Source organism: Protobothrops mucrosquamatus, unplaced genomic scaffold (assembly GCF_001527695.2).
Source record: "Protobothrops mucrosquamatus isolate PMUCROS unplaced genomic scaffold, P.Mucros_1.0 scaffold_155, whole genome shotgun sequence".
Lineage (NCBI taxonomy): Eukaryota > Metazoa > Chordata > Lepidosauria > Squamata > Viperidae > Protobothrops > Protobothrops mucrosquamatus.
Genome location: NW_015386231.1, coordinates 422269 through 485924, shown reverse-complemented (window position 1 = coordinate 485924; position 63656 = coordinate 422269). Strand labels below are relative to the sequence as shown.

General features: G+C 41.5%; 2 protein-coding genes across 2 annotated transcripts; both read right to left on the bottom strand.

Moving 5' to 3' along the window:
- Positions 1-4959: 4959 nt before the first annotated feature.
- On the bottom strand, positions 4960-18867 carry LOC107291644 (25-hydroxyvitamin D-1 alpha hydroxylase, mitochondrial). Its single transcript, XM_015820668.1, has 9 exons — positions 18664-18867; positions 14573-14763; positions 11819-12015; positions 10629-10829; positions 9434-9597; positions 8044-8210; positions 6645-6726; positions 5734-5931; positions 4960-5073 (listed from the first exon to the last, which is right to left on the bottom strand). Exons 1-9 carry the CDS (start codon positions 18865-18867, stop codon positions 4960-4962), a joined length of 1518 nt encoding a protein of 505 aa, XP_015676154.1.
- A 14109-nt stretch (positions 18868-32976) lies between these two features.
- METTL1 (methyltransferase like 1) lies at positions 32977-46464 on the bottom strand. The gene is made up of 6 exons (XM_015820657.1): positions 46349-46464; positions 43511-43674; positions 39390-39574; positions 38242-38355; positions 36193-36294; positions 32977-33439 (listed from the first exon to the last, which is right to left on the bottom strand). Exons 1-6 carry the CDS (start codon positions 46435-46437, stop codon positions 33299-33301), a joined length of 795 nt encoding a protein of 264 aa, XP_015676143.1. The 5' UTR covers positions 46438-46464; the 3' UTR covers positions 32977-33298.
- Positions 46465-63656: the final 17192 nt, after the last annotated feature.

Genomic DNA, 63656 nt, shown 5'->3' with positions numbered 1-63656 from the left:
AAAGAGAGAGGGGAGAGGAAAGGGAAAGGAAAGAGAGAGAGAGAGAAAGAGGAAAGAGAGGGAGAGGAAAGAGGCATACAATAATTCATTTGCATTTAATTGTAATGGTTCAAAGAATGTTTGGAAAAATGTTCGGCCCTCCAGCACGTTCACTTCATCCAATCTGGCCCTCTTTGAAAAAAGTTTGGACACCCCTGTCTTACAGCATCCTCATCTCAGTTTTCAGCTGTTTCAGTGGTGCCTGTGCTTGGTCAGCCTTTGCTAATATCTGGCTTTGTCCCTCCTTTGGCTGACATTCCAGAGACAGAGCTGGAACAGGTTCTTCAGTGTCAGAATCAGACTTGGAATTTGAATCCTGAGCCTGGGCCACGACACAGCCCATCCCAGTAGTCCACACAGGAAGCAATTCCATGAATACAAACATTATCTTTACAGTAAAGTTACTGTATGACAAAAGAATTGTACAAGTCTGAAAGCACTTCTCACATCCCTTGCTTTTACTTTCCAGAAATCTAGAAAGGGTGAATTAAAATTATTTTATGAATGTCTCTGGGCCCTAATTATTATCCTTGTTAATTTTTTTTATCCTTTTATATATTCCAGTCAACTCATGGTGGCAAGCATGCCTAATAGTCTTGCCTTCTCTTTTCCCCAGTGGTTGGGCTGGGAGAGCTGGACTGGCCCAAAGCTACCCAACCAGGTTCCATGTCTAAGTGGGACTTTTATTTACTGTCCCCTGGTTTCTAGCCCAGCACCTGAACCTCTACACCAAAATGGCTCCATGACACCAAATTGATCCCATAGCTCCATTCTTAAAATCACATACAGTAGATATTCTTGCATAGTAATGGTTCTATCCCAGTATTTTTTTCCATAAGAGAATAGAAAAGGGTAGATCATGGGTTCTGAAGAGAGAAATTGATGCTTGCTATCTAATGGGTCCAGCTTCTACAAGGTTAGTGACTTTGTGAGAGTGTCCAAAACATGCTTTCAAAATGCCAGCTGAACTCACGAGTTCTTAGATTTGCCCAATTCTTAACTGAAGGTTTATTTATATGTCACTTTTCTTTCATTCTGAACTGGTTTGGTTTACCCAGACTTAGAAGCCTTGTCTTAAGAAGTCAGTCAATCTATTGAAGTTGGTCCTTACAAACAGAATTGCACTGTATATACAACTTTAATTTGTTCTCTTCATCAAATCTATACAGGAAAACAGGCAAATTATTTAAAAAACATATGGCAAATTCAATTCTATTTAAATATTATAAAATTATATATTTCATATTAACCAGAATGGCCATTTTTCATAATCGTGAGCCTTTTTAAATCGGGCTTTTCTCCTGCCTTGATTTATGTGCCAAACATTTATGTGACGTATTTTATCTCTGACTTCATTGTAAAGAATCTATATGCAGAATTGCTATTAATGCTTTTCTTTCAGTTGGAAAGTCCTACAATCCCTCCTCTGTGTTTTTGTCAGGAATGGTAGGATATTCTGTTCCTAATAGGCTGCTGGAATGGGGCCCAACTGAAGGAATCCTTCTGAGATGAAGTTTGCAATTCTATTCTTTATAGCTTTTAAAAGGCTTCATATCCAAAATCCTATGAAAAGATCTGGGAAGAAACTACCTCTGTGCTGGGTAGAAGATGAGAAGATGAGCACAAGTGCGTGTTGCTGTACATTAGCTTCCAAAAAGCAGCAGCTTATCTTTCCTAACCTTCTATATTCCCAGTGTTCAGAAGCGATGAATCGTTGCTCAAATTACCTTTCCGGGGTTCAAAAATATGGGCTGCAAAACTGTGAGCAAAGAAAAGTTCTTTGCATCTTTTTTGTTGTCGAAACTACAACGGCATGAAAGGGTATAGAACTCCATGTAAAAATGCTGCTGGCTTCTTCCCATCTCCTTGGGGCCTTTAGCATTAGAGCAGCTTCAAACGTAGGCATGGCCTTGGCAACTGTGGTTCCCAGTGAGAAGGCCACTCTTCAAGAAAGGAGACTTGAAGAAGGAGGCAGATGTCTCTCTCTTTCTCCCTCTGTCTGTCCCCAGGGATGAAAAAGAGGTAACACCACACAGATAGCTTGTGACAGTTGATTAAGGTTTACTGCAGAGATACATTTGGCTGTTGTCCCATGGATGTTCAGCTGATAGATGGAAAGGAATTGCTAGCAGGCAGGGGAGAGAGAGAGAGAGAGAGAGAGAGAGAGAGAGAGAGAGAGAGAGAGAGAGAGAGAGAGAGAGAGAGAGAGANGCCTGAACCACCTGGCTTTCTAGGTGATTTCCATCTGAAGACAGTAACTCGGGTGGTCTAATCCTCCCTTGGATACTCTCCATCAACCCTTCAGGTGGAATTATTTTTCTATAAGAAAGATCTCTCTAGCAAACAAGCTGCTCTGTAGAGTTAATGATCATGCTGGTTGCCATACGTCTGAAGGTTCTCTGAAGACACCCTTCCCAATAAACTACTCCCTCCATTAATGAGTCTAGAAGGGACAGCCTCAGAATGGTGGTGGGCCAGTTTCCCGCAAACAGCACTAAAGGCTGGACTGAGTGGCCATGTAGAATGCTCCACTGTATTATGTTGTTGTTGTTAGTTGCGAAGTCGTGTCTGACCCATCGCGATCCCATGGACAACGTTCCTCCAGGCCTTCCTGTCCTACCATCTTCTGGAGTCCGTTTAAGCTCACGCCTACTGCTTCAGTGACTCCATCCAGCCACTTCATTCTCTGTCGTCCCCTTCTTCTATTGCCCTCAATCTTTCCCAGCATTAGGCTCTTCTCCAGTGAGTCCTTCCTTCTCATTAGATGGCCAAAATATTTGAGTTTCAACTTCAGGATCTGGCCTTCTAAAGAGCAGTCAGGGTTGATCTCCTCTAGGACTGACCGGTTTGATCGCCTTGCAGTCCAGGGGACTCGCAGGAGTCTTCTCCAGCACCACCACTATATTATAGAGGAACTAATTTAAAACAGCTAAGACTTAGATGTGCCTTATAGTCCAGGAAAGTATCACCAATTTATGGGCACTGGGACTTAGCACCAATTGTTTTATCTAAGTCTTCCAAGCGCCCGTGCTAAACACACCGATGTACATCAGTAGGGAATAAGGAAGATACCCTTGATGTTAACTAGGCAAAGGGCACTGAACCAGGCTTTTAAGTCCAGACCCATGAGGTAATTTTCAGAAGCAGCTCAGGCAGATACCTCCTAATTCACTGGAGTATAAGGAGGAGGAAGAGGTGGAGCACAATCAGACTTGCTAGATTCTGTTATTATAGTCAATAAAAGTAGTTTTAGCCTTCCAATGGAGTTGATTGTCTGGTCTTCTTAGTAAGACTGAAATCATATGAGTATTAAAAAAAAATCCTGTATTTTTTTTTTGGGGACAATGTCAGAGAACTTGCCCAAATATAGCTCTACCACAGATTTACAAATAGGTTTTGTATTATGATTGGCTACTGCACAGTGCTCTCTGGAAGGGACAGAATGAATGATAAACAGCTATAGTTGAAAATAGACCAGGAAAGTTTTTAGATTGAGTTATATCATTTAAACCAGGGGTGTCCAGCCTTGGCAACTTTAAGACCTGTGGACTTCAACTCCCATGCTGGCTGGGGAATTCTGGGAGTTGAAGTTTTAAAGTTGCCAATGTTGGACACCCTAATTTAAATGTTTTTAAAAGGGATGCTTATCGTTTCAAGCTTTATCTGATTTATAATCGGTTTATATAGCTTAGCTTCTCTCCAGAATAGTGGGTGTTACAATTTGAGGAGTGATGAGTGTTTTCTTTCGATGATCCTGAGTGTATATCATGTTATATCACCTTTGGGGAATCAGAATTACATAATTCCATTAATTGCAACTTTAAATATGTAGCGGGAGTAGATAACCACAGATTTGTCCCTCAACCCAATTTTAGATTTATTGTGACCTTAAAGCACAGGCAGAGTCAGTATCATATTTTTTGTTTAAAAAAAGTTCATTATTTAATTCAAAGATAAAAAATAAATATAGCACCAAATGGACGTGATCCATTGTGATTACAGAAACTGCTTCAGTACAACCGTTTCAAAATACAGAAAAACCTTACTTCATTTTTAAAGATAAAGTTTTTTTTTCTTTCTGACAGCTTCTGCTACCAACATTTCTCTATTCATAAATTACAAGCTAGAAAAATATAAATATGTTGAGAAATGCATTAAATATTAAAAATTAGCATGGCAATAATAACAATAATAATAAGGCACCGAGATATGTAATTGTTCCCAAAGTTCTAAATATGATACATCCACTGTGTTTTCACAGCAATAGAGGAGTTCTGATTACGGCGTGGTGGCCTAGTGGTGAAGATGTTCGCCTCCCACCCAGAAGGTTGAGAGTTCAATCCTAAGTAGCAGCAGATGTTTCTCTCCTAGGGCGTAAAAAAAAAAACCTGCGAACTCCATATGGCATCAGGAAGGGCATCCAGCCAGTAAATGCTCAGCTCCATCAACTCTGCCCCGAATTAAGGGATTACAGGGTTGTAAAAAGGGAATTTTAGAGGAGTTCTGATTACAGCTACAAATCAGAAGAAAGTCTTTTCATTCAAAACCCTGAGTTAAGGAAACCACACTCTATTGCCTTTTAGCAATTTGTGTTATCGTTGTGGCTAAGATTTGAAATAGGGTTTGGTTGGTTTCTGTGGTCTTTTTCATAGCCTAGATGGAGACTGGGAAACATTCTTGGCGTTGGAGTCATTTTGAAGTGTCCATGTTCCAGAACTGCAGAGGGGATTTCTCTGGAGCTAACCTTGCTCAGCAACATGGGTCTTCACCCTCTTTTGTTGTCCTTTCAAACTAATATCAAGAATTCAAACAGGTAGCTCCACTCGGGGCTACCGAATTCTATACAGTAAGGTTCTATAAGCACCAGTTGTGCATTAACAGGAAACCCAAGTCAATAGTTTTTCCTTGTTTTGTCTGGTTTCAACGACTGAGAAACTGCAAATTGATGTCCTTCTCTGGCACAAGCAAGGTCCGTGTCATGGGGCTTACAATTTGCCCCTCCTCTTCAGGTTTCACTTTGAAATGCATCAGGATCTGTTTTTTTTAAAGGGAAAGAAAGAAACCTTTTAGCATTCTTTGAGACCAGGCTAACTTTAACTCAGTGAGACAATTTTTAATTTTAACGTTGTCATCTCAATTTACAGTACGAAGTCTAACTATTGGAGGTGGGAGGATAAGTGCATTCAAACAGGGCAGCTATAACCTGACCGATCCAAAATCCTCATGCAACTATTCCATCTTTTCCTCTTAGTGATATTTTTGCAGGAAAAAAAGGGGAATAATTGATGGGAAATATGGGAGATTTAAAAATGGAAGACAGCTACCCAGAATTCCTTTAATAGTAACAGTTCCTTTAATAGTAAGATGAGTGGCATATAAATTTAATAAATAGGAAGGAAGGAAGGAAGGAAGGAAGGGAGGGAGGGAGGGAGGGAGGGAGGGAGGGCGGAAAGAATGAAAGAAAGAAAGAAAGAAAGAGAGAAAGAAAGAAAGAAAGAAAGAAAGAAAGAAAGAAAGAAAGAAAGTAAGATGACAATGTTTTGCCATTGTGTCCTTCCCCCCACCTCCCCAAAATTCCAAGTTTTCAAGCATGCCAGTTGTAGAGCAAGAGCCTATCTGGAAAATATCATCATCATCATTATCATCATCACCATCATTATCATCATCATCATCATCACCATCTGTAGACCATACCCTAGCTAGCGCCAGATAAACTTCAAGTTCCGCAATGCGTCGGCCAATGCAACTGCGTTTGCCAAAGCCAAAGGGAATGGAGGCATAGGGGTGGTGTGAAGCGTTCTTCTGCAGCCATCGCTCAGGCTGGAAGGAGTTGGGATCGGAGAAGTACTTCTCATCTCGAGAGGTAGCAAAATGGCAAAGGGTTATCAGGGTCTAAAGAAAAGAGGAAGAGGAAAAAAAGGAGCCTCATGAGAAAAGCAATTCAGAGACCCATGTTTAGAGTGTCTACATGATTCATTGCTCTACATCCACTTCCTTGTCCTTCTTGAAGTGTTTTCTTAGTTCCCATTTCTTGACGCAAACCTTCAATGGTCCCTTGTCTTCATTTTGCCCTTAAGACAGTATTTCCATTAAGGAATCCTTTCCTTGAGTTCCAATGTAATAAGAATTCCTGTATGCTTATCCCAAAATATTTATACATTTCCAGAGACTTGGGGACTCAGAGTAACAGGTTTGTTTTGGATCTCCCTGGTGTCCTACAGGGAATAGTTGTATCTACTTTACTCTTTCTTCCCATTTATTGTATGTTATTAATTTTTTCCTCTTGGAAAGGACTTCACCACTTCCATGCTCCTTACAACTTTGTTGATGTTAAAACTCAGCTGCACATTAGACATGTAAGGAGAGCGCCAGTAGCACATCATGGGCAGCTGGTAACTACCATCCTAGATGAACCACATGTGGCTGAGATCACATTTTGTCTAGAGTATCAGCCTTGTTTTGAGTAGGCTCGTAGCTTAACTCAGCAGTTGCTTCTAATTGTTGTATCCAAATGAGATACGAATGGTTTGTGGCAAAATACTGCAGACTAATGGTTACTGTGCTTTCTTTCCATTTCCATTTGCATCATCTCTGCCCTTGCTCACCTTCTTCGGGATGATATAGTCTCCCACTTGGATGTCCCTGTCTGAAATGACTCGTGCATTACCAGGAATCACCGGGTACAATCTGTAAAGAGCAAACAAAGGCACAAGTTATTTTAAAGAAATCACAGATATCACTCTCTGCTCAGCTGCCGAGGACTATCGATACTCAGTGCAAAGCATATTGATAAAAAATAAAGTTCTCTAGCTAGGAAGCTAAATTTGCATCCAGCCTCCGTATGGATGCTCCACTGCAAAAATCTAAACAGGAAAGCTGAGCGCCTTCTAAGAGCCCTGGTGGCGCAGTGGTTAGAATGCAGCATTGCAGGCTAATTCTGCCGACTGCCAGGAGTTTGATCCTGACCGCCTTAAGGTTGACTCAGCCTTCCATCCTTCTGAGGTCAGTAAAATGAGGACCCAGATTATTGGGGGCAATAGGCTAACTCTGTAAACCGCTTAGAGAGTGCTGTAAAGCACCAAGGGGTGGTATATAAGTCTAAGTGCTATTGCTACTGAGCCATGCAAAAGAAAAGCAAAGAGTTTTAGTAGATTTTAAAATCCATGTTGGTATAAGTCAGGGGTAGGCAACCTTGGCTCTTTTATGACTCGTGGACTTCAACTCCCAGAATTTCTGAGCCAGCCATGCATGGCTGGCTCAGGAATTCTGGGAGTTGAAGTCCACGAGTCATAAAAGAGCCAAGGTTGCCTACCCCTGGTATAGGTAATCCTCTACTTAAGACTGTCATTGAGTATGGAATTATAGTTGTAATTGCAGTCATTAAGTGGGTTACCATGTGATTGGGCCCAATTTTGTGACATTTGTTGTGGCGGTTGATAACCCATTTTACCTAATGGGAATTTTTTTGACTGGAAGTAAATACCAGAAACCGGCAAAAAAAAACCAACCGAAAATTTGTGGTCATGTGATCTCAGGATTCTGCAAAAAGCCATAAAGGTGAGCCTTTTGACAAGTGTCCAAAAGGTGATATCCTGACCATGAGGGATATGTGTATTACGGCCATTATAACTTCAAAATTGGGTCATAAGTAGTTTGTGGTGAGTCTATCGTAACTTTGAAGCAAACAGTGTAAGCCAAGCAACTACCTGTACTCAAATGGATTTTTACATGGACAAATAAGTTACGGATGTTAAAACTTAGCATCTCTGAATGCCAAAGGCTGGCAAGAATAGAAGGCTGATCTTAAGAGAAGGTCTTAAAAATAACAGGTGCCCTTGAACTGCTACCATTCAGCTTCTGCCCTGAAAAACACCCTAGCTGGCTTCTGGGCAAGGAGAAACCTGTCCATCTTTTCAGCTTTCCCTAGCAAGATCAACACAGGATGTTTCTGTGTTTCTACCTGCCGCATACCAGCTTCCCATCTGCTCCTGAAATAAGACTCACCTCAGGACCTCCTTCACCACCGCCTTCAGCAGAGGCATCTGAGCGACCTCAGCAGCTGTGGGAATGAGTCCGTCCTGCATCACGGTGGTGATTTCTTCATGGACAGCAGCTTGTATCTGAGGGTGACGGGACAACTCATACAAACTCCAGGACAAAGTGCTTGAGATCTGCAGGGATACAGAGAGAAATGGATTCAGAACTAGTCTAAGGGTATAGAGAATAAGCCCTCTGTGAGGCTGGAGGCATTGTTGCAAAGTAGTCCGTACTGTTTTTTGTGCTAGCTGTCTAGAGCAGGGGTAGGCAACCTTGGCTCTTTTATAACTCGTGGACTTCAACTCCCAGAAGCTATGCTGACTCAGGAATTCTGGGAGTTGAAGTCCACGAGTCATAAAAGAGCCAAGGTTGCCTACCCCTGCTCAAGAGTATTCTTCTTTCGTACAGCTAAAGAACACAAACTAAGAATCATGGATGGAATCCATGTCCCTCCATCAGATTATGCCAGGTAAAGAGCGGAGCAGCTAATACTACTAGCTGCATTAAACAAAGCTGCAAGGGGGCCATATGACCAGGAAAAATGTCCTCAGACAACGCTGGCTCCCTCAGCTAAGAAACAGATGAGCACCATCCCCTAGAGTCAAACACAACCGGACAGGGGAAACCTTTACCTTTAAACAGAGCTGCACAGTGCAGAAACTATTTACAGGCTCCTGCACATTTTCTAAAAGCTAAGATGCATTCACTTTACATATTTTAAAGCAGCCTTCCTCAAATATCTCACGTATGTGCTAGACATGGGGTAGGCAACCTTAGCTCTTTTATGACTCGTGGACTTCAACTCCCAGAATTCCTGAGCCAGCCATGCTGAGGGGAAAAGGAGAGGTTTCCAAGCTGAGCCATGCTGGCTCAGGAATTCTGGGAGTTGAAGTCCACGAGTCGTAAAAGAGCCAAGGTTGTCTACCCCTGGGCTAGACTATATCCCTCACTAACTGGAAATGATGGGAAATTCAATCTAACACAATTGGAAAGTTCCTGATTGGGGAAAGCTGTCCTCACTCTAAGCCATGGACACAGGAAATAAATTTCAGGTTCAGGCACAATCCCATCACACCTACATCCTTGTCCTCCCCTACAGAACAGCTACTCAAGGGAAGGAATATGGTCCTCCTGACTATTCAAGATAAGGTTATCGGGGCCTGCAGAACAGTTAAGTCCACCATAAGAAGACGAGATTATCCCTCTGATCTGTTACCCACAATATCTATTAATGCTTTCCCCGTCGCACAAACTAGTTTCAGCTGAAGTTGGATTGGATGTGGCTTCCACAGCTAGAGAGAAATAATGCTTGCAAGTATAGAAAATATTCAATTTTAGAGCATCCCCAAATACTTACTGTGTCCACACCAGCCAGCAGGAGCTCGGTCACATTTCCATAAATGGATTTCATGGAGAGTTTTTCTTGTGCCAAGTAATAAGTGAGGTATTTTCCTTCGACTTTCTCCCCCTGGTTGATTCTTTCTGAAACTTCAGCCATCCGCTTATCGATGTGTCCTTTGGCTAGAAAAGAAATGGGCAAAAGATCATTCCTTGTCTCTCTGTTGGAGCCATCCAACAACATATTCAACAACCTTCACAACATATCAGTCAAGTCTGAATGTTTCTTGTTTCTTGTTTTAATATGATCTTAGGCAAACAGGAGAATATCATCTTGTACATAGACCATCCCTGGCTCTCGCTAACATGTTAGCAATAGGTATCTATTTGTTTTAAGTATTTACACACTACCCTTCAATCAAATACTCAAAGTACTGCTATTTCAATTCTGCATTCAGGGAAATTCCTGAATAATCTGAATAATCTACAAGGAGAAAATGACAATTGTAACAGAAAATGAAATGAGAAATAGCACATTTCTGGTCCTTATAAAATCATGCTTTATAATAAATAATACTAACAACAACATTGATAATCACATAAGACTATCTATCTATCTATCTATCTATCTATCTATCTATCTATCTATCTATCTATCTATCTAATCATCATCTATCTTCTATCTGTCATCTATCTATCATTTATCTATATCTATCTATCTATCTATCTATCTATCTATCATCATCATCTATCTTCTATCTGTCATCTATCTATCTATCTATCTATCTATCTATCTATCTATCTATCTATCTATCTATCTATCTATCTATCTATATCATCTTATCCATCATCTATCTTCTAGCTGTCATCTATCTATCATCTATCTATCTATCTCTGTCTATCTATCTATATCATCTTATCTATCTATCATCATCTATCTTCTATCTGTCATTTATCTATCATCTCTCTCTCTCTCTCTCTATCTATCTATCTATTTATCTATCTATATCATCTTATCTATCATCATCTATCTTCTATCTGCCATCTATCTATCATCCATCAATCATCTATCTACCTATCTAATCTCTCATCTATATCTGTCTATCATCTATCTCTATTTATAACATTTATATAGCCACCCATCTTTCAGCTCCCAATCAAAGATTAGTTAAATATTATTTAAAGTAAAAAAGTTTAGTGGCAGCAACACTCACCAAACTCAAACATATAGTCCCAAGATTCACAGAACTTCTGCCATGGCTTAGGAAAGATTTGGTGCAAAAATTTGGGCATGGCCATCGTGAGCAGAGTCATGACAAACATGGTGTTGATGGAGCTAATGAACTTCTCTGTTTCTTCTGGAACTTTGGGTTCCAGGCAGCCAATGCGGGATTCAAAGAGGACCGAAGAAATGCCTAGAAAAACCCAAGCCAGGAAGGGAATTAAAAGAATGGACACTTCAATCATTACAGCAGAAACTTTCTACACCAAACTTCATCCCTTAGTAGCTGAGTTTTTTTTTTTTTTTTAAACAAGCACTGGCAACACACTTTCTTCTCTACAACCATCAGGGTTTTAAAATTGTAATTAAAGAATTAAATTTAAATATTGAAGTTAGAGGTTTTCACTTTGCAGAATTCAACAAAAGTTGCCATTATTTTAATGCCTAAAGCCCTCTGATTAACAAGAAACTTGGAACATGAACATTTATTGAGGACTCATTAAGTGATGGTAAAATTTTGCTAAAGAGAGTAGTAATGAAAGACGTATGGGGAGAAAAGTATAAATTAACTACTCTTACGTGTTTGTATCATCAACCCTATAAAAATAGTATGTAGGTAGTCCTCGACTTCTGGCCACATTTGGGACCAGAATTTCTGTTGTTAAGCAGGGTGGTTGTTAAGTAAGTCCTTCCTAATTTTATGACCATTTTTGCCACAGTTGTCAGTGCAGTTATTAAGTGAATCATACGGTCGTTAAGCAAACCTGACTTCCCCCATTGACTTTGCTTGTGAGAAGCTGGATGGCAAGATTGAAATTTTTATTTTATTTTATTTATTCATTAAAGCGATTTGTCATAGCAAAATGACTCTGGCAATCATGTGACCCAGGACACTGCAACCGTTGTAAATACGCACCGGTTGCCAAGCACCAAAATTTTGATTTGTGGGATGCTGCTGTGACGGTCGTAAGTGTGAGGACTAGTTGCAAGTCACTTTTTTCAGTGCTATGACTAAGTCGAGGACTAATTGTAGTTTATCTCAGATAAATTCAGCCCGGCTCCATTGTACTACATTATAACATCATGCTATGTTTCTCTACTTGTAAATGAAGTCGCCAGTGTAACTTTGATACAGATGAAGTTTGGTGAGGCGATTACAAAACAGGCACAGCGATAAGGTACCTTCTAATCCAAACTTGTAGAATTCGTCGGCCACATTCTTGACAACGTGTCGCTCGTGGAGATTTCTCTGGTGCTGCAGCCGGCAGATTAGATCACTGACCACGTCATTCAGGGTGCCCGTGTAAGATTCCACCTCCTTGGGCTTCAGCATGTGTTTTCCTAGGATGCTGCGAATTTGCTGCCACTCCTCACCTTCCCTGCAGGGTAGAAAACAGCCTCCGTTAGCATGCTGGGCAGGAGGAAAGCTCTACAGGAAAGCTCTGGGAAGAGAAAACTTAGAAACCAGCAAGGACATTCTCCCATTTCCAAAGAGAGATATACAGTAAGTATCAGCTTGGCAGAGCTACACCTCCACCCTTGGAAAAGAGATTCCCCCCCCCCCCATTCAATTATGTCTGATTCTCAGATATTGATTGCATAAGTCGCTCCTGGCAAGGTTTTTCAATAGTGGTTTACCATTGCATCATTCATTGGGCGGAGAGAAAGTGACTGGACCAAGATCACTCAGCTGGCTGTGTGCCTCAGGCAAGATTAGAACTCAGCTTCCTGGTTTCTAGCCTGAGGCCTCAATCATTACACCACACTGGGATAGATAGTCCACTAATAATCTGTAAACAAACAGCCCAGAGCCCTTCCAAAAGGGCTGAGGGCTTATCTCTTTGTTACATTTCCTTTTCTTGTTACTCATATCCTGCACTGGTCCAGGCTGTGGAAGCCACCAGCCAGCAGATGGGACAACCCCTACGGAGGGAGCCTGAATCATCCTCACGGCTTAGTGAGGTCCTCAGAGCGATTTCTCACTTCCCAGCTTGCAGAAGACTCAGCAAGATTCTGCTGTTCTCACGTAATGCAAACATGAGGGTCTCTCCTTCCCTCCGGTCCTCTACAGGCCAGCTCTAGGGAGCAGTCCTCCAAAGGAAGAAACACAAAATGAAGCAGACTAGCCATGAGGCTAATCCTTATGATTCAAAGTTATCTCCATTCACGCACTCATACAGGTAGTCCTTGACTTACGGCCACAATTGAACCCAAGATTTCTGTCGTTGAGACATTTGCTAAGTGAATTTTGCCTCATCTTACAATCTTTCTTGCCCCAATTGGGGGTTAAGTTAGTGTCACAGTTGTTAAGTGAATCTGGCTTGACTTCGCTTGTCAGAAAGTTGCAAAAGGGGAACACATGACACCCCCCCGGGACACTGCAACCGTCATAAATATGAGGCAGTTGCCAAATGTCTGAATTTTGATCACATGACCTCAGGGAAGGCTACAACAGTCGTAAGTGTGAAAAACGGTCACAAGTCACTTTTTTCCAAGGGCGTTGTAACTTTGAATGGTCACTAAATGAACTGTTGTAAGTTGAGGACTACCTGTAGTATGACAGAATCCTTGACCTGATGCTTTAAGGATTTTAGCCTACCCTTTCCAGAGCCAGAAGGCTGAGATGCCAGAAGAAAGAGAATAATTTCAGCTCAGCATTTAAAGTAGACAAGCTCTGACTAAAATTCGGTGGCCGGCAGCTTCAGCCAGTCTGGCCGATGGTCAGAAATGTTGTGTGCCGTAGCTTTGGAGGGTCCATCGGTTAGAGTGGCATAGAGTGATACATAAAAACCAATAAATAAGGTGTGTCCCTCCCATTACGCAATCCAACTGTGAAATCCTTCATGTAGGACTATCTGAGATCTTTGCTCCAGAGTTTCCATTACTGCCCAATTCTGCTGATTTTGTGTGAGAAATAGAGAGGGCAGGAAACATCTTATCCCGTGACATGAAAACATATCTTAAGACACTGGAGGCTGTAGTCAATTGTGTAATTCACCACTACCACCTACACATATGTTTTGTGAGTATGTGTAGGTAGTAGTGGTAAATTACACAATTGTCTACAGTCTCTGCTGCCTTAAGATGTGTTTTTGTGTCATGGGAACAGACAATACTGTTGATATCCATATTGCTCAGGAACAGGATTATTTTTTTTCAGGATAATATGTTGCCTTCTGTGAGAGACGAGATAGCAGCCCTCCCCACCCCCCCACCCAAAACCCAAGTGAACTGGCAGTCAGATCTTACTTGAGCACTGATTGAAAGACAACACACATTATTGGAATTGAGGGCAGAAGACTAGTTGACCTGGTTCAGGGCAACTACACACAACTCTATCCCCCACCCACCTCACTTGCTTTGGCTGCCTGAAGTAACTGGTTCACTTGACCTACTGGTGGGGCTGTCCTGTCCTATCTTGGTCTTTCTAAGCTCCTGCAGCCTTCTTAACCTGCCAACTTTGGAGAGCCAACAGCTTTCCCGGTTTTTTGCTTCCTAGAGAGACATGAAATTCTTCCCCTTTCAGCCAAGATTTATAGGTTGCGTGGATAAAGGTTGTATTATATTGGGCTTTGTATTATATTGGGCTTTGATTCTTATTTTCAAGTTTGATTGTTTATTTTCTAGTTCTGATAGTTAGCTGTCTCGAGAGCAGAAACTCCTTCTATAAACCAAAGGATGAATGGCAATGGGCTTTTAAAATGGCTGCCTAAATGGCCATCAGAGCCCCATCTTCATATGCATAAAACCTTCTTGAAAGTCTCCGGGAAGTCACTAGAGGGAGCTACTCCACAGCTAATCAATGCATGAAATTATTTGCTGGGTGGGAAATAATGAAAATGGAATAACCTCTGCAAGGACAGCCTTCAGGGGAACTCTCCTGCAACATGGACTCCTGCCAGCCTGCCTGGACAACAAAAAGCAGCAAATACTTACGCTGTAAGCAGCCCGTATGCATGGCCTCGGCACACTCGATAATCCTTCCAGGAGGAGAGGTCGGAGCGAATGGGATGCTTGCCTTCCTGTCTCAGCACCTGTTCAATCAGACTGGGATCTGCCACATGGACTGTGAGGATGGGCCCAAAACTCGCCTTCCAAACCGGGCCGTATTTAGCCTTGCCTTCAATCTAGGAGGAGAGCAGGAGAGAAGCTTGTGAGGAGGGAACCCATAATGATCCAATGGCTTTCCCACTCAGGGAAGAAGACCCAGTCAGGAAACATAATAACACTCCCCCCTCCCATCTCTTTTGTTTGATTAATCCTAAATTCTGCATAATTTCTGAAGGGATTACTAAATAAGGAAATATCTAGAAAGGCTGTTAATCTCAAATCCAATCCATTCCAGGCAGAAATATACTGAACCCCTGGGAGATACACTTCATGTGTCAAGTTTCTCAACAGTTACATTTCCTTCCTGAGGGAAAATTGATTGTGGAATTTTTCTCCCTTACTGGTAATCTCCATGTCAAAAAAGATAAGCATCTGATGTCCAAAATGAATACCCAAATACAGGTAGTCCTCGACTTAGAACAGTTCGTTTAGTGACCGTTCCAAGTTACAAAGGTACTGAAAAAAGTGACCATTATGACCATTTTTCACACTTATGACCGTTGCAACATCCCTGTGTTCACATGCCTTATATTTGGATGCTTGACAACTGACTCACATTTACGACGGTTGCAGTGCCCCAGAGTCATATGATCTCCTTTTGCAAGCTTCTGAGAAGCAAAGTCAATGGGGGAAGCCAGATTTCATTTAACCACCGGGTTACTAATTTAAGGACTGCAGTGATTCACTTTACAAATGTGGCGAGAGAAGTCGTGAAATGGGGCAAAACTCACTTCACAAATTACTCACTTAGCAACATAATTTTTAGGCTCAGTTGTGGTTGTAAGCTGAGGACTACTTGTACATCGGTACATCACAGTACCTCTATAACGTGAGGATCTTCACATATGTGAAAAGGGATTAACTTGGATTTAATATCTAAAGAAGCACTAAAACAAATTGCCAGTGCAAAGACAGTAGCTTATTGGACAAGATGGGCCAATTTTAGTCCTGAAGATTATGTGACAAAACTAAGTCGATGGGCTTTTTCTGCTGCAATAACTGGGACTGAAAAATAGGTTTAGTCTTCTTTGGATCGATTCCCTGTGATATAGACTCTTAAAAGTGGGACACAAAAGGATTTTTGGCTCTCTGAAAATGTGTAGGATTGTGCTTTTCATTTATTTGGTTAGAGCCTTCTGTAGATTCTTGAGTAGCTTTCATTATTTAGTCTGATTTTCTGTTAAGTTGCTACTCCTTATGGTTGTATGTCCCTTGTGATAAAGTAGAAAAGTGAAAGAAATCTAAGTACAACCAAAACTGAGTTCTTAAGTTAAGCATCAGCATTCTTCAATGGTTCATTTGCTTTTCCCTGTTTGGAAAATACAATAGTATATCAACAATAATCGAATTGCAAAAAAGGATCACAACAATGAATATATACAATTGTCCTTAAAGGGTACACATGGAAAGAGAGGATATATATTTAGTCTCACATCATGAATACTTCCTACACTATCCAAAGACAGCAGTGGTGCATAAAACAAACAGCCTCACCCATCTTAAAAGCTATGTGGGGGTCTTTTTACCTTTGTGAAAATCATTGACATTAGATTACCAGTACAGCATTCAACAAACTTAACACTGGTATGATAGTCCAAAACAGTCTTCTCTTCACCCCTCAGATTATTTTCAGAGATAATCAGGACAATGATATTACAGATGCCAGCAAGGGCATTTTATAAGACAGGTGCTGAATATTTTTTCTCTGCCTATCTAATGATGTACTGCTAAACCTGCAAACCTATTTTGACAATATAGTGTAGTAGTTTGCACTACTATGTTTCAGTAATGTAACTCAGTATCAGAGTATCAGAGACCTTTGGCAGGAAGAATTGGACTGCAATAGGAAATTACTCTACACAATAGGACCATTGCAAATTTAAATAGGGGCAATAAAAACAGTCACCAAGAAAACAACGTTCAGAAAGCACCAAGAACACTTCAATAAAAAAAAAGAAGTTTTGTGTCCATTGTGCTAAAGTTACAGGAAACATGAGGATTGATGAATGGCAAAGAGATTTTGGAAGTAAAATAAAACAGTCTCTATTTTAGAGCATGCAGAAGGAGGTAATTTCCACAAATATAATAAAACACCCGTCTTATTGAGACAACTACTGAACACACTCATTGAACATGTATGTTAAAACAAGAACGGGCTAGGGTGCTCTCATCTCTGCTCACCTCACAGAACTATCAGTGATTTTAAAATTATACAGTGTGTTCCATGTGCACGTAAGTACAGTTTAATGCTATAGATGGCCACAAGGTCAAGATGGCTTTGCTCAGCTCAGTGGCTTAGGTTTTTCAACAAAAGCTACTGTCTATGTAACCGAGCACAGTAGACCCGCAAGCTAGGAAAGAACGTGCTGAACTAATATTTACTGAAATAGCCTTTTGCTTGGAGACAAAAAGTGCCCACTGTAAGGGTTCCATACATGCAAGTGACGATCCTGACCCCAGAACTTCTGCGCCTTGTAGAATACCTATTCCAGTTTTATAAATATGGCATCATAAACCAGGGGTTCTGCTATGACATGGTTCAGGAATGTCTTATTGTTCGTCTTGCCTAGCTCTTGCTGAATTGTCATTAAGTGCCCGTGATTCCTCTCCCGCTGAAGCAACAGAGATTTTTAAGCAAAGCTTTAGAGAATTGCTCAGTATTGCTTATGAAAGTCCTAGGGGGTATATTTCATGCCACATCCTTAACTTGGAGATTCATTTTCAGACTGCTTTAAGGATGCCAGGGGCCAATTGCTTCACCACATTCATACAAGGAGATAAGTTATTCGGATAATTGGAATTCTGGGCAGAAGCTTAAAAAAGAAATAATCAAGGCATCATCCATGAAGTTAAAAAAAAAACAACCCCAAGAATTAAGGATTCAAAGGACAATTTGAGAAATCATGGATCAAGAGCCATACATTCAGAAGAAGTTTGCTTATCCAGTGGTGCCATTTCTTCTGTTCTGGGGCACCCCTTTTCAACGTGTCCCTTTTTGACACAGTAAGAGACCCACAGTAAGGACACCCCTGAATAAACAACTGGAGAGAAGGGAGCAGAATTTGTCACGCTGTATGTGACATGTGTTCCCGAAAGGTGCTCTGTGCCTGCTGTCCACTGTCCCCTTCCAAAAAAGGAAGGAACCGTAACTGAGAAAAAGAGCTCTTAGGTGATGTTTGGATGGTGCAACTACCTTGCTTCATTCACAGATATTTTACAGGAGAGTCAGACTTGGTTATTTCCCATCTGTAAACCTTTCTTTTAAAAAACCCCACACAAAACATTTCCTTACGCACATAGACATATCACAGCTTGCAAAGGAAAGCCTAGAATGCTGCACATCTTTCGATTGGTAATCCCAGAAAGCTTTTGATTATAAGTTATCTTGGATCAATAAAAAAGTGGGGAAGTGTCCCTAGGATCGTTTTTTTTAGACTATGCAGTTCATTGGTTTTACATAAGCCCACACAAGAAAAAGGGTTTCCTTTTTTGATGGGGAGAAGCATTAAGGAAAAGATTCATTATAGTTTCAAGCCTTAAAGGAGAGAGAAGAGTGGAGAGGGAGAGGGAGAGATTATCATAGTGGGTGATGAGGGTGTAGGGATGATATTCTTCTGTCTGTCTGTCAGTCTCTATCTCTCTCATCTCTCTCTCTCTCTCTCTCTCTCTCTCTCTCTCTCTCTCTATCTATCTATCTATCTATCTATCTATCTATCATCTATCTATCTATCATCTATCTATCTATCTATCTATCTATCTATCTATCTATCTATCTATCTATCTATCTATCATCTTTCTTTCTTTCTTTCTTTCTTTCTTTCTTTCTTTCTTTCTTTCTTTCTTTCTTTCTTTCTTTCTTTCTTTCTTTCTTTCTTTCTTTCTTTCTTTCTTTCTTTCTTTCTCAAGGCGGCTCTTACCTGGAGTTCGTGGAGTCGGGACAGACCTCTTTTGCAGAAAAGGTCGGTGAAGAAGCCGAGAGCGCTGGGTCCCGGCATCTCCTCCAGAGTCTTGTGGGTTTTAATAACTTTCGATCGCGCCCCGAGGAGAGATTCCACCCACAGCTCAGGAAAGAGCTTCGCGAGCAAAGATGCCTTCGTGGCCAGCTTGAGTGTCTGAGACATCTTTGCGCGGGGAAGCCTGAAGCCGCGGAGAGCGTCGGAGAGCTGTGTTGCTGCGGCATCTTGGATCACCTGTATTTATCTCAGCGGAGCTCAGAGCCCGGCTAAGAGTAGGCTGTCAAGCAGGGCCCGCCTCCCCCGTCACCCGTCCAATCAGAGGCGGGCGCTAAAGGGCTTTCACCGTCCCGTGCGCTTTTGTAAGCCGCCAAGTATCCCGTCGAGACTTCGGTCGTTTCTCTTCTCTTCTCTTCTCTTCTCTTCTCTTCTCTTCTCTTCTATCCTATCCTATCCTATCCTATCCTATCCTATCCTATCCTCCTCTTCTCTTCTCTTCTCTCCTTCTCTTCTCTTCTCTTCTATCCTATCCTATCCTATCCTCCTCTTCTCTTCTCTCCTCCTCTTCTTTTCTCTTCTCTTCTCTTCTCCTATCCTATCCTCCTCTCCTCTTCTTCTCTTCGCTCTCTTCTCCTATCCTATCCTATCTTCTCCTATCCTATCCTCCTTTTCTCTCTTCTTCTTCACTTCTCTTCTCCTATGCTCCCCTCCCCTCCCCTCCTCTCTTCTTTTCTCTTCTCTTCTCTTATCCTATCCCACTATCCTCTTCTTGTCTTCTCTTTCTTCTCTTCTCTTATCCATCCTACTCTCCTCCTTTTCTCTCTTCTCCTCTCCTCTCCTCTCCTTCTGTTCTTTTCTCTTCTCTTATCCTAACCTATCCTATCCTATCCTATCCTATTCTCCTCTTTTCTCCTCTCCTTCTCTTCTCTTCTCCTCCCCTCCCCTCCCCTCTTCTCTTCTCCTCTTCTTCTATCCTCCTCTCCTATCCACTTCTCCTCTTCCCCTCTCCTCTCCTCCTCTCCTCCCCATTTCTCTTCCCTTTTCCTTTCTCTCCCCCTCCCCCTCTCCTTCCCTCTTTGCTCCAAAATCTTTAAATCTTATGAAAATTTAAAGGCTTAAGTGCTTAGTAAAGAAAAACAGTGATCAGTGATAGTAATGAGTTATATTTATTATATAATCATAATCAAATCTTTTTTTAAAAAAAATCTCCCTGGTATTTACATCCTATGACTGAAGTTGATCACATCATAGCATTGGAATGAATGGAGTTGTGTATGTCTGGGGAAAGTGTCCAGAGGAGGGCAACAAAATCATATTTTTTTTAAAAAAAGCGGTTCATATGAGGAAAAACTAAACTGCTGAGTACATTTAGGAAGAAAAAAGAACTGTGCTAAGTGTTGCACATAAATTAGGGATGGAATTAGGAAGGCAGTTGTGAGTCTGTGATAGATCACTGGGTGACTCAGAAATTGGCAAAGATTTCAAATTGCATTGTTTTAAATACTAATGACAACAACATTACTCCCTCCCACAGTATAGTGCTGAAATTCAGAAAGCTTGAGTTAATTAATTGTAGGGTTATGTAAAAGAATGATGAACAAGTTGCAAAATGAAGCGTGCTCTGAGTCCAGAATTATTTCGTTTTTTAAAATCTGGAATGAACACTAGCTTTCCCTGAAAGTATTTATCTGAAAAATGGAAACACCATCTCATGACTTTTCCACATGACCAGGTCAAAGTGCTGCCCTCCAGTCCTTGATGTGGAAGTTGCCTTACACCCATTGCCAACTTCTATTCTGCCACAATAAGGCTGGTAAAGAAGGCCAAGTTAAGGAAAGGGACCAGTGAATTCCTCAGCTTCCTTTTTCTCCCACCAAGCACTATCTTTGTCTGTCTGTCTACCTGTGTGTGTGTGTGTGTGTGTGTGTGTGTGTGTGCGGTGTGCACATGCACACCTATGAGTCAAGGTTGACTTCTGGCAATTGCCTAGATAAGTCACTCCAGTTTTCTTGGCAAGGTTTTTCTGGAAAAGGTTTGCCCTTGCCTTCTCCCTGGGGCTAAGAGAGAGTGACCGGCCCAAGGTCACCCAGATGGCTTTGTACCTAAAAGCAGGACAAGAATTCAGCATGTCCTGCTTTCTACTCCAGTGCCTTCAACCACTACCCCAAACTGGTTCTCAAGCATCATACATTCAGGGCCAAATTAAGGCCAACTGACGCCTAAGCAAAGCCCAACAATGCCCTTCCATTGCTTATTTGACAAGACATTAAGACAAGGGTCTTCGAATTTGGCCCTTTTATGACTGGTGGACTTCAGCTCCCAGAATTCCTCAGCCAGAGTGCCTGGCTGAGGAATTCTGGGAGTTGAAGTCCACCTGTCATAAAAGGGCCAAGTTTGAAGACCCCTGCATTAAGACATTAAGTAAGTGCTGAAGGTGAAATAAGATGTGAAAAATTCAGATGTCTTCCAGGCCATTCCCCCAGGCCGGACCCCACATCTCTATTAAATGCAAACTTAAATATATATATATATATATATTTAGCGCTTTAAAAAAAATCAGTAAAAGAACAAGCTTAAGGATCCCTTATGCGAGTCAAGCAAATGCTAGCCAGACCAGGACAGCCCTGTGCCGCGGCCAGTTCGGACTCGGATGAGAAATCCGACGATGTGTAAAACGGTTCTGTTCCGAGGAACTGCTGCCTCTGCCAGCAGAGGAGGCTGCGCCGCCGGTAACCAGGAAACCCAGCGGCCACCGATGCCCCCCCCACTTCCCGGTGCAAAGGCTCGCCGTGCGGAGAGCGGAGAGCAGAGCAAAGAGTATCTCGCGCTTCCCAAGGAGCGTCCTCAGAACTGCTTCCGTTTAAGAAACTCTGGTGCCTTCTGTTTTGAATTTGGCGCTCTCTCAAGGCAAGTTTGCTGGACTTTTTTTTGTGGTGGGGGGACTTGAATTCCCGAGCGGGTGTGTGTGCATCTGCGCTCACATTCCCTTTTATCGCTTGTTTATTTGCTTTGCAAACTTCCCAGTCAAGTTTGCAAGCGCCCTCCTTTCTGTGTGTTTGTCGGTCCCTGGCACCACTGCGCTTGTACTGGACGGGTGCAAAAGTCTCGCGCCACCGGACGGAACAAATGGGATACCCGATGCTTACCTTCAAGCGCAAACGTTGACATTTTAGTCGCTCTCCACACCAGAGATTTTTTATTTTTTAAAAAAATTGCAAATTAAAGCTGAAAAACAACAGATGAGAAGAGTTGCAAACACGCCGGTTAAAGTTGAGCGTGGCAGTGAAAGATTTAAGGGCGTGACCGTCGGGGAGGGGGAAAACTCTACGTTGCCGTTTCTAAGTGCCCCGAGCGTATGCTTAGTGTGGGTGGCTGTACTGATGGGAAAAAGCAACCACCAATGACATATTTAGACAGAGGCAGAGAGCGGTGGGTTTGACAAAGATGGCAAACGTGCTGGCAGGAGTGGGATGAAGGAAGGATGAAGAGGGAGGGACATCTCCAGATGCTTGCAAAACTGCTAAGCCCACCGTTCCAAAATAATCTGGCTAAAAGGCACAGAAGGAGTTATGTGGTCAAGTGAGAAGCTTAGCTCCACAAGTCCGTTCATTACAAGGACGGTAAGCACTGACTATACTAACCAGAGTGGCAAAGCATCCAGTCCTAGCCCCTTGATCACAAATGGCAGAAAGACCAGTCCCAGAGCTAATTGAGATTGGTCTAAGAACAGCCACCATCACTCTGGCCCCTGGAACAGCCAAAGCCAGAGCCAAATCAATAAACCCCAGGGTACCACTGCTGTCCACTGACAGTTACAGGGGTCAGTGTAGTACGGGGTAGACAACCTTGGCTCTTTTATGACTCGTGGACTTCAACTCCCAGAATTCCTGAGCCAGCATGGCTCAGCTTGGAAACCTCTCCCTTTCCCCTCAGCATGGCTGGCTCAGGAATTCTGGGAGTTGAAGTCCACGAGTCATGAAAGAGCCAAGGTTGCCTACCCCTGGTGTAGTACGTTGTCCTAAAAGCCAATGAAAAGTGCAGTTGCAGGATGCAGGTGCCAGGCCTTTGGACTGGGAGGAACAACAGGGGAGACTTTGGGTTGTGCATTCTCAAAAATAGTAAAAATACAGCCAGATGAAACTCCTTGCCAGTGGAAGCACCAGAAAACTTCTACTGTAGCAATGGGAAGAGGGCCAGTTGGGTGAAGCTGGTCTTTTTTCCTGGTTGAAACTGTCCTTCTGTGCAGAACGGCTTTGTTGCACCGGATTTGGTGCATCTTTCATACAAATTGCTAAGAAGAAAATAAATGGGCAGCTGTTATAGTCACCAGATGTTCTGTGCAGTCCTTTTGTATTTTGCGATTCTCTGAATAAAAGAAAAAGAACAAGAGAAAGTGTGCCCCTTAGTGGCTTCATTCACATGAAGGCAGGACAAGAAGCAACGAACGGAAACTAACCAAGGAGAGAAGCAACCTAGAACTAAGGAGAAATTCCCTGACAGTTAGAACAATTAACCAGAGGAAGCTGTGAATGCTCCAGAAGCGGTGAATGCTCCAACACCGGAAGTTTTTAAGAAGAGACTAGACAGCCATTTGTCTGAAATGGTATAGGGTTTCCTGCCTGAGCAGGGGGTTGGACTAGATGACCTCCAAGGTCCCTTCCAACATTATTATTATTATTATTATTATTATTATTATTATTATTATTATTATTATTATTATTATTATTATTATTATTATTATTATTATNAGGACCTGGGATAGGCAGATGTGGATGTTTGATGGTATTATTATTATTATTACATATCTTTAATCCAGTTACCAAATTAACCCAGCTCTGGAATTTTCAGTAATTTGAACCATGACCCAGCCAAATTAATTGAATTGACACCCACAGTTGAGCCACAAGGACATTATTCCAAGCAGAACATCTTGGCCATCTGTATCTGCTTAGTGGTTACAAAATCTGGGTTGTTGTATAGGGAAATAATATATATTTCTGTTGGACGGGTTTGTTTGTTTGTTTGTCTGTTTGTTTGTGAAGCCTGTTACACATCAAAATCTCCTTGTTTTTTTCTTGCTACAAGATTTATGCAAATCATCGGTTTTGCACTTCTGGGAAGGCTGGGGTCAGTGGTACTCACATAAAGATGTGTTGAGGAGCATTTTCCCAGAATGTATAGTAAATTATTTTCTCCTCCAGATTTTTGTCAAGAAAATCATTCCATCTCACTGCCAGAACACTGCTTTGTAGAGTTTTTCCTAGGATCTTCCCCTGAACATATACAGTGTTTAATTTCAGTGTTGACTTTTTTTTTTTTACTTGAGATTAACAAGTAACTTGATTGCAGAAGGGGTAATCTGCAAGGCAGGTGGCATCTGACTGGAAAAGGTGTATTAGTTCTCTGTCTTACTTTTATATTTTTTGGTTGCCACACCTCTGTAGTCATCCTGTCCTTTATTTTTCAATAACCAGCATTTGATGTTCAAGAGGTTTTTTTTTCCCCCTCACCAGAAATTATATTTAAATAATTAAGGAGTAAATTGCTCAACTATTATCTTCTGAGATTGCTTTGGCTGGTGGTATGAAAGTTAGTTTCTTTTATTTCCCTTCCAGAAGTAAATGGAGTACTTTGCCTGCCAGACTATGAGGAGCATCAGTGTTGTCAGGACAGCACTTGGGGGCAAATGTCCAGGAAAATGGGCAGAGCATGTTGGATCGCTAAAATTCTCTAACCTCAGCTTTCAACAGTTGGGAACTCAAGAGCTACACACAGCCTGAGAGGAGAGAGCCATTTCCAGTAAGTTGCACACATGTCATTAGTAAGCAGACGGGAAGGGCTTAAGTGAGACTCCATCATTACTTTTGTTTAAACTGTATCAACCATTACTGGCTGCCCATGTAAGGTAGTGGTTAAGGCATTAGACTGGCATCAGAGACATCCAGGTTTTCGTCCATTCTCAGCCACAGAAGCCAATCTACTTTACAGGATTGCTTGGGGGGGGGGATGGGAAGAGGAAGAGGCTGTGCCTTGAGCTCTAAAACTGTAAGAAAGTTCAGTTCCATCAGCAACCAAGTGTCCGGCTGTGAATCTCATCCCTGGCACCCCTTGATGACATTTCAAATCCTTCTCACTACTTCTCACTAATTTTATACTACAGACTTTTTGGTCATTTCTTTGTCCCAATGCTTTTTGTTATAAAAAAACAATTGTATCAGAATAGGTGTTCACATTATTTTAACATGTTAATTCATCTAGTTAGAAAAAGCAGTGCAATCAGTAGGGGGCCCTGGTGGAGCAGTGGTTAGAATGCAGTATTGATGGCTAATTCTGCCGACTGCCAGGAGTTTGATCCTGACCGGCTCTAGATTGACTCAGCCTTCCATCCTTCTGAGGTCAAGAAAATGAGGACCCAGATTGTCGGGGGCAATAAGCTCTGTAAACCACTTAGAGTGGGGTATAAAGCACTGTGAAGTGGTATATAAGCCTAAGTGATATTGCTATTGCTTCCTTGTGACTCTTTATCATCTCATCAGTGGTTGTGATATCTGACCAACAAGATGGAGGACAAAAAGGAGCCACAACCTCCATCTCTTTTCTTTCTCTGGGTCGTGGTTCGGATTCCTAGGTATGTCCCCATGTGTAGATAGGGGAAGAGACTGTATTTTTCCAGCTCTATGTAGAGCCAGGGGACTTAACATGTCTCAATATGCATACGAAGAGATCCTACTTATGATGGGAGAATTTTGGCTTCATGACGCTCCACTTCACATGGAGAAAGTCTCTACTTACATTCCATGTATTGGTACAGAATTAGTTCTTCTTGTCATGTGTGCCAAACATATAGCAGAAAGGGATTGGTCATGGAGTGAAAGAAGGGGTGTGAATATAATTCCTCCAATCGTAAAACTACAAACTAGTTTTAACTCAGAGTCAGCAACATGGAGCTGGACGGAGGGTGAAAAAATCCCGTTTCAGTAGCAGGGCAAGGCCATATGACAGCATAGCTCACTCATTTTCCTTTGAGCACTGGAGTAATATTGGTTAAGAGGGAACTTCTGAACTTTCCTTTTTAAAAAAGTGTGTGTTATGTGTGTGTGTGTGTGAAAGAAATATTCCATTCAAAATCTTTGCTGCAGATAGAAGACAGTTGTTACCTTATCAACCAGCTATGCTTATTGAATTACCAATCATCAACACAAAAGTCAAATCTTAAACATTCTGGGTTTGGTTTTTTTTTTTAATTTTAAAAATGGTTGAGGGGAAGTGAAATTATACAATTGATCTCACCGTTTATTTTAAATGCCATGAGTTATTTCTTCAAGTAAACAAAACATCATGAGAGTTAAGATACCCCTTGCATGGTATCATGCAGTTCTGGCATCATCAGCCAAATCTTTTCTTTCCTTTTTCATTTTCTTAAGGTATTTATGATCCAAAGATAGCATTTTGACTTCAGAATATGTTAATGGGAATTAGGAAATAGGAAAGTTTATTCATCTGAGCCATTTTTATCTAGTTTTATAACCAAAGAAGTCCCCTTTGGTATAGGAAGCATCATTTGATTAATAATGCACTGAGGTCACTGTCTTTATTTAAATTATGGACGACTCATTCTGGTTGCTTCTAAACTGTTAGCTGCATTTATGCATTCGCAATAAAGTAGGATGAAATTGTTGGAATTTTAATTAAATCGGTCACCTTAATCTTTTATCTTGAATAATCTTTTAGATCCACGATTTGTAAACTGCACACCTTTGCAGTTAAAATGGGTAGAAATACAATGTTGCTTAAAAATGAATGTCAAATACTGACTGTTCAGCAAATATATTGTATGTGGTACCATTCTGTAGTTTTTAGTGCTCTCCCGGCATCACGATTCTAGTTATTTCCCAAAGCCAGAGACTAGCATATTGGTCCTGCCAAGTTCTACCATATTTGCAGTTTTTACTTTTCATTTTGTAAATAGAAGAATCAGAGACAGCTGCCTTACCTGCTTACTCACTTGGTCTTCTTGATTCCAATTGGGCTCTCCAGCAAAGAGAAGCCATCACCTACTTCCTGGGATAATTTGAACCAGGGACGCTAAGAAATGAATGCAGGACCATTTGCAGATACGATTAAGCAGCCCCCCCCCCAAAAGAGGCAAAGGAGCCTGGATTTCCAAAATTGGCATGTGTCAGTTTTAAGCAGAAATGCAAAGGTGGAAATAATGGATGTGATTTAAATGAAAGAAGATGGCACATAATCAGCAAAGCTGACACCAGCCAGAGCACACAATATAAGTTCCCCATCCAGGTTTGCTTACACTTTTTTTTAAACTTTAAAACTGCATTTTAACAAGAAAACTAAAACTGTAAAATCAAGAACTCCTCTCTAACACCTTTCCCACCATAAGACAATTCTAACAATGACTTCTGGCCCTTTGTTTGAACTGTTTGGGCTCGGGATAAAATCAGGCAGCTCCCTTCTTCCATAGATCTGTGTTCCTCTGCTTTGGCGGATCGTTATTGGCCCCTGGGGCTTTTCAGCAGGGACCACACCGAGACTGGGCCACTCTGAAGAGATCTGGTCCTTTTTCATACTTTGCAGCATTTTAGGTAAAGCCGTAATTTATTGTCTAGTTTCCAGCCGCTGTTGCAACACTGTCTTTTTTTTGCTTATTTTTAAGCTCCATGAATCGTTTGGAAAGAATGGATTTCCTGTGCAAATATAGGTACTCCTCAACTTATGACCACATGGGAGGCCAGAACTTTCCACTGTTAGGCAAAGGCAGTTGTTAAGCGAGTCACATCCAATTTTACGACCTTTTTGCCATGGCTGTTAAGCGAATCACTTGCAGTTGTTAATGACGTGATTGTTAAGCAAATCTGGCTTTCCCCACTATCTTTCTTTGTTGGAAGCCAGCTGGGAAGGTCACAAATGGCAATCACATGACCCTGGGGACACTGCAACCGTCATAAATATGAGTCAGTTGCCAAGCACTCAAATGTTGATCTCATGACCATGGGGGATCCTGTGAGGATTGTTAAGTATCAGTTGTAAGTCACTGTTTGTAACTTGGAATGGTCACTAAATGAATAAGTTGAGGACCATCTGTACTGTATGCTTGGATAGACGCTGTCGATGTGACTTTTGTTATTCCTTGTGTCTCCTACTTCATTGTCGAATAATTGGCTTAAGTTGCAATTTCTGCTTATTTACAAGAACGCTACTCAGAATGCACAAACTACACATGTGCAGTTCGGACACAGAATGTAAACATCTGGCCGTAAAGTGCTCTGGGGACCTTCCAAGATGCAGACTGGTTTCGTGTTTGGTGCATAAACAAAATCTGCTTCAAACAGTTTGTTGACCTATTTTAATTAAAGATAAGCAAACAAAATCTAGGCAGCAATAAATCCAGAAGACTGGAGTTTTGTAGTCCAGATACAGTGGCCCTAATGAAAGAGCAGGATAAATGCGGCAGCAGGAGTTTGATCTTTGCACTTTGATTTTCTTCCACGAAAGAGCATTCACCCCAAGTGACAAGATGGCAGCTCATCAGAAAATGCAAGGTAGACATTGGATGGCCTTCCCACCTGCACTTTCCCACTTCTTTCCTAAACACAAGAAATGGCTCTGCGGTATAATCCTCCATTTTATTTATTTTATTTTACTTTGTAGATCCCTTTGGAATTCTGAGTGCATGTTATGAGCATTCACAAAAATAGCTCTCTTGGTGGCTGAGACCAAGCATCGTACGTCCAGAAGGGAAACCAAATTGCAAAAAGAAGTCAACTGCCACCATATTTCTCATCTTAGACCAGCGGTGGGCAACCTTGGCACTTTTATGACTCGTGGACTTCAACTCCCAGAATTCCTGAGCCAACATGGCTCAGTATGGAAACCTCCCCATTTCTCCTCAGCATGGCTGGCTCAGGAATTCTGGGAATTGAAGTCCACGAGTCATAAAAGAGCCAAGGTTGCCTACCCCTGTCTTAGACCAAGAGGGTTTTGGTCTAGACCAGGGGTCTGCAACCTTGACAACTTTAAGACTTGTGGATTTCAGCTCCCAGAATTCCTCAGCCAGCATAGCATAGCATAGCTGGCTGAGGAATTCTGGGAGCTGATGTCCACAAGTCTTAAAGTTGTCAAGGTTGCAGACCCCTGGTCTAGACAACCACAGGAGGATTGAGACCAAACTCTGCTGGGGGTACATAGTTGTGCTTTGTAACTTATTAGTGAGTAGCTTCCCTTTTTTGTTGTTGTTGTTTTTTTAAGTTAAAAATCGTCAGGGGGGCATATTAGGGACCCTGTCTCTATGGGATCTGCCTTTGAAATTGCTGAACACTCTGGCTGGAATGCATGTACCAAGTGATTGAGTAATCATAAAGGCCGAAACACAACTGGCTCTAAACTGAAATGTGCACCCAAAGGCTGGGTGCTTTTTAGCCCTAAACTGCTTAGATCAGGGCTTTTCAACCTTTTCGGCCATTGTACCACTTTTAGGATATGGCAACATACGAGTACCACCAGTCGCCTAGCAAGGGGTCAAAAATTTGATGACCCCCCCCCCAAAAACAGGAAAAAAGTGATGAAGTACAGGTAGTCCTCAACTTACAACAGTTTGCTTAGTGACTGTTCGAAGTTACAATGGCCCCCAAGCCACAACCGAGCAAGACACCTGCCTGCCTGCCCGGCCGCGCTCTTCCTCCTGTCCGAGGTTTTCATTGTTGTGAGCATTTCTGTTGAGGATTGGCAGCAGAGGTGGGGTGGGGGGTGTTTGGTTTTTATTCCCCCCGTCTTCTGGGTGGTTGCAGCAGATTTTGGCCACTTCACATGACCCTGGGACATTGTGACCGTCATAAATATGAATCAGTTGCCAAGCATCTGAATGTAAATCAGAAAACCCTGGAGAGGCTGCAACATTCCAGCTGATTGGTGCTTCTTCAGGGCTCAGCAGAAGCGCCAGGATCAGCGCCGAGCACCAGCTGGAGCCTGGCGCTGATCCTGGCGCTTCCACTGAGCCCTGACAGCCCTGCAGCTCCAGCCATCTCTCACTCAGGCTTGTGCAGTGCTGCCACCGGTTCAGCTCATTCCCCTCGCCCGCTACCACTTTTCTAGGATGGTCACGTACCACCTGCCAAGTGCCAATGTACCACAGGTGGTACCCGTACCACTGGTTGAAAAGCCCTGGCTTAGATGGATTCTTTCAGACAAAGGTTTTTGCCTTCTGCTCAACAGGTATTTAAAAAACATCCTCTTTGAAATTTATGCATATTTATTCTTGGGCTATCGCAGAAGGTTCTTGGGGGGGAAAAATAGCTGATTATTACGAAAAGCTTTTTCATGATATGATAAAAGAGCCATCCGGAATTGATCTGCTATATGTGGGTGTCGCATCCGTTGCTCGAATCAGGCAGCGGCCTACCATTTTTAACAGGTTGGAGGAAAGGACCAGAATGGCAGGACTTTTGTTAAAGGTCCTTAGCCCCAGTGTACAAATACAGATAACTTGCAGGACTATCCAACACAAAGGAACAAAAGTCATAACAATCTAGCCTGATCCAGCTTTGGGAGGAGTAAGGAGCTTTTCCTTAAAAAGGGAATCATTCCGAGGTCTACAGATTCTCGTGTCTGGTGGAAGAAACATGCCTACACCCTGAGCCAGACTCTCTCATCTTGAGCTCTGCTTCCTAGGAATTACCCAGCTTGCTACACCGAGTACTTGTTACTCAAGAATTCAACACTGATGCACATCGGTGTTCAGTCTGCCAACCAGAAAGTAACGAAGCCGCCTGGAGCAACGGGGAAGCTGCGGGGGGTGGGGTTAGCAATGACAACAACCCAATAAATGTAACTAGCATTTCTCACCCAACTGAGAAGTGACTCATAACTTGGGGAGTGTTTACAAGGTTGCACGCACAACAATCACCTTGCATTCATTCCCGTTTGGCAGTGACTCATCCTGAGTGAGAACATAATAAGTCTCCGAAGAGAGATAACAGTATGCGTTATGAGCTTTTATGACACATTGCCAATTCTGTCTATTCCAACTCTGCACCAATTGAGAAGATGGCATTGGTAACTAGAGGTTACTAGCGAGAGTATCTTTAATTGCCCTCCCCCCCCATTTTGGGTGTTTTAAAATACATTCCTAGCCCTTACGGATGCAATGAAAAGGCTAAAACTGTGCAGGAAATTCCATTTTAAATTTCCTCTAAAAACAAGGAGTTCTCAAGCTCTTGCTAGGAGTGGCACAGACATTGATGGGAATCCTCAAGGCTCCTAACTCTTCCCTGAAGTTAGTGGCAACGAAGGAAATTACAGAAAATAAGTACATAACTTTAATTAAATCTTATGATTATTCAAATAATAATTTGGACAATGTTCGTAGTATTTTACATGCATAAACTTCTATCTATGCTAAAATATACATTGTATGCATGGCATGAGGGAGAAGAGATAAACATGTCATGCAAACTCCCAAAACTTAATTTAACTAGCTAATTAATCCAGATAGGCTTAGATTTGGATGTTGACTGATCCAGTTTTGTTTGGGGCTAAACTATTTCCATCCAAGTGAGTTATTTCTAAATGTTTATATTTAGTAATCCTTTTACCGTGGGCTTTTAGATCTTGATCTACTGGAAGTTTCTGTTCTTAAATTTTACTTCTCCTTTGCAATTATATTCTACAGTTTCATGTCTTTTAATTGTTCTAAGCCACTCAGAACTGTATAGTTGAAGCAGAATAGAAATAAGACAAAATAAAATAAACTACCCCCATTCATAGTGCGGATAGAGCTATTTTCCCCCCTGATATTCTTAACTGAGGCAAAGTCCAAAAGAGGCCTTGTAAAAATGGGGCCTAACGAGCCTATTGGGTCATTTCAGGCTACCCACTTGCAGTCAGACATGGAAGAGATAAATTTAGATGGAACTGTAGTGGCGCAGTGGTTAGAATGCAGTATTGTAGGCTAATTCTGCCGACTGCCAGGAGTTCGATTCTGACCAGCTCAAGGTTGACTCAGCCTTACATCCTTCCGAGGTCGGTAAAATGAGGACCCAGATTGTTGGGGGGCAATATGCTGACTCTGTAAACCGTTTAGAGAGGGCTATAAAGCACTATGAAGCGGTATGTAAGTCTAAGTGCTAGTGCTATTACTGTTATGTAAGCCCTCCCAGCCTATTTGGAGTACCACTGATTATGACTGCACTGTTTTATTTTTAATTCCATCCTGGAAGGGAAGTGAAATATTCAAAAGGCAAAAAGGGAAGAGAAAATGATACCCACCCACTAAAAACTTTACTATGGAAAGATTGGTTGAAAGGTGTAGGCAAAACAAAGGAATGAGTCGACGGATTAGGAAGGAGGATAGCTAGGTCATTTGTCATGGCTGCAGCAGATCACCATTATCCAGAACAAGCATTTTCCACCTCAAAGGAAGCCACCTCAGCACAGGACTTGCTCTACAGTTGACATGGAAATGACAGCTGTCGTGTATCCACTGCATTCGAAGGACAGGAGTTTCTTCTACCCCTTGTGCATTTTAGACAGAGAAATATTTAATGACTCAGCAAGGAGCCTCGCTTTCATACAGGGAAGGGGATGAGCAAAGCACGCGGTTTCTCCTGCAACTGAAGCTAATGAAAGGATGAATCACGAAAAACCAAAGTATCCTAACAGATGGCTTTGGGCAGAAGGCATTTCACCCATCTGCCCCTCAGCTTCTCTGCAAATTGCGCTGGCCCATCGCCTAGGAACCGTGGGGACGCAGTGGTTAGAATGCAGTATTGCAGGCGAAGTCTGCCGACTGCCAGGAGTTCAATCCTGACCGGCTCAAGGTTGACTCAGCCTTCCATCCTTCCGAGGTCGGTAAAATGAGGACCCAGATTGTTGGGGGCAATAGGCTGACTCTGCCTCAGAGAGGGCTGTAAAGAACTGTGAAGCGGTATATAAGTGCTAAGTGCTATTGTTATTTTTTCTATATGACATTATGAGGGGAGCAGGCTGGCAGCTTGTCGCTGCAGTAATTCCCCACCACCCCAACGGATTTTAGAATTGGCAAAGATCTGGAGGAAGAGGGGAAAGCACGTGCCCTGTAACGTATACCAGTTCTTGGAGGTACAAGAAGTGGATTTGAAAGTGAGCTTTGGGGGAGATAAAAGAGGATGACAAGAAATACCAGAATGGACCAAGTCCCCAAAGGTCTTACTCATGCTCTGAAGCCAAGGGAAGCTGGATCCCCCAATTCACCTATTTTAATGAAAACCTTTCCAAGTTTATTATAAACAAAATAAAAGTGACAAATGAAACTATGACTTAAAAGAGCCTCACCTCCATCCTTAACTCTTGGTCCTGCTTGTGAACTTCTGACCTTTATATGGTCACCAGGAAGGTCAGTTGGATGTATTCCTTCTAGGGGCAAAATTAAGAAGCAAACATGTGAACCAAGAAAATCCTTTTGCAACATGGAAATGTTTCACCAGAAAGGATTCTCCACCCCTATTTATGACAGGTCAATTCCAGGGCAGCCAGAAGCATCCAATCCTACGTTTTCTCCAGTCTTCTTGCTGCAGACATGAATGCCTTCAAGGATTTAGGAAACTCCCAGTCATGTCCTTGCCATTTCCTCTTCCTGTTCCCTGTCCCTGACGCGACGGAAGACAGCCGGGAAGACTTTGCCTCCATTCCTCTGAACCTTCTTCCCTTCTTCAGTTGAGGTTCCTAGGAGGCTTACAACGGGGTCAGAGGCCTGTTTGAAGAAACAACGGCATGAGTTTACTCGATGATTCCAACATCCAGATCAGCAAATATGTCCAATGGGGACACATCACATCGCATAGCTCCTCAAACAGTCCTTGCCCAACTAATGATCCCAAGATGGAAGCACACTTGCAAAGAGCCAATACAGAAGTTGAGCATTTGGAGAGTTTTGTCCTTCCCTCCCCTCCATCATCATCATCATCATCATCATCATCATCATCATCATCATTATTACGGTCATCGCACAATCATCCAGGTGTTTAGACTGGATCTGGCATTTTCAAGGTGTTCCCAAGGATCTGGGGTAGAGAGATGCTGTCAGATAGTTTTAAAGGCATTATCACAGGATGTAAGCTGTTCCAAATAAGGCTGCCTTTTCAATTGACTAGTGATGATTTTGTCAGTGCTGATGGTGTTTCAAGTGATGCTCCAGTTGCATTGGGATCGCACCCAAGGGCGCCTATTAGTATTGGTACTATCTTTGGTTCCTTTTATCACAGTTGTTCTAATTCTATTTCCAGATATTGCCAAATGGACTAAAACAGTGATGGCGAACCTTTTAGAGACCGAGTGCCCAAACTGCAACCTAAAACCCACTTATGCATTGTCGAGTGCCGGGTGGGTGTGGCCCATTGGCTGGGTGTGGCCAATTGGGTGGGCATGGCCCATTGGGTGGGTGTGGCTGCGGTGGTAATGGCAGACTGGGTGGGACTAAAAAGTTCAATCAATCAATTCCAACTTTGCAAGATCTTTTTTTCCCCGTGAGAAGTTGAAATCGACTGATTGAACCTTTTTTTTTTTTTTTTTGCACACGGTGCCGGAGGCCTAAAGCGAAAAGGTTTTATAAAAACCAGCTGAAGGCCTAGGACTGGGGCAGCGACACGTGTGCCCACAGAGAGGGCTCTGAGTGCCGCCTCTGGCACCCGTGTCATAGGTTCGCCACCACTGGACTAAAAGTTAGCCAGATGTTTTGTGAATAAATCTGTTTATTAACTTTTACTTGCAGGTCTGGATTTACAGATTTTCAATCCTAGGTACTCTTACTAGGGAGTCAACGTTATGATCTTAATGCGAGGTTGTAGAACAACCTTTCCCAACTGGTGGGATCTGCAATTCCCACACCCAAACATCATGGGAGCTGAAGTCATGGTTATGCTAATTTTTTCCCCAACTCTAGGATGTAAGAGATGCATAATGCATCTAAATTTAGCCTCTTAATGTCTTGTGGATCAGCAGGATTTACCCCAAATGAATCTATTCCAGCATATGCACCTTCTTCTTTGCTGAAATCCCTTGCTTTCACTCTTGAGTTTCTAAATATAACCATTTAAAACGGCTGTTACACAATTGGATTATCGGTGAACTCCCAATACATCACATAAATAAGGATGGTGTGGGTGGAGTAGTAGTAATCTCTTTTAGAGAAGTACGGAAGCAGTTCCTGTGGTTTTCAAGCGGTTGCAACCCTATCTTCCTTCTTTCGTTTATACCCTGCATATAGACAGATATACAACATTTATATGGCTACCCATCTCACAAAAAGTGATCCTGAGGGAATACAGAACACTTGATAAAACAATAAAAATATTACAAACAGTCATTGTTTTTTTTTTAAAGTTAAAAAAAAATCACAAGGTACAAGAGAGAATAGATATTAAGCACGGTAATGGAACCACCTCAAGATTTCACTAAGTCTAAGTGTCAACGCTGCTAACATCGGATGTTTTTGCATTGACAACAGATGGAGATGCAGCCATTTTCTTCTTTTTGCTTTTAGACTTAGATGATGCCGGGGGGGGGGGGGGAATGTGCGTGAGAGTCTAGTTAGACATAATAACACGGAACCTAGCGATGAGAACCAAGGTTATTGAAATAAGAGATGATAAAGAATTGGCGGACTGGAGGGAAAGCCCGCACTTCAAACTAATTGGGGAATGTGATTTATGACTGTTAACTGGAGGAAGGAATTGTGCTTTGATACTATGTGCTCAGGAGAGAGGAACTCAGTTTTTGGCTTCGATTATGTTAGTGCCGATGCTATGCTACTCAAATAAAGATTTTTTAAGGTAAACAATGCCTCAAAGTTCTTTGAAGAGTTTCATCTGTCGGAACCATGACACTAAGCTTGTTAGTCAGAAAGTTCTTAATACAGAGTATCTTCGACTTACAATCATTCATTTAGTGACCAAAGCTACAACGGCATTGGAAAAAAAGCGACTTATGCCCAATTTTCACACTTATAACCATTGCAGCATCCCCCATGGTCACAGGATTAAAATTTGGAGGCTTGGCAACTGGCTTGTATTTATGACAGTTGCACTGTCCCAGGGTCATGTGGTCACCTTTTGCAAATTTCCCAGGGGCTTTTGACAAGCAAAGTCAATGAAAGAAGCCAGGTTTACTTAACAACCATGGCAAAAAAAAGGTCATAAAAAGAGAAGGCATAAATTGCTCAACAGAAATGTTGGGCTCAACTGCAATCATAAGCTATAATTGCTCATTCTACATGAGTTTGATACTTTGGTAACTTGTTTTAAAAATGCACTTTGCCCGATTGCAACTGGCGCAGAGAAAGTCCCATGAGCTGCAACCGGAATCAGGAACTTTAATGCAACGTGCAAAGAGTGGCATACTTATATATTAGTCCCCATCCCCCCCTGACACATATACCCATGGAAAATCATGTCTGAAATTGCAAAATCTCTTACGACAGAAATTGCCCAGCCACACACACTTTCTTACCAATTCTTTTAATGGCACTTCCTCGAAAAGGGGGTGATCTCGAAAATGCTTCACCATCCATGTGTGCACCTCTTCCACGTCTGTGATGGTATATACTAGGGCCTAGGTGAATGAAGGCTAGGTTATATAAACAGGGTGCGAGACAGACCCTCACAAATCAAATACCGGACTGCTAACGAAGGGGAAAGGTAGTTTAAAGACACTCACACCTGCAAATTACAGGTTCACTAGAAAAACCTTACAGCAAAAACTATCCTGTGCAGTAGAAAAAACAATGTCAGACCCGTGAGTAATTCCCAGCTACCTCTGACTCTGAACTCCCTTCTCACCTGGAGCAAAACGTTTGCAATCTTGGGGTTGCTGGGAGGGTACCGCTGCCACCATTAGTTCCGTCATCCCCATAGGAAGCGCTTCGCTTGGGCTTTTCCCAACCTCTTCCTCCAGAGCGCTAACTTTGGGGAAATCATGGAAAAGCCGAAGGGAGAATATGATTCATCCCAACTGGGTGAGGCCGGATGCCGCTCATCCCAAAGACAAGACTTAGTTGGTTTCAACTCCAAAAAAGGATGGCACACAAGCACTTTCTACTTTTTTCTCTGGCAGGTGAAAGTGGAGTCAGCCAGAATGCCCTGCAGGAAGGAGCTAGCAATCAGGACTGAAGGAACCTCCTTCCAAGGTTCCCTGCCAGCACCAGCTCCCTGCGAGATGTAGGGTAAAGTTGATCCTTTTCCTCCGGCAAGCAACTGGCACTCTTCCCTACTCTCAGATCAGAAATTCCCAAATGTAAGCAGGGGAGGGTTTAGGATATGCTGACGTGACGGGCACACGTTGACAGATTTTAATAAAGAAATGAATTGCCCTTCTGATTTAAAGGCAAATTCCCCTCTGCAGGCCACCAATTAAAATCTGCTCTCATGAATAAACGGATCCTCAAAGAGAAGATGCATCTTCCATTCATACTCTCTCTTAAGAGCACTAAGGAGAGAAAAGACTGTCTGGATCAGAGGTGGGGAACAATGGCCCCTTTATGACTCATGGACTTCAACTCCCAGAATTCCTGAGCCAGCATGAATGGCTCAGGAATTTTTGGAAGTTGAAGTCTACAAGTCATAAAAGCCCTGGTCTAGACTAATGTTGAATGTATACTACTGTATTCTGCTTTGGCCTGATGTCAACTACTACACCAAACTAGCCCTCGCTCCATTATCTATTGAAGCCAAAAATGTGTGAATGGGCAGACACTGTACAGGGTAAAAATTCAGGAAAAGGGTTATCTCCAAGTACTGCAAACACTTAGGAATGATCAATACAAATGTACAGTCATATTCCTCCTACCTTTTTCCAGTGACCTGATTTAATGGGAAAATCTTAATTGGGATTTTTGTTAGATAACTGAGAATCTAAGGCTTTTACTGGCTTAATGAGAAGTCATCCTGTGATCTATTACTTGCTCATCTTTTGTTTAACTCTGCCTGGGAGTTGGCTGGCTCTCTAGGGACTTAGCTGGAATTCCTTCCCTTGATTTGTCAAGGACTGTTGGAAGCCTGTCCAAGAATCTTCTCGGACTCCACTCCTGACATCTGGTTATACAATGGCTATTTTGGGAGATAACAATGTTTTTGTCTGGACGATTTTAGGCGATAGGCTTAACAAACCTATTTTAAACTTTTAAAAAGGACCCCAAAAGTCTAGTCCCTTTTACTCCACTGATTTTACAGCCTCACCAGCATGGGTACTCCAATTCTCCCAAATGTTGAAAATGAACGAATGAATTAAAAGTGCAGTGTAATCTGAAGGTATCTGCCTACTGACAAGTCTCGCTATCGTAACATTGTTTGAATTACTATGGTAGGAAAGAAGCTCTCCAATAAGGAAGCTTTCTAATCTCGTACATTAAATGCTTTCTTTTATGCCAAAATCAAAAGAGCCCCTAAAATGGAGGCAAACGGGGAGAACTGAATAAGAATCTTTGTCGAGTAATTTCATTGGATTATAAACCTAGGCTGCTTTGGGGAGGTCTAAGCTACCCAAAATATATTCCCTGCTCACCTCTTCGCGCAAGATATAGGCGTATTCTGCCAGCAAAGTGGAGCTGATAATCCGCCACTTGTGTTTTGTCTTCTTGAAATGAGGATCAGGGAAGAGGAAGAACATTTTGAGGAGCTAGAGAGGTAAGAAAAGATAAAAAAGCACAGAGGAGGTTTGCCTGGTCTTTCAGCAACTCAGCTCTCCTACTCAGCTTTCAGACAACGTTCAGTCACTAAAGCTATCAAGAGCATTGCGGGCAGTCCTCGACTTACGACCACAATTGAGCCCAGAATTTATGTTGCTAAGTGAGAAATTTGTTAAGTGGGCTTTGCCCCATCTGACGACTTTTCTTAAGTGAATCATTCCAGTTGTTAAAATCAGTAACATGGTTGTTAAGTGAGTCTGGCTTCCCCCACTGACTTTGCTTGTCAGAAGGTCCCAAAAGGGGATCACATGACCCCCGGGACACTGCAACGGTCATAAATATGAGTCAGTTGTCAAGCATCCAAATGGAAATCATGTGGCCATGGCGATGCTGCAACGGTCACAAGTGTGAAAAATGGCCATAAGTCACTTGTTTCAGTGCCGTTGTAACTTCAAATAGTCACTAAGCAATCTGTTGTAAGTCGAGGACTATACCAGCAATCATCTCTCTCTTTTGAATGAAGGCTGCCCCTCAGCAGCAGGACGTATGGATCATGTACAGTAGCTTTTTAGATTAAAACACTCTTCAGGCCACAGAGTTATTATCTAAAGCAGGGGTCGGCAACCTGGCTCTTTTATGACTCATGGACTTCAACTCCCAGAATTCCTGAGCCAGCATGGCGCAGCTTGGAAACCTCTCCCTTTCCCCTCAGCATGGCTGGCTCAGGAATTCTGGGAGTTGAAGTCCACGAGTCATAAAAGAGCCAAGGTTGCCTACCCCTGATCTAAAGCATCTCTTTGATGCCTTGGGAAGTCGGTGCAGGATGTACATAAGATGTCCCTTTGTAAAAATATAACAATACCCTCTCACAAGCCACCACAAAGATCCCTGAAATCAAAACTCTCCCAAAGCTGAACAGGGCAGGAGAAGATTCTTCCCTGCAAGCACAGAGAAGTGGGTTTTGGGGCCCCCAAGACGGCTCTGCTTCCTGCAGGATCCCCAGAGAGGCTTTTCAGAGACTCACCTGTCCCTTGCAGAAGAAGTTGGGCAGGTACTTCATAGCATTGCTGCGAACACAAGCAATATTCTGGAACTGCCCAGGGTGAGAGGCTCGGAGTGCCTGGATTCGGTCACAAACATAATCGGAGACTTTCACACGGAGCTCCAGGCCCAGCATTAGTGTGTTTGGAAACAGGGGGGATAGGGCCACTATAAAAGAAAACAGCAATCAGTGACTTTATGTCCACTTATATTTCACCAGCATGAATACAGGTTAAGTGAAGTCTCCAAATTTTTCTGCCTCCACCCGAATATTTTTCTTCTAATTGCAAGAGCAGGGAGTTGACGTGGTGCCAAGCATCAACCTCCTGCCTCTCTTTAAAGTTGAGGGGGCAAAAAGCACCTTGGGACAAGGGTGGGGGAAAGGAAACCACACCATTTTGCCTTCTGGTGAAAAGATGCTTTATGAATGGCAGGTCCATCGCGGTACCGGTTCTCTGCCCCTCCCCTGCATTTTGGGTGCTCGGCAACAGCCCACATTTATGGCTGTTTGCAGTGTCCCACAGTCACATGACTGCGTTTCACAATGTGTTTGGTGTTTTTTTTTTGCCAAAAATCCGTAAATGAAGGTAAAACCCCACCCACCCACCCACCCACATTTTTACGGGGAATCGCTTGTTAACCACGTGAATTCTTGACTCCGCCATTGAAATGTTGACGTCACAAACAAATTACTGGTGGTGTTTATTCCATTTTTCTAACCTAGCCAGTACACTGTTGGTGAAATCCTGGTAGTCCTGAATTTTACCATTACCCCAGCTTCCATTACAGTCTTGAACTGAAGAGAGTACCTGTATAGAAATAGTTCTCTTGCTGAAATCAGGAGAAAAAGTCCTCTTATTTTGGACTGGATTGCCGCCAACTTTGATTGTACAACTTCCAATTTTTTTCATCCATTTTTTTTTATTCCAAGCAGACAAATGTAGCAGGTTCTACCAATCTGGTGCCCGCCAGATGTAAGAGAATTACAATTTCTAATATTCTTAATTACTAAACCGAATGTCACTCTAGCTGGCATTTTGAGGAGCAGTAGTGTCCAACAGCTTGGGAAAACTGATTTAAATTGGGTGGGATAAAATATTTCTTTCTGTATTTAAATTCCACATTTTTATAGTAAAAGCCAAAGCTAAATTTGCTTAAGATTTCTGAGCAATCTTTTATTCAAAGCACTAGTCTGATCTGCCTTCTTTCAGCAAAGTTGAAGCTGCCATGCTCCTTCAGATTATGTCCCAGGATTATGATACTGTGGAATTCAACACCCTATTCAACAGTCTGAGCTGCCTATTGCTGTTCTTTCAAAGCAATTTTTGAATGCTTTTAGCAACAGAGATGTTCCCTAAAGTGCCTGACAAGCCTTGACAATCTCTCAGACGTGGTCGTGGTGGCAAAAGGCTAAAGCTTCAGGATCCTGCTGGGGCATTTTGCAGAATTGGTATTCTTGAGCTCTGATCACAGCACATACAGCCCTGCAACTCTCAATCATTCAATTTACTCTAAAAGCCTTTAAAATCAGGGCAATAGACAAGCCTTGTTTTGGCTGCAATTCTTATTGTCAACCAGAATATTATAAATCTGCAAAACAAGCATGCAGACTTGGGAGTCTCTTATTAGTTAACAGCTTATATATTATGAATATATGATAGCTATATCCTCTTGCTTACGGGCAAAATGGTAGAGCAAGGTCCACCTCAAATTAGCATTGTTTGCAAGATGCATATAACTGATGGGCTGCACAGACCATGCTAACCTGACAAACACACTTCTTGCTTCTATCACCTCCAAACATGTCTATCATCCATGCTGGCTGGGGAGTTGTGGGGAAGAGGATGGCCTCTTGTTGGAAAGATGGGGGGGGGGGGAGAAAGAGCCAAATGGGAGAAAAACGAGATAACAAGGTCAACAAGAGATGAGCAGGAGATGCATAGCTAGAACTGAATACAAACATCTATCAATAGGATGTGTAAATAACAGGTCAGATGTGCTTCTTTGACTCTACCCACATTTACAGTAGTGGCCAAAATTGTGGAAACCTTTTGGGAAAAGTGTATTTTTGAGGTTTGATGGCTAATAACACTTTTTTTGGGAGTAGTACCATAAAATTATATATCAATGGAAAAATAATTTAATCAAGAATGTAATGCAACATAGTTTGTTCAATTATCTGTACTGTATTCTATGAAAAGTTATAGCCAAATAACCAGAAAAAGGAAGCACAACTTGCTTAGGTTGATATCAGGTAGCTTTCCTTCATCTGATTGTAGTCAATGAGCATGAGTGTTTAGACAGCCAATCAGCTGTCATCTTGTTTTGGCAATGAACCAATCAGATCACAGGATTCAGTTATTGATGTCATGTATTGAAGCTGAGAGGAGGACATTTGTCAGAGTGTTATATAATCGCTATCAAGTTGGTTGGGTTTTTTTGTGTTCTTTCATTTAGTGAGCTTGTAAAACGTAATAAAATTAAAGTAATGGTGCAAAGAGTTGACTGGTTGCCCAGAAAGCGATGTGAAATAGTATTATTAAGTGAACAAGGCTACAGTTATAAAGAAATTAGAAGAAAAATTGGTGGAAACGTAACCAAAGGTGGCATTTCTACTGTACACTTTCCCCAAAAGGTTTCCACAATTTTGGCCATTACTGTATATTTATATTGCTATCTATTGGGACCAAACTACGTTTGCTTTCATGGAAGGCTGCATTGTACCAGAGAATAGGAGCTTTGATAGACTTATAGGTATCCCTTGACATACGACCACAATTGACCAAAATTTCTGTTGCTAAGTGAGATGGTTGTTGAGTTTTGCCCCATTTTACGACCTTCCTTGCCACCGTTGTTAAGTGAATCACTGCAATTATTAAGTGGGTAACATGGCTGTAAAGTGAATCTGGCTTCCCCATTGACTTTGCCTGTCAGAAGCTCACAAGGGGCACCACAACCATCCTAAATACACGCCAGTTGGCAAGCATCCAAATTTTGATCACACGACCATGGGGATGCTGCAACGGTCATAAGTGTGAAAAATGGCCATAAGTTGTTTTTTTCAGTGCCATTAATTGTAACTTTGAATGGCCACTAAACCAAAGGTTGTATGTCAAGGACTACCTGTACTAGGCACGCCAATAAGACCACAACCCTACATTTTCATGTGCTACAACCATTATGGAATTCATTGGGTCCTATCTTCAATGTGGAACATGCTGCAAGGAGTTAAGATCTTCTAGGACAGTGATGGCGAACCTTTTAGAGACCGAGTGCCCAAACTGCAACCCAATACCCACTTATGCATCGTCGGGTGCCAGGTGGGTGTGGCCCATTGGGTGGGTGTGGCCCATTGGGTGGGCGTGGCTGCCCACCATTGTCGTGTGACCCACTCTGATTTTTCAAGTTAGTTAGTTAAGGTTGAAACGTTCTAGAAAAAAAAAGGACGCTCTTTAACTTTAACTGACTAACTAACTTGGAAAAAAAAACATGTGCCGCCGCGGATTTCGCTTTTCCAACATATTTTGGGTCGACTTCCGGATCCTGACCCCGCTGCCGCGTGCACGAGTCAGAGAGGGCTCTGAGTGCCGCCTCTGGCACCCGTGCCATAGGTTCGCCACCACTGTTCTAGGATATTTCAGATGGAAACAATTTAAGTCTCAGAAGCCTTACAGCATCTCTAGGCTTTATTTCCTATGAACTCACACTTGCCGGGATTTGAAAAGTAGCTTCACAGAACCGGTTCATGCAGGAACAACTGTCCATGCGAAAAACTGAGCACAAACGACCGGTAACTATATATGTGATACCTAGCAAAGCAAGGCCCTTTTAATCAGATTGTACACATGGTAGCCACAATCATCACCTAAAAATCACCTTTAGTGGAAATCAGATCATCGGCCTGGATGAAAAAAAAAGAAGTACCCAGCTCCCTTCCTGACTTATATCACAAAACCTTCAGAGATCCTATCCCAAAAGAAAAATAAAATCTAAAAAGGGTTTCTGATGGTATGAATATTCACGTTATCACTGAAGCCACCTTCCATAAAATATGGAAATCAGCTTAGTCATCTCTTATGAATCAACAGAAGGGAAAAAAATTACCAAGTAATCCTCCGTAACCACAGCCAATATCAGCAAATTCCACTTGATATCTAGGTTTGATTCTTTCCATGTTCTTTGGATCATTGTGCCAATTATCATTGGTTAAAGGAGCAAAAAACTCTGGATACAGTGCAGACCAGTCCATTTCCTCAGGCTTGGCAGGACTAATGGGGGAAAAAACCCAGAGGTTTATGAAACAAATACTGCAGAAGGGAAGCTATTAAGGCTATGCACACTTCAGAAACAATGCAGAAGACCTATTTCAGACTAGACATAAATGCAGTGCTTGTCTACTATTCAATACAGCTGTTCGGGCTTGAAAAAAGAAGCCACTGCTTTAAAAGTTTCATTAATTTGAACAAATGGATTTCTTAAAGCATCATTTTTTTCAGGCTTGTGCAGAAGCTGAAAAAAGTCTGGGTTGCATTCACGAGCAGCAGAATTCCTCTTGTATGAGTTGAAGGCCTGCTTTTGAGTCATTTTCAAAGAATACCCAGTACTAAAAACTACATATAGATCAGTTTCTATATTCTGTCTTGAGAATTCTGGGAACTGGAATCCTAACATATTTAAATGGTGCAAAATTTAAAAAAACTATTTGAACCTATATTCTGGAATATAATTTAATGTGGAGTTTTTTGGGGTGCTTTTTGAGCTTGTTTGTTTGCACCTGAGTAGGTAAGATCACTAATGACTGCAGGTTTGCTCCCCGTTTACAATTCCTTGATTAAGGTATTATTCTCTGCTTGCTAATCTGCTGTTAAACATTGTTTATCTGGGTGTAGGCTGCTGGAGAGGATTTTTTTTTATTTGAATGGTGCATAAATATGGTTTATCTCTTTGTGTCTACTGATGGCTGATTTGTCTGAATGTCAAGTTTCTAGGAATTCCCTAGCATTTTTGGATTTAGCTTGGTGTAGAATGCTCAGTTTTCCAGTTGAAACTATGGTTAAATCTGTCCATGTGTTGCGAGATTGATTTCCATTTTGTCTTCTAACTACTAGTTAGTGTTTAGAAATGCACTCTGCTAGTCTTCTGCCTGTTTGTTCTACCGGTACATAGTGGCTGTTACAGTCCTTACACTGTATGCTGTAGATGACTCTTGTTTTTTCTTGGGCTACCATGTTTTTTTAGTTTACTTAAGTTGTTTTGGAGGCCTTTAGTTGATTAGTGGGCTGTGGTGATGCCATGTGGTTATAACAGTCTGTTGGTTATTTCAGAGATGCTTCTGAGATGACTATTTTAAAACACAGGAATATTCAAATGACTTATACTTCTGCTAACATTCCAAGGACATGTGTTATAGTCAAATGAAATACCAATCTGGAATCAAAAGATTTCCCAAATACAATAATTTAGGGACTTTCGTGTTAAGACTAACCACGATAAATTCCAATGATGTCAACAGATTCTTAGGATTGCAATCAATCCACTAATTCAATAAATTCTCACTTTGGAAGTAAAATTATCTGAACTGTCTTCCAAAGATAGATTAAGTTAGTTTATCTACCTTATTTTCTAAAGTTTTTATATATTAACATTTATCTCACATAATTATATGCTGCACTATATTATTAGTTTCTGTAGTATGAGTATTTTAAGTTACATGACTTTCTAATAGTAATTCTAAATGGTATTTTTCATAGCTTATAGGCTAAACTGCACATATTGAGATGGCTGTAAAAGTGCCATCACTGAATGTTATTTTATATTGGTCAATGACCAAAATAAAAATTGACTGACTCTGTAACTTCATTTCTGTTTTATAGGATTACTTCTAAGCAACTATACAGAGGACTGCAATGTTAATAATACTTTGCAATCAAATCCCAAGGACATTACAGTATTTCTAAGCAAAATTCAACTCAAGCAATAATGGCTGAATTAAATAAAATTTACTCCTAAAACTGAATAAGCACTCACTGCCATCCTCCTATAATGCACCATGAAAAGAAATATGCCAATCTTTTCTGAACTGGGCACTCTCCAGATATGTTGGCATTGCAGCTCCCAGAATTCTTAATTAATGGCCAGGCAGGTTTAGGATTTCTTTAAGCTAGTTTGCAAATCAGAATGTGCAAAAACTGGGCTATGCATACACTCTGCCATCTCTCAACAGGGGCTTGGTGCCAGCTGCAGTTCCAACCGGCCTCCAGACAGCCTTTCTTCTGTCTACATTAAACTCAAGAATAGTCTAATCTAGTTTACAGAATATTATAAAATTTACACATCCAGTGTAAATTATGGTAAAACTCCACATTATTACAAATGGCCACAAAAATTGGATATTTACCTATCTCCTTACTGCCATCTGCACTTCTGTAGCAATGACTATATAGTGTGCTGATGAGAAAGATGTTGTCTTGCTATCTTTTAGAACAATCGTCTTTTAAAATCAGTAACCTGGATGAAACAAGAGTGTCATGCTTCTCCCCCCCCCTTTACCCTCCCTTTAAAGAGATAAAGCCTTACTCCCGATAGATAGATATATTTTTCAGAATCCAACTAGATTTACATTCAAGTTAATTTGTCAACAGCAAGAATTGGCCATCTCGTGATTTGCTAAATGTTCTGAACCACAGCTCAATACGACCAGAAGCAAAAAGGATTGCATCCACATTGAGCATTCAGAACATCTCAAACGAAAAACCAGTGACTCGTGAGCAAATGCATTCCCACGAAACAAAAACACTCGCTGGAAATTCGACACTCTTCCTTTTCGGGGAGGCAGTGGGGGGGGGCTTTTGTGAACTCGCAGGAAAACTATTTGCAGCACAGAGTGGGAAGGAGATAAGAAGCTAAGGAACCGTTTAGGGGGCAAACCCTGTCTACACTCACTAGAATAAGGTGTGATCCGCCAGCGGGTTAGAGTGTGCGCGCTGCCGGTAGAAACGCTTCTGGGGCACCACTCTTGCCTCTTCCTCCATGGCCAGAGCCCGAGCCCCGGAAATGCCGAATACACGTGGATTCGCCTGCAGGTAGAAGTCGCACATAATTGACGTCACGGCGGAACGCAAGCGCGGAAGGAAATTGGCCGCGCCTTCCTTTTAAAGAGCCGGTGTGTGCCTATCGTGCCTGATGGGTGCTGTCGATGGACGGGGATATTAAAAAATATATTTAAAAAAGCATATTCGAATAAAAGACACGTCTACATCATTGCCTTCCTCATTCTGTATCTAGTAGCTGCAGGGTACGAAGTTGGCAAACCTTTATCGAAAGGTGTATTTGGAGCCAATATTTTTTTAAAAAAGCATTATTGTGCCACAGCTCAACCCGATTGTCAGAAGTAGTAATATATATTGTTTAACGTTCAGAACTAGCTACGTACATTATCTTGTTAAAGGTTTATTATCGTCAGGTTTAAAAATGTATTATGTATCAACAGATGCTTAGACTGGATTTGGTATTTTTGCCCACCTATCGAGTACTGTACTTCTCAGATACCTGGGATAGGCAGATACCGTTTGATGGTGTTAAAGGTATCGTTTTCATGGCTAGTTGTACAATCAGCTGCACGTTTATATTTGATCTGACATTTTTATCCAGTTATCAAGTCTTTCCCAAGGACCTGGGATAGGCAGGTGTTGTTTGATGATGTTAAAGATAGTGTAAGCTGTCTGCACTTAACTGATGGTGATTTTTTTCAATAGAAACCAAAAGGAAGAGCTGGATTCTACTGTGTGCAGTTACATTGTGTTGTGTATTATGGATATTCTGCTGCTTCTGATGAAATTTTGAACAGCTTATTTTAAAATTATTTTACTTTATTATTTCTGAAGGTTTGTATATCAGCAGTCCAATTGTTCTGACCATTCAATGCTTCCAGGATCAGTGTCACTAAAGAGAGATCCCCTCCTAGAATTAAGAAAAAATGTCATGTCAACAATTAACTAATTGTAATTAGTTATAATTAATCAGTGAAATGATTTACTGCCAGAAGTTGTGGGTTTTCCATCAGTGGAGGTTTTTAAGATATTGGACAGCCATTTGTCTGGAATGTATAGGGTCTCCTGCTTGAACAGGGGGTTTGGTCTGAAGATCTCCAAAGTCCCTTCCAATTCTTATTCTGTAATTCATGTACTTATGTTGCCCTGGTCAGAGAAGAATGAGTGCGTCCTTTTTCTGCTTTTGCAGCATTACGTTGTATCAGGATGATTGCTTTTATCATGCATGGGTCAATCATAGCTGCATGTTTTCCAAAGCTATCTTACCAGGTACCTCCAGCATTACCAGCCACAGGAACAGAACTGGACTCCTTGCTCACTTTCTTCAGGATGGAACTCATTGGTTATTTATTATTGGTGTTTAATTAATCGCAAAAAGGAAAGAAAGAAGAGCAAATCACAAAAAGAATAGTGGTGGTCAAAGAAAAGGAAAAAATGAAACATGTGCTCTAACACGAAAAGTGAAAGAAATGCAAGAAAAAAATAAGATGTCATTATAACAATAAACAGTTACAATTCTACATACACTTGTATCTCATTTTACCCTGCATGCTGTTTCTACTGCTTGTACCTGTCAATTGGACTATTTTGAACATGAGTTTTATCACTGTTTTAAACAAGTGTTTAACCTTGTTCAGAAATAGCCTGATTCACAGGTAAGAGTTATGGGATCATCTCTCCCCAATGTGGTTTACTATCCTGTTAGATCCAGCAAGAAATGTATGCTCCTGTTCCCATCTGTGAGAGAACGCCGTTTCAAAAACCTTGGCTTTACGGTCAATTCCAGGGCCTTGATAATGTGGGTGACTCCACTTTGTGATTAAATTGATTGTGAGGTGATATTTTTGGCTGCTATGTTATGCTGTGTGTTATTTATGTTTTTAATTATTAGGTTTGCTTTTCTGTTTTTATTATTTTTAAATTGCCACCCAGAGCTATGTATATCAGATGGACTTCCACAACAGATAGATGATAAATAGACAGATGGATGGGCAAAGAGGAATTACAAGGACCATCTGGCAAACTCCCTCCCACTTTATTACATACCTCTTGTTAATTGGGCTAAATTCATTTCACTGCACTCTGTCCTATTTTAAAGAGAGGGATTGGTCATAGTTTTTCCTGCTGGCATCTAATACTTGGTGGGAGGAAAACAAAGCCAGAGGAATCTAGCAGTTTCTTCCTTAACATATCTGCTGGGGCACGCTGTGAAGACAACACCATTTGTCACCTTATTACTGCAGCAAAATAGAAATAAAGAGTAGAGCTACATAATTTATGCAGGCATACTTTTCTGCTGGCTCGTGGATTGATGGATAACCTTTAACTCAGCGTTCTGAAAGCTATGTTTATCTGAAAAAACAAATGTTTGGATCTTTTTACGATCTCAGGGTCTTTAAAAGCATCCCACAGAAAGGGTTCCTTGAAGATTATTTATCTTCAAACCAAAACTCAAAGGTGGGATCTTGTCTGAATCAATCCATTTGCCTTGGTGACTACTATACTAGTGAGTTCTATAATATCTTCTATATAACCCCATTTTCCTCATGTGGTTGTTTAGGTAATTACTGGAGGACATGAGCAGTGTACCAGCAATTCAACAAACAAAATTATTTCAAATGTTGCTGAATTACAGTTGGTAGTATTACCACTGGTTATGTTGGCTAGTTCTTGTGGGCAGTGAAGACAAAAATCTTGTCCATGAGATGCCAAGCTTGCTATGGAGGTAGACTATGATTTATAGAAGGGGTGTCAAACTTGCAACGTCACGTGATATGTCGTGACATATCGCAACTTTTTTTCCATTGGAAAATGGGGGTGGGCGTGGTTTTGGCATGACGCATCCGGCCCGCAGGCCGGCAGTTTGACACCCCTGATTTATAGCCTCCTACGTTGTTAGGTTATTTGGGGTGGTCTCTGAAGCAGATCTTAATACTTGGGTAGGCTCATGTAAAAGAAGGCAGTCTCTCCCTGATACTGCCATTTAGGAGTTCAAAGATCAAATAACACTTGGCAATGGCACTTAGACTTATATGCCACTTCATAGTGGTTTACAGCCCTCTCTAAGTGGTTTACAGAGTCAACATATTGCCTCCAACAATCTGGGTCCTCATTTTACCCATCTCGGAAGGTTGGAAACCTGAATCAATCTTGAGATGGCCAGGATCAAACTCCTGGCAGTCGGCAGAATTAGCCTGCAATACTGCATTCTAACCACCGCCACCATGGCTTGGGTAGCAAAAGGCTCAAAACCAACACTTTGGGGTTTGTGCATCATACTATATCATCATGTGATTTGTTTGGATTTGGCTTTGCATATAGTGTGAACTCAGGCAAGTGTGGCTTTATTCAAACTATCATACTTAGTGTAAAGATCATTGAAAAGTGTCTGGAAGTCATTGGGATTTAGGGTAACTGATTCAAAATAGATGTGGCAAGTTGTGTTCATCAAAGCAGCAGCAGGCATACATCTGCTGTTCTTTGGACTGACTATAGTTTCTGGATAGTCTTTGAATGCAGCCAACTGAATGCTGCATTAACTTATCCAAGTAAGCTATTATCAAGGCATAGACAACTATTGTGGTTTGGAAGAGATGCAGCTGCTGCTGACAGTTATCTCATATTCCAGAAACCACCTGGCCTTGTGAAACCAAGACTGGGTTAAAAACACAAAGAACTATTATTCTTTTATCTGAATAGCCTAAATCTTACATGTTCTATTTCCTGCCTCTGACCACTCATTTCCCTGAGGAGCACTTAGTATGTAGGACATAGGCGTAATCCAGTGGTGGGATTCAAATATGTGAACAACCGGTTCTCTGTGTGGATGCTGCTTCTGGAAGTCCATTCTGGGCTTGGGCAACAAAAAATTAGCTACCGGTTCTGCTGAAGTGGTGCGAACTGGCTGAATCCCACCACTGGTGTAATCCATAAATCAACAAGAGCATCAATAGGAATGCTGACCATGTGAGCAAGAAGCTTCTTAGGAAGTGGCTCCCAGTCTTACCATTGTACAATAGTAATCTGCTAAAAAGGCATTGTGTTTGTTGGAATCCTTTGAAGTAGACTTTTGATNCTTTTGATATACGTGACTTCCATACGTGACTTCTTAATCAATTGTATTGTTAGCCTCCTTCTATCAAAATGGTCACTTTGCAATCTGTTATTTGGAGTCCTGAGAAGTTGAAATTCTTTGATATTATTATCGAGTCTGTATGTCAGACCAGTGTCCATTATTTTTTTTAGTGCAAAGTTAAAGTACCTGATAAAGTACACATAATATGTCTCACATATAGCTTGCATCTGTATAACCAATCTCTTTTCCTCCCTTCCCCTCCTTCATCCTGTCAGGATCTAGTCCTTCCATTTCCCCACCTCTCACACACACATACACCATCCAGCCAGAACTGATGAAGCTTCTTGGATGAAAAGCAAAACTTCTTCCTCAAAGAAAAAAAAATAGTCCAATTGCCTTTTGAAATAAAAACCTTTGAGAAAACTAGGCCTGTCTAATCTAACAAAGAGAAGGCTTAGGGGTGACATGATAGCTGTTTTCCAATACTTGAAAGGCTGTCAGGGGGGGGGATGAGGGGATTGATTTACTCTCCAAACCACCTGAAGGCAGAACAAGAAGCAATGGATGGAAGCTTGTCAGAGGAAGATCCAACCTGGAACTAAGGAGAAATTTGGGGTGAAAATGAGAACAATCAGTTAGTGGAATGGTTTGCCTTCCAGAGTTGTGGGTGCTGCATCACTAGAGGAAAAGTTTGGGCAGCCATTTGTCCAAAGTGGAATAAGGAAGGATTCCTGCCTTAGGCAGAGGGTTGGACTAGAAGATCTCCAAGGTCCCTTCCAACTCTTATAATTCTATGGGTAATGAGAAGGATTGCAACAAAGATGAGAAAAACCAAGAGGAACTGTAGTAAATTAAGAAAATGATGCTACTTGAATGGCAGCCTTAGTACTGCAGACAGGACAAGAGGAAACGTGGTATGAGAAAAAAGATCTGTTGGCACAAATGAACAGACACAAATCCAAATGGACCTTTCCCAAATCAGCTGTTTTTCTTCATTCTTCTTTATGTGGGATTCTTGGGACTCTTTTTTACTGGAAGAATGGCTCTACAGGGATTTGTTTTTAAAAAAATATGAAACTGATAGAATGAATCATCCAGTCACTCACTGAATATCAGCTGTTTCCGGTTGAAGAAGAATTTGCTACATTATTAAGAATTTTACTGTATTTCTTAATATACATGTAAGGATTGTTCCATGGCCCAAACAAAGCTGCAAATGCTTTCAGGTGGGCAGGAATAGAATCAAAAGAAACCTACTGTGCTCCCCCCAAAATAAGACCTACCCCAAAAATAAGCCCTAACTTGATTTTTGAGGATGGATCTAATATAAGCCCCCCCAAAAAATAAGCCATAGTTTTGGGGCGAGGCACACACCTAAAAATCAAGCTAGGGTGGGGGTGGGGGTGGATTCCCCATGCATCCCACACCCACTTACCTTACCGGTAAGACTGCCACAGCCAGGCCTTCCACGCCCCAACACCTGTCTCGCCACTGCCGGAGTTCTTCTGTGGCCACTTGTGACTGCATGGCTCATTGCGCCGATTGTGCTGATGCCGCTGCTCGTGGCAGGAGGCCACATGGCGTTTCAGGCCAGTGCCGCTGCTTGCAGCAAGACACCTTGCAGGTCTTTGGACCGGTGCCGCCACTCATGGCAGGTGGCCCTGTGGTGTTTTGGGCCAGTGGCACTGCTTGCAGCAGAATGCCGTGCGGGGCTTCAGGCCAGTGCCTCACTTGTGGCAGGAGGCCATGCGGTGGTTTGGGCCAGTGCTGCCACTCACGGCAGGAGGCCATGTGGTGCTTTGCGTCAGTGTCGTCGCTCATGCATGCCATGACACAATGCACCATGCAACCTCCTGCAGCAAGCAGTGGCACCTGCCCCCAAAACCGCATGGCCTCCTACCGCGAGTGGCAGCACTGGTGTGAAGCACCATATGGCGTCTGGCTGCAAGCTGTGGCAAGCGGCCGCTGAAGAAGTCAAGCAGTAGCATAACAGCTGTTGGGATGGGAAAGGCCTGGCTGCAGCAGTCCTAAGGTAAGACATCCCCTGAAAATAAGACCTGGTGACTCTTTTGGAGATAAAAAAAATATAACACCGGGTCTTATTTTCAGGGAAACACAGGTATATAAAAATAACATTCAAAAAGAATCCTACTCAAACCCCTAATTAATTATTACAGATTGGCGAATCTGCCAAAGTCCTGGTTGATTTGCCAGAATAAGGACTTAATATAGATACTTTATATTATTCTTCCTCAATATCCTGCAAGTACTGATGAAGCTACATGGGGTACAGTGTTTCCAGAGAGCTCAGGATAATTAAGTAATAAGAGCAATTCCTATGGCAAAATGTATGGGATGAAACACCTGGCTATTTGAAGAAAACTCTTATCTTTTTATATTTTATGTGCATTTCTATCCAGCAATAACTACATGCTCTGTCTCCAGTATGGAAAACCACTTAGCTATGATTAATTTAAGTTTAAATAAAATTAAATATCCTCTAGTTTTATTATTCAGGTTGAGATGCAAATTATGACCAGCCTAGTGGCCTAGTGGTGAAGACACTCGCCTCCCACTCGGAAGGTTGAGAGTTCAATTCTAGATAGCGGCAGTGTGCAAAGAAAAAATATATGCTGCAAACTCCATCAGGAAGGAAATTTGGACAACAAACACTCAGCTCCATCCACTCGCCCTGATTCTAGCCTGTGTAGGAACTACAGAGTCATAATAATAATAATAATAATAATAATAATAATAATAATAATAATAATAATAATAAAAGTTGGAAGGGACCTTGGAGGTCATCTAGTCCAACCCCCTGCTCAGGCAGGAAACCCTATACCATTTTAGACAAATGGCTGTCCAGTCTCTTCTTAAAAACTTCCAGTGTTGGAGCATTCACAACTTCTGGAGGCAGGTTGTTCCACTGCTTAATTGTTTTAACTGTCAGGAAGTTTCTCCTTAGTTCTAGGTTGCTTCTCTCCTTGATTAGTTTCCACCCGTTGCTTCTTGTCCTGCCTTCAGGCGCCTTGGAAAATAGCTTGACTCCCTCTTCTTTGTGGCAGCCCCTGAGATATTGGAACACTGCTATCATGTCCCCCTCGTCCTTCTCTTCATTAAACTAGACATACCCAATTCCAGCAGCCTTTCCTTATATGCTTTAGTCTTCAGTCCCCTAATCATCTTTGTTACTCTTCTCTGTACTCTTTCTAGAGTCTCAACATCCTTTTTACATCGTGGTGATCAAAACTGGATGCAGTATTCCAAGTGTGGCCTTACCAAGGCATTGTAAAGTGGTATTAACACTTCACGTGATCTTGATTCTATCCCTCTGTTAATGCAGCCTAGCACTGTGTTGGCTTTTTTGGCAGCTGCAGCACACTGCTTTCTCATATTTAAGTGATTGTCCACTAGGACTCCGAGGTCCCTCTCACAGTTACTACTATTGAGCAAGGTACCCCCTATACTATACTGTACCTGTACATTTGGTTTTTCTTGCCTAAATGTAGAACCTTACTTTTTTAACCATTGAATTTCATTTTGTTAGATAGCGCCCAGTGTTCAAGTCTGTCCAGATCCTCCTGTATCCTAAGCCTATCTTCTGGAGTGTTGGCTATTCCTGCCAGCTTGGTGTCATCTGCAAATTTGATGATTTCCCCATCTATCCCCTCATCCAAATCGTTGATGAAGATGTTGAAGAGCATTGGCCCAGAACAGAGCCCTGGGGCACCACCCAACATACTTCCCTCCATGCAGATGCGGCTCCACCGAGGACCACACGCTGAGTACGGCCAGTCAGCCAGCTACGGATCCATCTGGTGGTGATGCTGTCTAACCCACATTTTTCTATCTTATCAAGTAGTAGGTTGTGATCCTCTTTATCAAATGCCTTACTGAAGTCCAAGTAAATTATATCCACAGCATTCCACTGATCCACTAATTTTGTCACTTGGTCAAAGAATGCAATAAGATTTGTCTGGCATGATCTGTTTTTGACAAACCCATGTTGGCTTTTAGTAATGACTTTGTTTGCCTCTAGTTGTTTGCTGATTCGTTGTTTGATTATCTTTTCCAGAATCTTCCCAGGTATTGAGGTCAGGCTGATAGGTCTGTAATTTCCTGGATCCATTTTTTTTCCTTTTTTGAAGATGGTAACTATATCAGCTCTTTTCCAGTCCTCCGGTAGTTCCCCAGTGCTCCAGAATCTTTGAAAAATATGGTTCAATGGTTCTGAGATCACATCTGCCAATTCCTTGAGAACCCTGGGGTGTAATCCATCTGGTCCTGGTGATTTGAACTCGTCTAGGCTGGACAGGTGCTCACTTACCGTTTTCTTGCCTATCTTAACTTGTGTTTCTATTCTGTTTTTATGGCACTATTTTTGGTAGGTTGGTCTGTTTTTTCCCTTTGTGTAAAGACAGATGCAAAAAATGAGTTAAATAGTTCTGCTTTCTCCCTGTTGTCACCTTCTTGCCACTTTCCCCCACTAGTGGACCAATCATTTCCTTCACTTTTTTCTTGTTTTTTACATGTTGAAAGAAGCTTTTTTTGTTATTTTTTACTTCGGTCGCAAGCCTTAGTTCATTTTGAGCCTTAGCTTTCCTCACTTCATCTTTGCAGGCTCGGGCTATTTGCTGATATTCTGACTTAGTTATGTGCCCCTCTTTCCACTTTCTATACTTTTCCTTTTTATCTTTCAATTTATCAGAGAGTTCTTTATGCAGCCATGATGGTTTTAAAACTCTCGACAATAAAAAGGAGAAACAACCATAACACGACCTGACCCGAAAATAATAGAGTGAAAAGTTTTAAAGGGTTCGAAGAACTCAACAAAAGGGGAACTCCTAAGAGTAGGTACCTTAGGAAGGGTTCGGGAGAGATTCAAATAACTTTAATCGAGAGAATTTCAGGTTCTGAGATCAAACTGACACAAGATTTGTTTGTGCTTCCATAATGTTGAATTCCAATATTGCATGATCACTTCCTCCCAAGGTTCCTGTGGCTTCAACACCTTCTATCATTTCATCTCTGTTAGTGAGAATTAGATCCAAAATGGCTAATCCCCTAGTTTCCTTCTCTACTTTTTGGGAGACAAAATTGTCTGCTAGGTTTGCAAGGAATCTGTTTGATCTTCCACTTGGTGCAGAGTTTGTCTCCCAGTTGATGTCAGGGTAGTTAATGTCCCCCATTACTATTGTGATGTGCTTCCTACATACCTTAGTTAGCTGACTAGTAAAAAGTCCATCTATTTCCTCTGTTTGGTTGGGTGGCCTGTAGTATACACCTATGGTAATGTCATTTCCCCCCCTTTTATATTGACCCAAATGCATTCAAGACAGTTTCATAAAAAGGGAGGCTTTAGATGCAAATTGCATACAAAGTCTCAGTACTCAACTGCTAGTAACACAGACAAAATAACACTGTCACTTCATTTAAGGGCAACCTCAGAACTGTTAGATATTTGGATATGTCCTATTCTTGCATCTCTTAATTATATTTTTGTTGTAAATAAATAAGAACTCTTCTCAGACATTGATCATCTTGAGTATTTATATGATCCATTCAATTTATATGACTCAAGTGTTGAAAGGAAAATCTTCATTAGGGTCCACTCCAAGCTGGGAATAAACAAAATGCTTTAGAAAGAAGGCTGCAGTTTAGTGAAACGGAGAGCCAGACAGAAAAATGGCTCTGGGAAAAACTAACCACATTTAATCGGAGTGGTGGGGTTTTATACCTTCTTGGGCTTTTGTTTGGAGTTGTTCCTGTGGCATGAACTTTGACCTGAGTCTGAGTGTGCCTTTCTGGTATTCTGATGGTGGTGGGTTAATCGTATTATGTCCCAAAGGTCATATCCTGCTTCCCTGGGACTGTGGCTGATGAGTGTTGGATTTTTGGTGTAAGGGATTGTTGATTCTAGGGAACTTTATCTTTCTAATCCAAGCTCCCTGGCTCCAATCTTTCTGACAAGATTATCACATCTGCATTTCTGCAGACCTGGTTTCTGTTTGGGGCAGAGAGACTTGTGGGGGCGGGGGTTGGTTTCTGCCTTTAAGATCCTTTGGGGAAATATATTCTGCCTTTTTAATATTTCCCAAAAATATTTCTTTCTCTTGGGGGGGCTGACTTCCCACACAAGTTATATCCTCATCCAGCTAACTGAATTTGTTGGGACACTTTACCAAAGGTTGATGGGAGCTCCTAATTTTATTCAAATCTGAGTTAATAATTTAATTTCTTCAGGATTTCATCAGCAGTTTGATTGGATCTTTTTGGAACATCGATGAGACACTATGAAATATGCCAGTTATCTTTCTATTTTCCAACAGGCTTACAATGTTTCAGTCGTAGCCCTAACAAAGAGTCTGTGATGTCATCATCCTACTATTCTATTACTATTTCTCAGTAAACATTTTTGCTTACATTGGCTAATCTTCCAAGAGCTATTTGTTTCAGCTTGGAATTCTGCTTTCTGGTTTCCACCCAACAACACTCATATTTTTGGGGAAAGAACTATTTTTTTGTGAGATTATTAATTCTGGCATTTTGACCACATACTTGGGTCCTTTTCCAAAGAAACTGATCAACTCAGCCTGATTGCACACGTTGCATTAAGTTATCACTTGGTTAACCATTAATTAGACAATTGGCTGCATTTGTCCCACGTTTTAAATCATTCAATTATTGATTGCAAACCACAATAGCCAGATTCACACAATATAGTCATAATTCAATTTGCTTGCTTGTGGCTTATTGTATTACATGGATCTAGCCGGTCTAAGAGTCTCGTCTCATGTCAAAAATGCAGGAACTAGAAAGGAAAAAAAATATTAATTTAAATCTAAAAAGATTAAAAACTTACATAGATGTCAAACTCGCGATGTCATATGACATCGCACAACGTATCGGGACAGTTTTGCCATTGCCAGCAATGGGGTCGGCGTGGCTTCCAGATGACACATCCGGCTCACGGGCCGGCAGTTTGACACCCCTGAATCTAGCCCAATGCCGGGCCATGTTGATGGCAGAGATATTTTCAACCAGCAAGTCATTCTGTGTGCATGTTGGTCTCAGGGGGTACTGTAAAAGATGGATAAAGACAGTGCCAGATTTGCAGTAATTATCCTTGTCCTCAGGGAGAAACCTCCATTTTAACAGGTAATCTTTAGTTCTAGCCAAAACATTGTCCAATCTGTTTAAACATCTCCAAGCATCTCCTCTCCTCCAAGCCTCAAGACAACTCAAGTGGTTCTATACAATTATGAAGGTTTCCATCTTTTTAACCATTCTTTTTGAGGTGTAGTAACAATTTCCTTGCCGTGCTCTAAAAAGCTCCTTCTTGATTTTGATCTTTTTGCAGGGGGTACTTGGTCAAATAATGGATATGCCAGATCATGTAACACCTTTCCATATTCCAGATCTACTGTCTGGAGGGGCTATTCCCACCAAGAGATATAGTTTGTCAGAGCCAGCCTGAGAGTATCTCAAGGAGAGTGCTTTATTCCCACTCTAATATTGCCCTTTCAACCCATGGGAGAGATCATGCAAGGATCTCAGCTTCTGTGCTCTGAATGGCCTCTACCTCTAGAGCAGGGGTGTCAAACTGCCGGCCCGCGGGCCAGATGCATCATAGCGAAACCGCGCCCAGCCCATTGCCGGCAATGGCAAAAAAGTTGCGATACGTCACGACACGTCACGTGACATTGCGAGTTTGACACCCCTGATCTAGAGATTCCCAGCTCAGTTCTTAACTCCAAAGGAGCCCCTAAATGGGTTTCTTTAGTGGGTATGTCAAATTTAATAAAAAGGACTAGGGGTGACATGACAGCAGTGTTCCAATATCTCAGGGGCTGCCACAAAGAAGAGGGAGTCAAGCTATTTTCCAAAGCACCTCAAGGCAGAACAAGAAGCAATGGATGGAAACTAATCAAGGAGAGAACCAATCTAGAAATAAGGAGAAATTTCCTGTCAGTGAGAACAATTGGACCGGCTTGCCTCCAGAAGATGTGGGTGCTCTATCACTAGAGGTTTTTAAGAGATTGGACAGTCACTTGTCTGAAATGGTAGCGGATCTCCTGGTTGAGCAGAGGGTTGGATTAGAAGACCTCCAAGGTCCCTTCCAACTCTATTAATCTGTTATTGTGCTTCCCTTGCTGTCCTTACAGGAGGAAAATATCCAACGCATCAGAGAGCAGATTGGCCCCATTCATTTTATATCAGCTAATTGTTAATTACAGAATGTTGTTAATTTAATCATCATTTCTCATTTCAGTCCAAGATCAAGTTGCAGGCAAAGAGTTTCGCTTTGATGATCTTAGCAGGCCAAATTTGTAGTGGAGTCAGATCTTTAGAAATGTCATGAAAACTGACAGCAGACTAAGATTAATAACATAAGGAAAAGATGAACGTGGATTTAACCAAACAATAACAACAAAGACAACATCATTTCCTGTTTACAATAACCACACCCAACCACCAAAGTATTCCTTCAAATAACCCAAATCAGTATGACCACTTTGATAAGGCCTGACCCTCTCAGCAGATCTGTGTGTGTTTTGAATGACAGTCCCTTTTAAAAATCACATTGTCAGTGGCATTTTCTTTTTCACTATTATTTCTCCCTGTTAGTCTGGACTGGTCCCTCAGCTTTCTCTGTTCTTTTTCAGAATTTATTTCCTCTCTTTCATCCTGAGTACCTTCCCCCTTTCGTTCCTGCCTTCCTTCTTCCCACTCTTCTTTCTTCAACCCAATTGACTTTTTCTTCCATTGCCTAGGTAACCAGCTCTAACCCCAGATCTGCTGTAGCCACTCAGGCATTCCATGTCCAGCTGCAGCAACACCCATCATGTCAAGATGTTCACCCACCATTGATCTGGGAAGGATAAAAAAAACCCACCTACAACTCCTAAATGCTGAAGTACCACATATGTAGCTTTATACTCAATCATGTATATACTCACAGATAAGCCAAGAATTTTAGATAACAAAATACACCCCAAATTATCTATGGATGGGCTTGTCTGTGAGTATACTTTTTAAAAGTACTTGCATTTCCTGATATACTCATAGATAAACCCATCTGCAGCTAAGCAGACTTTCACATTTTTAACTAAAATATTAAAAACTTGGGTCAACTTATCCATGGATGGCACATTTTTCACGATATCATGGTTGAAGATTCTTTTATCTGCAGGTGGGCTTATACACTCATATATGGTAAATTTCTTGTCTAAACAGATCCTGTAAGTACTACTACATTGAAAAGTATTTTCCCACCTTGGGATGTAAGTTTGAACCTCATCAATGTCAATTCATTATAAACAATTAACTATAACAAATTACACACAAAACATAAAAAAGGAGTACAGCTTCAATCAATTTTTGACACCTTCCCCTAAACCCTAGATTACACTGAAATATAATCATGGTTCTTTCTCAAAAAGAAATTGGATTTATCTAACTGCTAATGCAATCAGAAAATTTGGAGGTGGAGAAACATTGAAATAATAGACTAATTAATTCATATTTAGAATTTATAAATAACCAATGATATAATTATCCAATGTGAAGAATTATGCTATGGCATGATGCCATGGGCCACACTACTTAGTTTATGCTGTTGTGGGATTTAATACTAGTTTTATGTCTTCTTTTCCACTTTCAATCACTTTTTCTAAATTTGATGCTGTCAAGAAAACAAACCAATGGATCCTAGATCCAGAGTTCTTATTTGAGGCATCAATGACCAGACTAATTATTCTACTTCAGACATACATTGTGAGGGTCTAGTTCTCTGGGAAAGGCTGTAATTCTGGGCAAGGTGGAAAGAAAGAGAAGAAGAGAACCACAAACAGCAGTAAGATCCTTGTTGGATTGTTACAGTAAGTAACGTCAGCACCAATGCATCTTTTTTTCATCTGTATCTACGTGACCAAATCAGCATTAGTCATCTTAGGTGGATTTCTAGCATAGTAGGGAGGGTTGCAAATATGTGGGTCTGGTTTTCAGCCAATCAGCAAAATATTCTCTCTTTGGCCCCACACACATTTCAATAACTAGCCAGATTAGCAATAGTAGTATGGACATATCAATGTTCCAACAAAACTCTGAGTATATTAGGATGACTCATGGGGTAAAAACTATCAGATTCACTTATTATTGCAATAAATCATAGTGAGGTATCTTTGGCAGCATAATCTTTTAATACAAACTAATGTACAAACTAATGCAAACTAATCTTAAAGAAAGAGAATAGAGTATAAGGAGTAAAAGGTGCCAGGGAAAAGAAATAGAAAGAAAGAAGACAGAGAAAAGTAAGAATATAATAATGAAAGAGAATCTTCATCACAATAAGTACAAAATAATATAGTGAATTTTCACTCCCTCTATGACAGACATGTCAAACTCGCGACGTCATGTGACGTTGCGCAACGGGCTGGCATATCCCTGCTCTAGGACTACTATTAATTATATCTTCATCCCATATCAATCTTTGGTCTATAGACAAATCCATAAAACATCATATATTCATTCCTGAAAATCTATAAGAGGTTGTCAGAAGTAACAACATATCTTGTTTTAATTTATACAAATAAGCCAACTTTATATTCTTTCTATTTCTGACATTTTTAATGTTAAGTTTATTCAAATATTGTCATAGGATTTGATTTCTCTTCATTTCTTCAGTATCCCATTTCATAGAATTCAAGTCTTTAACAAGTCTCTTTTGTAAATCCAATAGGAAAAAAAGTATCCAAATAATTTTCTTGTTTTATCATTTGTATTTCTCTTTTGAATTTTTAAATCTCAGCCAGTTTCTTTTACAGATCCAGTAAAATATCCTTTTCCAAGTCACTTTTTTGGTTTGCTAGTTTCAATGCCATCTGTCTTTTTAGATGGAGAATAAAAGGCATCTGGAGAAGAATGGTGGACTGAAAGTGTCTTCATGAAAATGGAGCTGACAACTGCAGTGAAGAACAAAGAGTCAGTGAGTAGACCAGCTCTTCGAAAGCTCTCTGGACAAGGAGATGATGGGAGATTGTTCATGTGTGCTCAGCTGCTCTCACAAGACAACTGCAGGACAGTGAACTCCTGCAGCTTTGAGTGCTGGGACACAATAGGAATAGCCATCTTGTTCACAATCACATAATGCCTTTTTAAAGGACATTAGGTTTGCTAACCTCATTGGCTAATCAGGTTCAGAAATTGCTCATATATCTATTTCTAAGCTATTTAGAGACCTTCAGAATGACAAGTTTGAAAATGCAGGGTGAATTTGCCTTCAATCCTGAACAAAGGAAAATGTTAATCATAAACTTAAAAATTTAAAGAATTTGGCAAAAAACTAAATAAGATTTTGATACTAGAAAGTTATAAAAAGACTAAGGATCCAGATAAATTTGGAGTATTGAAACTTTTACGATAGGATTTTGGAATTAATTATAAAGAACAAACAAAATCTCATGGAAGTAGATCCCGTTTGGGGTTTTGCAATCTGTAACGAAGATAAGTAATTGCATGATTTTAAAAACTAAGCACTAGAGGGAAATAAAGATTTTAGGTAGAAAAAAATAGAAGGCTACAAAATGATGCAAAACAATGGAATAGAATAGAATAGAATAGAATAGAATAGAATAGAATAGAATAGAATAGAATAGAATAGAATAGAATAGAAGGGACCTTGGAGCTCTTCTAGTCCAGGGGTCTCTAACCTCCGGTCCGTGGACCGGTACCGGGCTGCAGCATGCCAGCAACTGGTTGGCACAAACAAGCAAAGCCCCATCTTTGGGATGCAGGCAGCACACAAAAGCACGCACTTCTTAGGTAGGAAACTCTATACTATTTCAGACAAATGGTTGTCCAATCTCTTCTTAAATCTCCCAGTGTTGGAGCATTCACAACTTTTGGAGGCAAGCTGTTCCACTGATGGAGAACAACTTGACTCCCTCTTCTTTGTGGCCACCCCTGAGATATTGGAACATTGCTATCATATCAGCCTTGTCCTTCTTTCCATTAAACTAGACATACCCAATTCCAGCTTGGTGTCGTCTGCAAATTTGATGAGTTCCCCATCTATCCCCTCATCCAAATCATTGACCACTCCGCCCTCGCACCCCGTCGCACACAGATGATGCTATGGGGCACGGGCGGAGGGCGTGGCCACCATGGTGCTGCTGGGCTGCCTGGGCAATCTGCTGCGGTGGGCTGTGGAGGCGGTGGGTGGTCCTGCGGACGGGTGGGGTGGGGGTGGAGTGGGCAGGGGGGGTGAGGGGTGGGGCAGGGGTGATGCGGGGGCGGTTTTGGGGCACTTGGTCTCTAAAAGGTTCGCCATCACTGACCTATATTATACCTGTGCATTTGGTTTTTCCTGCCTGAATGTAGAACCTTACTTTTTTCACCATTGAATTTCATTTTGTTAGATAGCGCCCAATGTTCAAGTCTGTCAAGATCCTTCTGTATCTTAAGCCTGTCTCCTGGACTGTTGGCTATTCCTGCCAGCTTGGTGTCATCTGCATATTTGATGAGTTCCCCATCTATCCCCTCATCCAAATCATTGATGAAGATGTTGAAGAGTACTGGGCCTAAAACAGAGCCTTGGGGTACCCCACTGCAAACTTCCCTCCATGTAGATGCAGTTCCATTGAGGATGACACATTGAGTGCAGTTGGTGAGCCAGTTACGAATCCATCTGGTGGTGATACTGTCTAACCCACATTGTGGTCTATTTTATCAAATGTCTTACTGAAGTCCAAGTAAATTATATCCACAGCATTCCTCTGGTCCACTAATTTACTTGGACTTTCATTATAACAATGAAAATACTGGGGTGTAATCCATCTGGTCCTGGTGATTTGAACTCGTCTAGGCTGGACAGGTGCTCACTTACCATTTTCTTGCCTATTTGTGTTCCTAATCTGTTTTTTACAGTATTGTTTTTGATATGGTAGGTTGGACTGTATTTTCCTCTATGCCATTTGGCTTGAGAGGGACATAGAGCTTGTTGCTGTTGTTTTTGACAAGGGAATATTGATCTTCTGAAAGACTGGTACTTTCCAAATAAATGCTTGTCTTCTAGAAGATTGAATCACTTGGGTTAAAAACAAGCAAACAAATATTAGCTGACAAG

Coding starts and splice junctions, on each gene's coding strand:
- LOC107291644 (XM_015820668.1), bottom strand. CDS start 18,867: ATGTCTCAGACACTCAAGCTGGCCACGAAGGCATCTTTGCTCGCGAAG. Junction 14,764..18,663: donor CCCGACTCCACGAACTCCAG/GTAAGAGCCGCC, acceptor CTCTCCTCCTAG/ATTGAAGGCAAGGCTAAATA. Junction 5,074..5,733: donor TTTATCTGGCGCTAGCTAGG/GTATGGTCTACA, acceptor TAAAAAAAACAG/ATCCTGATGCATTTCAAAGT.
- METTL1 (XM_015820657.1), bottom strand. CDS start 46,437: ATGGAGGAAGAGGCAAGAGTGGTGCCCCAGAAGCGTTTCTACCGGCAG. Junction 43,675..46,348: donor GCGGATCACACCTTATTCTA/GTGAGTGTAGAC, acceptor TTCCCCCATTAG/TCCTGCCAAGCCTGAGGAAA. Junction 39,575..43,510: donor TGGTTACGGAGGATTACTTG/GTAATTTTTTTC, acceptor TTTCTTTTATAG/TGGCCCTATCCCCCCTGTTT.